Genomic DNA, 72,089 nt, shown 5'->3' on the forward strand with positions numbered 1-72,089 from the left:
AGATTTTCTTACCTCACATTATAGGGGAAATTTCCTTCCCCCTCTGATAGCAAGCTGAGAAAAATGGAAGCCTAAGGTGTTCACATATCATTATGTACGTTTCTGTATGTTATATCTCACAAATTTAAAAAGTTGGAAGGCAAGTCTGGAGCTTCAGCAACTATGGTGTCAGTCATCACACGTAGGAAGTGCACAAGAGCAGGAGACTGAGGCAAATATGCAGTGAGTCAGAGGAAGAAGACAGGGCTCTGGCAGTACTGGAGATGGGCGGTGGGAAACCACCACCATAAAGCCAGACAGACTCCAGTTCAAATCTAGCTTTCACCAAGTACGAGTTATCATCTATGCAAGTCGCTGAATCTCTTAAGCTTCTGTCTCCTCATTTGTAAAATGAGGATGACTATACCTTCTCTCAAAATGCATGCATATGGCTCATGCATATAAAAGCACCCCAGTAGTCGCTCAATAAATGTTTCTCTTTCCCTCACAATTGTAATGTGCACACTTTGTCTTCCATAACAAGAATCCAGTAGGAAACACCTGTGTGACCCAAGGCGGAGGAGGACACAGGGCACTGTGATTCAGCAACTGGACCTTCCACTCTGTGGCCCAAAGTGTCTTCCCAGGACTTAATGCCCCTTCACTCCTCCCTCCTCCCATGCTACTAAAACTACCTAGCTTGTTTGTCCTTTTTTGGCCAAATCTCATCTTTCCTGCTTAACCTACACCTCGATGCATTCCCAAACAGGAGGCTTCCCTGGATGGTTTAGTTGCTGTGAGTTAGCCTTGCCCTGAAAGACATTCAAGAGTCTATTCTGTAAGAGTGTTATCTCTTCCAACAGATAAAAGGGAAGGAAGCAGAAAGGAAAGGTGGGGGAGGGTCTACAGATGAAGGAGGGGGAAAAAAGAATAGAGGAAGTACAACAGACTTATTTTTTCAAGGGCTTTTCCCAAGAAGTATATTAATAGCCATAGGAAAAGACTAGACTTCATTAGACATCACATTTATCAATTACTATACCCCAGTTCTCTGTTTTTTGAAATCATATACCACACACCCCTTTCTCTTATGATCAAAATTCTACATAGCCTTAAAGGCTCAGCTTGAATGCTTTTAATTTGTATTAATTAATTTATGTATTTGACTAATATCAATTGAATTCCAGCTATGTGCCAAGCACTGTGCTGGGTTCTGGGAATATAGTGGTTACCAAGACAGACATCATCCTGTTCTAATGAAGCTTTGAGCCTTACCTGTTTCCCCCCCTAAAGATGAAATGTACCTCCTCTCTCTGCTCCCATAACTGTTGTTGCTGCTGTTACTGACATGGCTTTTATGTCTTACTTCCTTTAAAAAAAAAAAAAGTGTAAAATTGCGTGACCAACTCATCTCAGTGTGCTTGGGACTTTCCTGGGTTTAGCACTGAATGTATCATGTCCTAAGAAACTTCTCAGGCCTCAGCAAATTGGAGCAGTTTCTCACTCTGTTATAAAATCAATGCTATTACAACAATAAAGATTACTGGAAGAAAATCACTCAATCGTTCATTCTTCAAATATTTATTGAGTACCTAATTGTTACAATATTCTAGCTGGTTGCCTCTACTTTATGTTATATCTCTCCCACTATACTGTGACCCCTTGGGGGGTTGAAGCCCATGTCTTCTATTTCAGTCTTACATTGCTAGGCCCTAGGACAGTATCTGGCTCATGAAAATAACATAATTTTATGTAAACCACTGTGTTTTTATTGAGAAACAGTATAAGTTTATGCAAAACAATTCAAAGTACATGTTCCTATAATTTTTAAACACAAATCTTACCTAATATCTAGTTGGAAAGGTATAGCAAGTAATAAGATCCGTTAACAACCCTCCTCCTCCCCTAGTCTCCCTCTAGCATAGGGGTGTCGAACTCAATCAGAGAAGGGGCCAAAATCTAAAATCCAGCCTAAATCGCGGGCCGAATGGTTTACTGAACAGTCATAAACTGACAATGTCATAAACTGACAGCGGAGTGCAGTGATGACAGCGCGGTGTGGGCCACATTGCAAGGCCTGGCGGGCTGGATTTGGCCCGCGGGCCTTGTGTTTGACACATGTGCTCTAGCAGATGAGCATCTGTTAGCAGCTATGGCAAATTAAGACCTGATAATCACACATATGCAGGTATCAGCATCATCCAACCCTATTTGTTTTCAGTCAATCCTAGTTTTAACTGTAAACTGATGTGAAATAAAAATCTCTGTAGCTTCTACCTACTGGTTGGGATCCTTCTAGCTAAGACACAAAACACAAACCCAGACTCCTATAGCTGCTGGCAGCGTCCTTCAAGTATTAGAAGAGGATTCTCATGCCTCTTACTTCTTACCGACTCCCCACCCCCATATATACACCTGAGATTTTCTTATCCATTTAATAGTTCCTTCAACTGTGGTTGGATTAGTAAGATTTCAGTGGTTTTACCACTCATTAGTTATGTGATCCTAACAAAGTAACCTCACTTCAATCCTCACTTGGATCACTAGTAATATAGGGATGCAAATATATAACCCACAGAATTAGTTTGGGGATCAAGAGTGTTAAGGAATGAGAAAGTGCTTTAAAAACTATAGAAACTTTTCAGATATCAGTTATTTCATTTTCTTTTTCTTAAGTAGGTTTCTTAAAGGTTTGTCTACTTTATTTTTCCCTCAAAGGACCATCTTTTGAATATATTTATAAATTTTACTGTTTTATTGATTTTCTAATTCATTTTTTATTCTTATACTTTTTATTGTCTTTCTTTTCTTGGTTTTGTTTTGGTACCCACTTTCTAAATTCTTAGGTTAAACTGTTAGTTGCTTTCTTTTATTTATTCTTATTTTTAAGTGAAAGCATGAAGGCTATAAATTTACCTCTGACTATGAATTTGGCTGCATTATATACATTTTCAGATCTGGTGTTCTCATTTTCTTTTTCTTTTTTTCGTTCACAACTGTGTATTATCAAAATTTTCTTCTTCGAGTTTATGTTACTATCATCCTATTCTCAGCAATCTAAGTTGCCCTTACTAAGGAGCACCTGTTATTATGCTGAAGCTAGAGTATTACAATTTTCTGTAGACAGCTTTCTCTCTGACATCTTTCAATACAAGAATATCATGGCTGTAAAAAAAAAAAAAAAAAAAAAAGGAGGAAGTTTTTATTTTCTCATCATAAAAGCATCAGCAGCTTTTTGAATTCTGACATTTGTCAGTGAGCACATTTTTGGAATGATCTCAAATCCTCCTCCAGCTCCACCAATAACTAAAGAAATCAACAACCTGCTGAAAGAGGAAGTGTTAACAGCACTAGTTCTATGTCTCTGGCTTTGGCTTATAAATTATGTTCCCAGGATTGCAATCTAAACATTAGTCTTCCTTTAAGCTTAAGATAAGACCTACTTTCTCCCTGCAACCTTCTCAACCCACCTAATCCAGGGAGGTGAGGGGGACATATCCCCTTTCTCAGATCATATTCTGTAACCCTGACTTCCAAACTAGACTGTAAGCTCCTTGAGAGTAAGGCCATGTCTTATACTTTTCATTCTCCCTTATTATATAAATAAATAAATAAATATTATATAAATAAATAAAACAATCCAGTAAATACTGTGGTTGTTTGATTATGATTCTCAACGAATATTTCCTGAGAGAGAGTGTAACTGTGAAATTTAGGGTCATATATTTTTTAAAGTAGCAAGTGGCAAAATCAAGAACCCTTTAAAACCCTTTAAGAAGATTGAAACTAATACCTCGGATGCATGCGTTGAGGAAAAGAAATAGTAGTATCCCAGATATGAAGGAAAGTCATTTTTCGACACTATGAAAAACAAAAATGATACTTTGATATTTGTCTAAGTAGAGCTACCTGTGGGCTCATGTTTTCTCAAGTATGGTGGTCACAAAACTGGGGACCAAAATGATTCTAACAATAAAGATTCACAAAAATAAAATACTTTATAATTCATCAAGCTCTCTCATACATGGGCTCATATGATACACAAGGCAAACCTCTAAATGAGGCAAGATAGGGGCTATTATCCCCATTTTGGAAAGTAAGTATTTGGGTTTCAGAAAGGTTGGCTAACTTACCCACGGTCACAATTCAAGGAGGTAGTCAGAATAGAATTGAGTCCAGATCTTCTGATTCCATGCCCTACATTCTTGAGGCTGCAGCTACCTTAAATTGATTTATAAACTACTGAAATAAGCCTCTGTACTCAGTCATCCACTTCAACAGCTAGATGTTCACTCACCAACATTTGCTTTGGATACCCACATGTTTGTAGATCCCAGAGGAAGAAGACAGGCCCTGCCCTCAAGGACCTCACAGACTAGAATCATTGTAATGAGCATGACAAATTGTATTTGCTGCAAGTGCTCTGAGAGAATTAAGATAAATAATAAAGATAATAAGGAAATTTTTTTAGCACTGACTATGTGCCAATTTCTGTCCTAAGCACTTTGCATATGGGATGGATAGCATTTATGAGCATTATGTACCACATTGCCTGGCATATTACAGCAGTTTAATAGTCAGCAGCCATTATTATTATTATTACTAGAGGCCCAATGCATGAAGATTCATGGAAGAATGGGCTTTCTCCCCCTGGCTGCCAGCACTGCCTTCACTCTGGCCAAGCTGCCTTTACTCTCCAGCCCAGAGCTGCCTTTCTACCTTCCCATGCTGCCCATAGGCCCGGAGTGGCTGGGGTGGTGCAGAACACCTCTGCTGTCGCCATGGTGATGACTAAAGTGTCCGTGTCTCCCCCCACACCACCACCACCACTTGGTGCCTGTGTATGTGAATTAACCTGCCATCTTTATTGGGTTAATTTTGCATACTCACTCCTGATTGGCTGGTGGGCGCTATGAAGGGATAGCCAATTTGTATCTTACTCTTTGATTAGTGTAGATTATTATAGTTCTAAAAAATGAAATTAGGAATTGTTATCTGAAAAGGAAAGAATATTTAAATTTTAAAGTGTCCAGAACAACACAGTAGAGGAACAACTAACCACACAGGGAACTTGGAGCCAAGGGAGAGATGCTGAAGCTGGATGCTAAAGAACAGAGAGGAGGGAAGGACAGGCCAGGTAGAACAGGCACTTGCAAAGACTTGGCCCCTGAGCAGCAGGGAAGGGAGAGGCTAGAAAAGGAGGCATTGCCTTTGGGCAGCCAGAGACAACATACAGAAGAGGAAAAAGGAAAGGCCTCCAGCTAGAAAGCAGTGGAGGGTGGGGCTCTCCCTGTGCCTGACCCAGGCACTGAGGGTGAGGCACAGATTTTCCAAGGCTATTTGTTTGTAGGTTACATTTTTCCTGAACAGAATCCAAATTCCTTTGTTTTCACAGAGAGCACGATAGTTTCCAAAGAAAAGAAAAAACAGACTTCTTGGTCCAAGGGCTTTCCCTGAGAAATATCCTAATGGCCATGGGCCAAGGCAGGGTTCCACCAGGCTCTGTTTTCAGAGAACAATAGAGCAGCAGGCTGGAATCTTCTCCAGAGACTGCAAGAAAATAGCCATTCCAAGTTACTCCCTGGGAGATTTTCAATACAAGTAAGATGTCCTGTTGGTTCTGCCCCAACCAAAACCTCCTGCTTGAGGTTCCCAGAATATCATACTCATGCAGTGTGCAAACCCTGTGCCTTGGCCTGATTGCCCTTCCTCCTCCTCTCAGTGTTGGCATGGTCCCACTCCTCCTGAAAGACGAGACCAAAGACTCCTCCTCCATGAGCCTTCCCTGGTGGCACCCCAAAACCCCAGCTCCTACATAGACCCACCTCTGTTTGCATTCATCTCACTGCCTTTTAATTACAGCACTCCTAACCACCCCCATCTCTCTCAATGCTGTAAGCCAGCAGTGAACCAAAGATGAGGAGGGAGGGGAAGTCCACCCTGGGTGCAAGTAAGAAAGGGGTGCATTATCTGTTGTGAAAATTTAATGTGTCAGTCTCTTTTTTTATTGTTACCATGTGCAAGTCATTTTGAACAATGTCAGGGATAAAATACTTTTCCTCTGCAGGGCAAATGGCATACGGGCAAGTGGCAAACCTACTCCTGTGAACATTTTCCAATTACTTCTGTCAGGAAAAGGCCATTCTATCAATGATAGAATCTAACGCTGGACAGAGCCTTCAGTCAGTCAGCATTACTTATTAAGGCTTATATGTGCCTGGTACCATGCTAGCCATTTTGCATGCATTATATCCAACCTTTCCAACAACCGCTAAATATATGCATCTCTATTCAGCTATTTATCAAGTGAAGAAACTGCATCTAAAAATAGTTAAATGATTTATCCAGGACCTTACCACAAGGAAGTTGTAGAGGACAATTTGAACCTAGACCTCTGAGCCCCGTGCTCTTTCCCCTGTGCCTACAACAGTATGCCCATCCCATACCAGTGGCGAGAACTGCAAGACACACTTTCTCTCATCAAGGAGTTCAATCTAATGGAGAAAGGAACTCATGCAACTCACCATGATTCAGTTTGGCATGTGACAAGAAGCTTTAGAAAAAAGGTAGACCCGTGGTCGGCAAATTGAGGCTCGCGAGCCACATGAGGCTCTTTGGCCCCTTGAGTGTGGCTCTTCCACAAAATACCATGGCCTGGGCGAGTTTATTTTGAAGAAGTGGCATTAGAAGAAGTTTAAGTTTAAAAAATTTGGCTCTCTAAAGAAATTTCAATCGTTATACTGTTGATATTTGGCTCTGTTGACTAATGAGTTTGCTGGCCACTGAGCTAGACCAACCCCCAACTAGGGCCATCTCATTGAAGATCCAGGTGTGGGAGGAGGTTGGCAAGAGAAGCGTTCAGCCCTGATTGAACTTATACCAGATTCAATTCAGGACAGATGCACATGCTCTCCTGCTTGAGTCTTACCACAAACACCTCTGTGGTGAATATCACTCACCTGAGTTCTTAGAAGAGACTCAGAGAGGTTAAGCGATTTACCCAGGGTTACACAGCAGCTAGTAACCATAGAGCAGTGATTTCAGGAGAAGCCTCTCTGACTCAAAAAGCCTGTCCTCTGGGCACAATAGCACCCTGATGAAGAGGGGGTAAGACCTCCACACTGAGGTCTCCTCAGTGACTGGGAAATACAGATGACAAAAAGGATGAGGAAAATAGTAATTCCTTATTTCTCTATTGGCACTTTACAATTCACAATATGCTTCTTCACCCACTGTCTCATTGAATCCCTATTAATTTGACAGGAAAGGTATTACCTCCATTTTACAAATGAAAAAGTGGACACTTTAGTAAGGGCTCTGGTGTGCCTTCAATGACCAGTGTCAGCAGCTACTCTCAGGAGAACCATCAGGTGCCGTATAGTATCCTACCCTTGGGAAGGCTGATTTGTAACCCATACTCCCAAGTACCCTGGCAGGATTAAGCTAAAGCTACCTACCCCCTGCAGGTAGCATGTTAGTGCTACTCCAAAATTACAGTGCAAGTAACTTCTACATTTCAGTTAAAACATCCTTGGGATGAATTTGGCAGATTCCTTTTAAGGAATTAACACCAAAATGCCACCTATTTTACACTCAGAATATCATCCTGACTTTGTTCTATTTTGATCATTTAAACTCATTTTAAAGATAATATATATTGTTCTTATATTTTGCTTCCAAAAAAAGCTTTCATTTGTTGCTGACTAAAACCTATAAAAATTTGACCAAGGTGTTCACTCCAACTTCCTGGCTGATAAGCCATGCTCCATTCATTCAATCATTCATTTATCAATAGCTAGGTTATATTCAATACAAACTGCCATGGCCAATCTTATCATCTGACCCTAGGAGCTGCCATTGGGAACAACCCAGAATCTATCGCAGCCACTGTTCATGCTGTCACTTCAGCCATCTTGTTGTTCCTGTAATGTGCCCAGTTCTTTCCACCTGGGCCTTTGCCCGTGCTACTCCCTCTACTTGTAATGCACTTCCCACAGGTCTTCACCTCCCTTACTGCATTCACAGCTCTGTCAACCATCACTTCTTCAAAGAACCTTTCTGAACCTCGCCATCTAAGATAATCTGCCTGCCCAGCTGGTCTGGCTCTGTGGCTGAGCGTCGACCTATGAACCAGGAGGCCATGGCACATGCCAAGATTACAGCTTGACCCCCCCAACGGGGGGTGTGCAGAAGGCAGCTAATCAATGACTCTCTCTCATTATTGATGTTTCTATCCCTATCTCCCTCTCCCTTCCTTTCTCTGCAATCAATAAAAATAAAATAATATAATCTGCCTATTTCCCATTCCAACTGTCTTTTGTGCTCTTGATCTTTCTTCATTATATTTATTATCATCTGAACAAATATATTTATTATTTGCTTTATAATGGTCTTTCTACCCTGGGAGAATGTAAATGCCACGAGAAGATATTTTGTGCACCTTACTCCCTGCTATATCCATGGTGCCCAAAATAGCACCTGGGGGATAGAAGGCAATATTTTTTAAATGAAAAATGTCTCCATCCCAGCCCCGTGTTTAAAAATAAAACATTTCCAGGGAAAGATTACAAAGGAAAAGGGCTGGAAACTGGGAGATCTATAGCTTCAATCCCATGAGCAAGTCTCTCTGTTACCTGTGCACCAAGGAACTCTCTACCTCAAAAACCTGCAGTAGCTCCCAATTGCTTCAACAGAAGACGGACAGCTTTCTCTGAAAGCTTACAGCCTGGGTGAAGACTTAAAACTATTAAAATAAAATAACTGGATGGTGACATTCAATGTGTATGTGTGTGCGAATATTTATTTCATGCACATTTGCTGAGTGCTTGCTATATGTCAGGCACTTGTATATGCCAGACACTTGCTACATGCCAGGCACTCCACTGAAAGAAGAGAGATATGGTCCAACCCAACCACTACAATTTTAGTAGTGAGACACCGGGATGGTCACAGTGAGAGAGAGGGGGACTTGTAAACAACATTTGTGTTAACTGCCAGGAGATACTTCTACACAGGCCGCAGGAAAGAGGACTCAGCCCCCTTCATTGGGATACAGGCAGGAGTCTAGAAAACTTCCCTGAGGAAGCTGCATTTCAGCTGACCTTGGACGAATGGGCAAAAAAGGGGCAGAGGGGCAGTGAAGGCATTCAAACAGAGGAAGAGTCTGAGCAAAGGCCTGGAAGGAGGACACTTTCTGCAACTACAGGGGATAAAGTCAAGCTGAAGTTTTCACAGAGAGCAACCCTAAGACAGGTAGTGGTGAGAGATCAAATGAGAGGTAAGCAGTGGGGTTAGACAAAAGACTGTATTTGCCGTCACACAGACCTGAGTTCAAGTTCTGACTGTGTCGCTAGCAAGTCACCGTCTCTGGACTCAACTTCTGGGATGTAAATGGCCCAGGGTAGTGCCCCAGGTGAGCAGCTCTCTGCTGCAGTGGTGGAGGTGTGGTGCTGGAACCAGAAGCTCTTTGTTTGAAAAAACAAAACGCTAGAAACTTTGTGCCTTTGCATTGACTTGCTTTAGAGTCATATTTAAATTGGATTGAGTTTAAAACTCAAAGAGAGTGTAAGGTTCTGTGTTTATCTAGTGGAACCTGGATTATAGAAGAGGCAGAGAAACCCTGGCTGAGATGATTCTTAAAGTCCTCTCTCATTCCAGCCTCCAGTTCTAAGGTGACTGACAGTTGGACAAACAGGAAAAAGCAGTGCAGTGCAGTGGTTCAGACACTGAACTTGAAGTCAGACCCAAATTCCAATGCAGGTCTACCCCTTATTCTCCAGTGAGACAAGCAAGAGAGTGAACTTCTTGGAATGTCAACTTCCTCTTCTATAACCTGATGTGTTTTTCCTCACAGGCTTATTGTGAGGTTTGAAATAATAAACTTGCAATAACTGGCACATAGTTATTGCTCAATAAATGTCAGGTGAGTGTAAAGTTTTCAACTGCTTCCCAATCCCTAATCATAATAGCTTTCCCTACCATGTGCTGAATGCTTTCCACAGGCTACCTCCTTTAGAGAAAGAAACTCACAATGTAATACTATGTCATCTACTAAGTTCACTGAGTTGTCTAAAGGTGGTTTTGACCCTTAGAATACAGCCACGATGAATGATGGGAACTTTTAGGATATGCTGCCTGGAACCAGAGCAAGCTTAACATCTTTTAAAATTAAAGCTGTTTTTTTATTACTCTGGAAACCTACCTAGTGCCCATTTTCATTTCCAACTGTTATGCTTTTTTCTCTCTTACTTCTTCCACATTTAACTCAAGGCTTTAAATGCAAAAGCCAAGCTTGAAATAATCATAACATTTAAGCAATGAATAGAATGACAACTTACATTTGCATCACAGGAAGATCTATAGTCTAAATTTAATAGCTTTAACCATTTACAGCAAGAGTTATCACAGGGACCCCGAAGAGGGAGAGTAAGAGAAGGACAATCCAGCACCTTTGACTAAAGATGTCACAGTAATAACCTGTTTTGGAAAGGACTGAGTGATAAATACAGTAAACTTGCTCTCAGTTGTGGGAACCCCACAGCACAGACAGTAATTCTCAAAGGCAGAAGCAATTCTTATTATTAAAAGATGTAAACCTTAAGTGTGTGCTGTTTCTGTGTATTTAACTGGAAGATCACTAAATACAGGGAAAGAAGAACTCGGGTTAATAGAACACCTACTAGACACCACTGCTCTATCACCCAGAACACCTGATGTCCACACTCCAAGTAGGTACTTGCAACTGGACCCCCAAAAGATACAGGGAGAGGGAAACTAATAATGTTGAATACCACCTGTGTACAAGGTACACACATTGTGCATATGCAATATAAGAAAGTACATGCATTACTCAATCATATGCGAAGGAAGGCCAATAAACTGAGAAAGGAGACCCTGCCCTTTGTGAAGGAGGTGACTATGCTGTTCCTCTGGCTGCATCCCCACAGCCTAAGCACAGTGTCTGGTGCATTGCCCAGGGGTTAGGAACATGGAGTATGAAGCCAAGTGTTATGGATACAAATCCTACTTAGTGGCTGCGGGGCTACAGATAAATCAGTTAACCTCTCTGTGCCTAGGTTTCCTACTTGTGACATGGGATAACAGTAATATCTTCTTCACACTATAATTGTAGAATTAAATGAGCAACCAGTGCAAAGTGCTTAAGACAATGCTGGCAAATAAAGAGAGTTGCGATGTAACAACTTGTGTTCTTGCCAGATGCTGGAGATCCTGTGTCCTCTCCTCCACCCTGACAAAGAGTAAGGAAGCTCCCTTTTCCAGGTGGGGGAACTGAAGAAAGTACACCTGCCCAGGTCGTCCAGTTCTTAATTGGCCTGAGATTCCTACCCTGGCCTGCCTAACAATAATAGCAAAACAGCATTTAATGGGTTGGCCTTTACAGATACTCACACATTTACTTCTCACAGCAATTATATGAGGTAAGTGTTGCTAACCCCCATTTTACAGATGCAGAAACCGAGAGTGAGAGAGGTATTTTTCTCAAGGCCTTATAGTCAGCAAGTATCAGGGTAGGATTTCACCTTAGGCCTGACCACCTGGCTGTCCCCGCAAGCAAGGTCCCAGGCGCCTGAAGCTGAGAGGGCCGACCAGCAGTCCAATGAGTCCCCTGAGGGGCTGAGGGTTGGGATCCAGGTTACTTAGACAGGTAAGGTTCTAGCGGGGTGGGCCGAGAGCTGGGGCGTGGTTCGCTGAGCTGGAAGGCTGCGGGTGGGAGATTGAGAGTTGCTGGGCAGGTTGCATCCTGCGCTCGCACCAGGAACCCAGCGGGGGCCCAGCCTGCTCGGGGAGGGGGGGGGGGGGGGTTTGGGCTCTCCACCGGTCGCCCTCCCCCGCCGACACCCGCGTGTCCCTTTCGCTTTCCCAGCCGTGCTGCAAACTGAGATTACTCAGAATCTCCCCCACTCGTTTGGCTGAGTGACAAAGATCTGCAGTAGATGTCCGAGGAAAGCACTTGCAAACAGTGCCCCTGCCCCCAGCAGACAGCTGTGCAGGGGGAAGTCTGGAAATCTGGGTTCTCCTCCTGCTCTGCCTCTGGCTCAGGTTGGGACTCAGTTTGCCCAGCTGTGTCAAGGGCGTTAACAACCCAGCGAAGGTGAACGGTGTGGAAAAGCCTGAAATTTCTTTGAAGTCTCCTATTTTCAGCTAAAATTGTTCTGGGCATTTTATACTCTTCTCTGTCATCATGTGTTTTACTAAGAATCTATATTTTTTCATTTACAAAGGAGTAAAATTGCAGGGAAAGTAATCTGTGGCTTAATCGCCCTCTCCTCCACCCACCCCTGTTTGAGAACCAAAGGAAGCTCTGGAAGGTCCTTTCTTTTCCCACTGGTCTGTTCATCTGATTTGTTGTGCGGTTTTTTGTGTTGTTTTTTTTTTTGTTGTTGTTTTGTTTTGTTTTGTTTGTATTCTTCCCTATTAAGACTTTTACAATCTCACTGATGGCAGGTGGAGAAAACCTGGGTTTTCCAACCAGATAGTTTCTATTGGAATTTCTCATTCTGCCCCCGACACCACCAACCCCCTTTCCCCCCCCCCCCCTTTTTTTTTTTTAACCCGCAGGATGTTCTTGGTCAAGCGATTTAAACTCAGGGAGCCTCAGTCCCCCGTCTATAAAATGGGGAGAATACTCCTTGCAGGGTTGCTGGGAGGATTTGGAATGATGGGCCTGCCTGGTGCTGGATGATCAATGGATGAGGGTGCTAATGGGTAGGAACACTGCCGGTCTAAGCCTGGATTTCCTCCCTCTACTCCTACTTTTGGCCCCAAATCCCCCGCACCTGCGGGAGAGCTGGGCGTGGCCGGTTCCCAGACTCTAGAGGCCTACGCCTCAGCGGGGGCACCGGTTCCTGCCTCCCCCTAGGGCCGCCTGGGCAGGCGGGACCCGCGGCGACTTGCAGGCGGAAGGCCGTGGGCTTTATTTAAATAAAAAGCAGCCGGCGGAGCTTGCCTTGTATGGACGAAACACTGGTGGGCCGGAACGTGGCTTGGGGAGGCAGTAAAAGGCAGCCAGCACCTGATAGGAATCTGAATAAATAAAATACCTGAATGAAAGAATGCATTGAACTGCTTTCCTAGGATCACAAAACTCGAACGAAAGGCAGCCTTTGGGATCCTCCCAAACACCCTGTCCCCTCTGATAGTTTGGCAAACAGAGACCCAAAGGGTGGCCTCCTGCCACCCAGATCCCACTTTCCCAGAGTCACCTGAGGGGCCTGACTTCAGGACCTGGAGAGAGATCTGGTTCTAAACCAAGAAGGGAAAGGGAGCCCTTTTTATGAGCACCTACTATGTGCTAGGCCATAGCACCATATTTCACACCATATTTTTAGGTAGCTATTCCCATATTCATTTGGCTCAGATAGGCGAAATCACTTGCCCAAGAGCACAAAAACCTATAAGTAGAACAGCTGGGACTCAAAACGACAGTCTTTCCCAGGCTCTTCCCATCCCAAGGCCCTGCCCTGGGAAGGCATGGGGTAAGGCACAACATTCAGGTTGTGACATTGGAGAGCAGGTCGATTACCCAGCTGTTTCTGGGCACTGCCCTTTACCACATTGTCCTCCACCTGCTCACTGGAAGTCCAAAGTCTCTCTGGGTTCAACCTGTCAGCTGATTCGCGGCTGCCAAGCCCTCTTGCCTGCTTTAGCAGCCGGAAGTCACACACCCAGTGACTGCTGACCTAGAGCCTCTAGTCCTATCATTACCAAAGCCAGTGTAGCCCTGGAGGGCACAGGGGTGCGCCCAGGGCACTCATTTCTCCTGCCTCTGCCCCAGTCACAAGTTAGGAGGCTACATCCGGTCTGGGAGAAATGGAAACTGGTTCAGCTGCCCCCTTCCCGGCAGGGCCTCACCCACGGCCACCCCACAAGGCCCTGAACAGGTTTCTTCACTTTCCCTGGCCCGGCTCCTGCCAGGGGGCAAGGAAGGGAAGCTGGTTGCTCAATGTGCCTGAGGATTGTTCTGGTTCTCATGTGATTTGTTGACCAGCCATTAGCCAAGTGAGGACAACTCAAGCCACCTGGCACATGCAGTGGGTCACATACCTAGGGTTTGTGACCCACTCAGCAAACCCTTAGGGTTCCTCATGTGACATGTGGGCCCTGTGCTCAGACCACCAGTATCAGTTCCCATGGAGATTGTGGGCAGAGTGGGAAAGACCATTCCAGTCCCCCCAGGTCCATCCAGCAGTGGAGGTTTGAAGGGAGAGTGTCAGGCTTGGCCCAGGGCTTGCCCTCTGACCGCTCACTGGCTCACCATCAGCATGTGCCCAACAACCTTCAGAGGCCTGTTACAGAAGTCCCAGCTCCTTTGCTTTAGATCTCTTGGCCAAGAGGGAAGTGTGAGAAGAAAATGCAGGCAAGCAACAGAAGAGATTTATTCACAAATATTTATTGAGTGCCAGGCACTGAACAAGGCCCTGGGGACAAACCCATAACCCAGACACAGTCCCTGCCCTCACCAGTGCCAGCCTAATGAGGAGTCAGATAGGTAACAGGTCGTTTTAATATGGGGCAAGGGATCATTTTTAGGGGTGCATCTGGGGAAAGACCCTATGCTGATTGAGGGGTGGGGTCAGACAGCATTAGAATAGACTTTCTAACTTCAGATACTACACCTTTTCCTTTTTCTTCCACATTTCCGCACAAATTTCTGGAACACCTTCATCGTGCTGAGAACTCAGAGACAGCGTTGGTGGTTTTCAAGGAAAGCAGGTCATAGTGTAGTCGTGTCATGGTGCAGTGGTTAAAGGCCAGGGCTCTAGCTACAGCCCCCCATTTATTCAAATCATTTCTCTGAACTTGGATTTCTTTATCTATAAAAGAGGGATGATGATAATACCTGCTTCACCGAACAAGGTCTGGCACAGGTGGGCATTAATGAATGGAATCTATTGTATTCTTTTGTTGTGGTTCACATTCTTCTGATCCTCATGACATCCCCTATGTGGCTGGCAGCACAGGTAACTTCATCCCCAAGTTACAGGTGAGAAAGCTGACTCCAACAAATTAACAGGATTGTCCATGTCTTGTAAGTTTTCAAGACCAGGATGCTGGTGAGGAGTGACCTCTTTAAATAGGGGAGATATTATGACCTTCACATGCCCTCCCTGAAGCCCTAGATGACTGGTTGGGACTAAACTGTCTGGGGAACTTCCTTTGACCCAAATCCTGTCGGCTATACCTGAACAGCAGCCAGAAAATACAAACAGCCACACCCTCAACTCTTTTGCCCCAACTTGTACTTCATGCTAGAGGATTTTTCTTTCAAGGACTACATTTAAAAGGGATTGGATGTATGCTAACTTGACATCTACTATGTGCTAGACACTACACACCAGGCATGCTCATGTGGGTTATTCCATCTTATGTGAGCCATCATTTGTGGGCAGGAGAAGGAAGAGAAAGAGGAGCAGGAAGAGGAAAGAACCATCTTATCTCAATAGTTCTCCAATATAACTTGACACTTATAACCCCGAGCATTCTTCCTAAAATGCAAATATGATGGTGTTATTCCAACTTCCTTGCTTAAAATCTCTCCTTGGTCTCCTGCTGCCTTTATACCAAGTTCACAGTGAGGAAAGGCACACTCAGCTGGGCACATGATCACATCTACTGTGCCCACTTACCTCCTGGCCTTTGCAAGTGCAATTCCTTCTTCCTGCAATGTCCTTCCCAGCTCCTTCCTTGCTTCCTTGCCTACTTTCACTTGGTTAAGTAGTCTTCATCCTTCAGCTCTCAGCTTTAGATGTCTCCTCCTCCAGGAAGCCTTCCTTCTCCTTCTCTACTCAGAGCTAGACCTGTGTACAATCCTTAAGTTTCTGTGTAAAGATGTGCTCCTATAGATGGTGAGCTTCTTAGGGACAGGGACTGTGTTCTGTTCCCATGTTCACAGCACCAAGAATAGTGTGGCTCATAATAGACATTTAATAACTGTTAAATAACTCAGTCTTGTTTTACTATTTCACTTACATTGAAGATAATATAATCTCCTTGTTAAGTTTTATCATCAGTTATTTCTAGCTCTTTCTATACTGCACAGAAACAGGATCTGGGTCCTGATAATGTAATGCTTATCAATGCCAATCATCAAGTCTATAGTTAGTCCCAGGTACTTATTTTAGGTGCTTGAAACCGCATGGCATCTTAGAGAGGCCAATGTTGTGATGTCTATTTAACAGAAGAGAAAGCTGGTTCAGGGAGGATAAGTGATTTGCCCCAGATTCCAACAGCCTTCGAACCCAAGGCAGTCTCTAACTCCTAAGTCCAGGTTCTTTCCACCTCCCAGGCACCCTTCCAACCATGACTATAGGGCCAACTGTCAGGTAGCCTACACCCCAACTGGGCCACATATCTCCCCCAAAGGGGTACAGATGGAGACTCTACAGCTTCTCAGGGTCCTCTGGGCTTGGCCCAAATGTCATGCTAATGCTGACATTTTTCTCTGGCCTTTCTTCTCTTCTCCTGTTGGGTTCCAGCATCAGCACTGGCTCCACATCCAGTGAAAAGACAGGGCATGGGAAGCTGTCGTGGTTCCTAGTAAATGCCCACCTTGAGAACTGGGCAGGTAGGGGCAGGTCCTCCCATTCTCAGGTGTCTCAACAAACAAACTATTTAGCAATTACACACGCCCTTGGCCAGAGCTCCCACAACCTTTCCCTTCTCCTAGAAACTGTTCTCCAACCCTAGGGTCACCCAAAGAGCTTTCTTAACATGCTGGCACTGACTGATTTGTTCAACCAACTTTGCCCATCTATTACATCTACTGTATAGCTACATCCTCTTTTAGCTGGCAGTGTTCCCCTTGGAGCCCTGGCATTCTTCAGCTATCTGAGATGAGACAGTTCCCCAAACCGTTTAGACTAAACTAGAAGTTCCATGAGGGCAGAGGTGCATCTGTTTTGCTTGTCACTCTATACCCATCACCTAGTGCTGTGCCTGACATATGAAAGGCCTTTATTAAATATTTGTTGAGTGGCTAAATATTAAAAGATCCATCCATCTCTTAAAAATTGCTTTCAGCCCTCCGATTAGAGACAGGAATTATGGCATGTTAGGGTCACAAGGGACCATAGAGGAAAACGTCCTACTCTAATTCCCTCATTTTACAGAAAGGGAGACCCAGAGAAAGGAAGAGAGCAATTCAGGGAAGAGTCTAAAGTTCAACCCAGGCCTCTTGACTTTTGCCTAAGCTTTAGATGTCTCTTCCTCCAGAAAGCCTTCCTTCTCTACTCAGAGCTAGACCTGTGTACACTCCTTAAGCTTCTGTGTAAAGATGTGCCCCTTTAGATGGTGAGCTTCTTAGGGACAGGGACTGTGTTCTGTTCCTGTATTCTCAGCACCAAGAATAGTGTGGCTCATGATTGACATTAATAGCCTTCTCTGTGTTGGGACCCTGCAATAAAAGCATAAAGATATTCTCATTTAATTCTCACTACAACTATCTGGGACCTGGAGCAAAGAAGAGAAACATGGGGCTCAGAGAGATGAAGCTGAGTGCACCAAGTATCTCGGGCTTTCTCCACTACACCCCATTCTAAGAACTCATTCTCCCCCAGGTTCTCTCCCCACTGCTCCCTGATTTTGTGACCCTTAAAGGAAAATTGAAAAGATTGGCCCTAAGGTTGCAAAGACCTTCATTTTTATTATTCATTCCACTTCTGAAAGGATTGGTTCATCTGTCTGCTCAGTGCAAAAAAGGAAGACCATTCAGGTATTCAAAATTGTTATCATCTCTTAAAAGGGTCTGGGGGCCCAAAGCTTGTCTCAGAGGCCAAAGGTTCTCAAATGACACGGAGGACATCTACTTTCGGTTGTGGTATTAGGTGAGTGGGGACCAAGGATCTTAAGGAGACCATTAGAGCCCATATCCAATCTCAGAGGTCTCTCTGGACTTCATGGACACCAGGTCTCTCTGACCACAGGCTCATCCAGGCCACAGATCCTGCCTTCCTGTCATGGCTGGGCTGTCTCAGCAGCCACACACAATGGTGATGATGGGGGAAGGTCTTATAAGGAGGCCAGGCGCCTTAGGAAAAACAAAAAGAAAACAGGCCAATGGGCAAGGGCAGCCATGTATAGTCCCCCGCCTGGAGGGAAGATTTTTATCTCTGAGACCAAGCAGCTCAGTTACTCAATAACGAAAAGAAAAGCATTTCATTCACTAAAAGAGCAGGGGCAACGTTGGTATATAGGTATCCTGCTTCATGCAGTAGAGATAATTTACAACTTTATCATAAAATAAAATGTTCTATCAATAACTTTAAAATGCCAGTGTGGCCTGTGATTTGCTCAGCACCAGGCGGGAGCCCAGACCTGCTCCACACCCGTGGAGTGACTTAAGCAAATGGCCACCTTCCTGAATGTGTCTCCTGGGCTGAACGGTGACACGAATGCTGCCCTTTGGCAGGCCTTGTCGGAATTAAATGATGTGATAGATGTAAAGCACCAAGTACCATGCCCCACACATAGTGGGTGTTAAACAAATCTTAGTTCTTAAAAAAAAAAAAAAAAAAAAAAAAAAAAAAAAAAGAATGGAGAATAAATTGTGCTTTGGAAATAGTCATGGAAAACCCCAAAGCCTCACCTAGAGAAGTTGGGCGAAACAGAGATATTTCCCAATAATTTGTCCAAGGCCAGCCCTCACACCTCCCACACAGTGGGCTTGTATGCTTCCTGTCATGTTCTCCTTGAGTCAGGCCCTGCCAGCAAAAAAGCACTCAGCTGCTCAAAACTCAATTGTTACAACTCACCCAGCAGGCATGTCAACGTGTCTGTTGACATGCGCACACAAATACTAAAAATGCATGCAATGCGATGCAGCCCGATAAACACATGGCTCCCTTCCAGGTACATTCAATGAAACGGTAGAGCAGGAGCTTTGGAGCTGGATGAAGGTGGGTTCAAAGCTTTTTTTTTCTCCTTCTTTTAACAATGATATGACCTGGAGCAAGTCACTGGAAATCTCTGTTTCCTGGTCTGAAAAGTGGTAATTACAATCCATACTTAGCTTTCGATCTTGTTGTAAGGATCACATAAGAGAATGTACATAATAGAATGGTCTGGTAAACTATAGATGATAAAGATAATCATTGCAGAAATCCCAAGAATCTGAAATAGGAGAAGAGAGGAAAAGTCTTAACCTGAGATCACCTTCTTTACGGGGTTTTACCCAGTTCAGTGAGTGGTCTCTTCTATTTCTCAACTCCTTTGGGGCTTTTTGCCTCTGAACAGTAAGACCTTAACCTTAGCTGGCTTTGCACTGTCATAGCCCTGCTTTCATTTTGCCTCAATAAATGACCCAGCAGGCTGAGTGTTAATGTCATGTTCCCTCTGTGTCTCTCCCCACCTCCCACCCACAACCCAGTGAAGAGCTGAGGGACAGAAGTTTCCAAGTGAAGACTGGGAAGGATAAATCAGATTCATTTCCACTCTCAATCCTCTTTCTATGGCCCTAATTCCCTGCCCTCCACCCTCTGCCTCTGTGAGCCTGCATGTGTGAGATGAACAGGAAGGGCAGGGACAAAGAAGGGTATAGGTATGACATTCCAGAGCTGGTATAATATTTTGGAATAGGGAAAAACAAAACATGTGTTGTGAAAAGAGAAATCATCCCTTCTTCCTCTCTTCGTTTATCTGAAACACTGTCAGATGGAGGAGGAAGAAGGTGAAGTGAAAAAGTACAGATCTGAGACAGATTAGAATTTGAGAATCATATTACCAACTGTTTTTGCATAGCACAGAGAGCTTCCTCCAGCTTTATCCTATTTAGCCTTCATACCATCTCGGTGAGCAGATACTGTTAGCCCATTCCATAGATGGTAAAACTGAGGATAAGAAATGTGCAGTTATTTGCCTGTAATCACACAGCAGGGAAATACTAGATATGGAACTCAAAACTGAGTCTTTCTACTCCAAATCCCAGGTTATTCCTATTATGGGAGTCATTTCTCCACAGAACAAAGAAGAGGAATTCTGAATCATTGACCCACCTCAAACTCTCTTCTGCCTCCACTCTAACAATCCATACACCAAAACAATCTAAGTGGTGTACACACAGGACTGGTCTCTTTCAATTTGCCCTCTTATGATTTGTACATACGCTATACTTCTTTAAACACACACACACACACACACACACACACACATACACACACACACAAAATAACCCCATAGTACATGCAGTTTAAAATCTACTGGAAAATCATTTTTCACTAAAGACTTTCTCTAATTTTTATTTTTATTAAACAGACCTGGTCATGTCATGTCACTCCTCTCCCTAAAATAGTTTATGGCACTCCCCTGCTTTCTGGATGGCTTCTGGCAACCTATACAATCCCTCCCTTGCCTGTCTCTCCAGCCCACTGCCCTCTACTTTGTGTAGGATTCAGAGGCCAGGCTTTCTTTCCTTTGTTCTTTCTTTCTAGAACTCTGCTCCTTTGGGGCATGACTTCCTCCTACTCCCTCATCCTTCAGGCAGCAGGTAATACTACCATTCCTCCAGGGTTGAAATCAGACCTGCTAAACCCCAACAGTATCAGGGCCCACTTCCACACAGCCTTACTCTACTGGGCTAAAGTGTCTGTTTCTCTGTCCCCTTCTACCTGTAACATGTCATTTCTGCTTTCTAGCACACAGCTCAGCAGAGGCTCTAGGAATGTTTCTGGATCAGAGAATGAATGACTGACCTTCCAGAAGGTTTGTTTTACTCTTTACTTGATACTTTGGTCAGTTGTGTGTGATCTGTCCCTTTTTCTAATCTGAAATTCCTGGAGGGCATGATAGTGGACTGAATTGTGTGCCCCAAAAGATATGCCCCATCTTCAGTATCCGTGACCCTATTTGAAAATAGGATCTTCCCAGATATCATTAGGTCAAGGATCTAAAGATGGGATCATTTTGGCTCTAAGGTTAGGCCCAAAATCCAATGACAGAAAGGAAAGAAAGATTTAAGGAAAAGATACCCAGGAAGGAAGGCCCTGTGAGGAGGGAGGCCGAGATCAGAATGGCCATCAGCCAAGAAACAGTTGGAGTCTCCAGAAGATAGAAAAGGCAAAGAATGGATTCTTCATTAGAGACTTCAGAGAGAATGCAGCCTGTATGACACTTTAATTTCACACTTTTTGGCTATCAGAACTGTGCGAGAATCAATTCCTATTGCTTGAAGCCACCAAGTATGTGGCATTTGTTACCCAGCCCCAGAAACTGTGATATGAGCAGAAACTGTGCCTCTCACTATTGGGATAGCAAGCCTACCCACCTACCCCAGAATCTTCCACCTCACTCTGCAAACAGTAGGACTTCCATGAAAACCAGAGGATGTACTAATTGGAAAGGGCTTGTCTCCAATTTTAGCTGAACTGACTCTCCTAAAGATTGACCAAAGCCAAAGAAAGGTTATTAAAACACCACAGGTGCGCCAGTCAGTCAGCATGGAAGGCACTAGCATCTCCTGCAGGCTCACTCTATGGTGGGCTAGCTGCTTTACCCCAGGCATCCAGGTTAGTCATCTTTCAATCCACATGCATTATTGAGTACCTGTTCTTAAGGCCCATTGTAGAGGACCTTCTCAAGGAAATGTTCCAGTGGAGGCTCAGGGAGGGGGTAATCTGCCTGAGATGTCACAGTGAGTAAGTGGTGGTGTTGGGATTGGAACCCTGAGCTCTCAGTGCTGTTCCCCTTCACTAAGCTCGCACTCTTTGTGACAGGAGGGGGAGACCAGGTGCAGAAGAGTGATTCATTGCTGGAAGATTGTGTTTTTGTTTTCATTGTCTAGAAACAATTAGATATCACACCTCTAACTTTCGATTTTTTGTAGTGGTGCTAAATTTAAGCCTCAAGTGATTGTTATCTGATCCATATGCATCTTTCCACTGGCAATGTGAATCATATGGTAAAGCTACTGTGATAATACTAGACAACATTACAACCATGGCTTAAAGTACAAGTGTGACAGCAGACACGTCACTGCTGCAGATGAAACAACGCTGATCCCGAAGGCGTGTGTGTGAAAGGAGTGGGCCCCTAAGCGACCACGAATTCTCCTCTCAGCACTCCTCTCCTTGGTTTGGGTAAGACAAATGCTGATCAGTGAGCCATCCAGGCCAGGAATCACCTGGATCATCTATGTAGGCTCTTCCTTGCCATTTCAGGGATAGGTCACACACACTTAAGTATTCAGCTCTTAGTGTGATGAGAAGCCACTGGAGGACTGGCACAGAAAAGTAGCAAGGTCTGGGTCAGGTTGTGGAGGAATACTTCGTTTGAAGAATAACACAGGGGCCCAGACAGAGACAAGGAGGTCGGTGAGAAGGCTGCTGCACCAATCCAGGGAGCAGCTGAGCCTGCACACAGGGGCTAAGCCACAACAGATCAAAACTGGCTAAAGAAAGAAAAAGAAAGGGAAGTGAAGGGTCGGGAAAGAAAGAATAAGGCTAGGAAAGAGAAAATAAAGGTGGAGTGTGAGAGAAAAGAATATTTTATGTAGTAAACAAGGCCTCAGATAATTCATTATTGAATGTAAGACTCTGGGATGGGAATAAAGGAAACAGGTACCCGCTATGTGCTAACCACCCACTTCATTGTATGAAAGTCATTTGAGGTAGAAATAATGAACCTCTACTTTATAGATAAGGCATCTGAGGCACAGAAAAGTTAAGTAATTCCTCCACGGTCACACAGCCAATATGGAAGCGCTGGGATCAGAGTCGAGGGATTAAGCCCTAAACCTGCTCTTTCAAAATCTTATTCTGGCTGCTGCAAAGAGGTATACAGACACACTCCCTGCTCTCTGAAACTTCACTGACTTATAACAACCCTATGAGGTCAGAACTGTTATTATCCCTATTTTTAGAAATGAGAAAACTGATGCCTAGAGAGGTTAAGTGACTTGCCCAAGTCACAACAGCTGGTAAGTGGCAGAGCCAAGATCAATCAATGGTCTAGCTGCAAATATCCTAACCACTACCCTGTGTCACTATGTAATGTAGTTGTTTTGGACATTAGTAAAATATATTTTTAAACCTCATTGATAGATAGAAGGTAGGTGAGAAAGGAACCAAGTCATTTAAATCCACCCACTCGCCAAGACTTCCTGCAAACATGCACACACATTTATTGACACACACACACACATATAGATACAGACACACCCATAAAGTGTATGCATACACAACATTCCAAAGTCAATTGCTTCCTAAATTAGGCTCTGTTATCTGGGTCTCTGAGGAAGGTAAGTCATTTACCCAATTATGATGAATTGCCAGAGCCATCATCCATTCCCAAGCAGCACATGGACCTAGTCTTCAAATTACTTCTTAAGAAGTCCACTGGAACCCTCTGTTAACATTTCCTTGAGAAGACTGGGGAAGCAGTGGAGTTGGAAGGTTGAAATGTCAAATATTCAATCCTTAGCATTAGAGACCTCCTCCAAACACTGATGATTCCTGATGCCTTGCTCTCTGGAAATACAGACTGGGCCTCCACTGCTGTGCAATTCGATTCCAAACATCAGAAGGAATCGGTCTCTGTGGTGTAGATAAGCGTGATGGCCAGAGATCTATCCTTTCCTAGTTATGTGATCCAAGCAGGTGACTGGGTTCCCATAAAACAAAAGGCGGATAACATAATATCTACTTCTGAGCTATCATGAGGATTATAAAAGAGCCCTTAAATAAAGTGTCAAGCACACAGGTGGTGCCAAGGGAGGGCAGAGTTTAGAGTCTTGACCTTTCCCCTATAAGGTAGAGAGTTGCTAAGTCCAACCAACAGAACCTATTATTACCATCTTTGGCCACCACAGGAAGGAGATGTAAATTAACAAGAAAAAAAAAAAAAAACAGTCAGATGTTTTCAGGTAGAAAGGCAGGCCCAGGCATCATTACCATGTTGCTAGGCGTTGTTAAGCCACCCACCTAGCCAAAGAGTGGGCAGCAATTAATGTAATTAGCACAGTGATGAGTGTCCTCTGTAATGATAAACAGCTCAGTCCTGTAGAACTTGACAGACCTGCTCCTCCCAGGAGGCTTGACCCTGAACATCCACTGGGGGAGTGGTATATTTTAGTTTAGTGGAGAGAGACTGACTTTGAATCAGATGGCTGGGAAAGTAAATCCTATCTTTGCTCATTTCTAGCTGTGTGACTACAGGCAAACTGTGCCACCTCTCTGAGTCATAGTTTTTCTTATGTATAAAAATGGGGTTAATAATATCCTCACAAGGTTGATATAGTTCTCTGTAACTTTATCATCAGCATTATCGATAAAAACCCAAATCAGACTGGTGCTGAACTGGCAAAACAGTGAAGTGTCTAAGACACAAAGCTTGCTGGGGCCTAAACAGTGGAAAGTTTAAGGAGACACAAACACTGCTGGGGCCTAGAGAGGGAGAAGCCATTTCCTTTCCTCTGACTAAATTCAGGGCACACAGCACTGATCTGAGTAGCTGTAGGGAAACTACTAGAGTTTGGGATGCAAAAGGATATTGATACCCATGGGGGTAAAAAAAGGAGAGGAAGTACTCTGACTTGATTAATTATTTAAGATAATCTTATAAATAATTACCACAAGTGTTATCAGTAATACTACCTTTCACATAAAAGCACCACAGCAATCTGGCAGGTGGTAACAAAAGCACGAAACTTGCCTATAACTTTGAACCTAGCAATGCCATTTTAAGAATTTACACCCTCACAAAAGAAGGCAAGTAATCTAAAGGTTATAGCGTGTATGTGTGGTATGTGTGTTTATGGTGAGGTTCTTGATAATAATTAAAATTCACTAATTTATCCAATAGTTGCTCAGTGCCTTCTGGTATAAAGACATTGAGTGTGAGGAGTTACACACACATACACACACACATACACACACACACACACACACACACACACACAAATCAGGATTCATTCAAATGAAGGCTCTGAAAAGGTCTGTAAAGTAGAATGGGTCAAAAGGGAGGGATCAACAGGGAATTGTTAGGCAAACTAAAACACAATCCCTGAGAGTGACTGACAAGAGAGAACTACATGGATTCTTGGAAACATGCATATGAAGTGGTGCTAAATGAAAAACAAAAACAAAAACAAAAAAAAACAAGGAAAAAGGATCACAGGACTCAGAGAATGTCAGAGCTAAAAGGACCTGGGAGAGTGGCCAGTTTCGTATTGTTCCACCCTTTCCACAGAGACCTTGTGGCAAGTGAGGTTCACATATCCTAACGATGTAGGCAGAGAAAAATTAAGTTCTGGGTAAAATTAAATTCCCAGCTGCTAGCTGTCACTCCCCTGGTTTTTCTCCCTCTTGAGAAAGCTTCTCAGTATACCAGGGAGTAAGGCTGATGCTGTTAAATGAATAATCTTGAATCCATTCTAATTTGTTTAATAAAATGGGGACTGAGAAGCAACACTAGCGGTTGAACACCAGAAATCTGGCCCAAGCCTCCAAGCTATTGATAGAGAAGCTGAACCCCAAGTGACCTTCTTCCTGTCATGCTAGCATCCAATTATTACTCAATCGGTATTCGTTGAGTGAGTATTCGTGAATGACTAGGCAAATGAGATGAGGTGACCGAAATCACCCACATTATATGTGGTTAGTAACATATAGTGATTAAAACTCAGACTGGAAGTGAATTTAGACCGTACCTAGAAATGCCTGGTCATGGTGTTACCTATCTTTAATTTGCTCAAGTGTAATGTGAGAAATAAAACAATGGCTCAGCAGACACAGCGATGTAGAGGGGCCACAGTAATAGCCCAAGAAGACATGGAGTTCTAGAATCCTCAGCTTGTGGATGGTACCAGTGTCCAGTCTCCAGTGCTTAAAAGTCACAACTAAGGGCTCTCCATAAAGTGACACTTTAACTGCCCATCTAGGAACAAAGGGTTTTATAACAAAATCAGCCAAGTGCAGAGCTGGTAGGGTCAAGTCCTCCCCACCTGATGGTTGGGGATCTCTCCTTCCTGCCTTCCCTCTGCCTGGACTGCCCCTCCTGCCCTCTCCTCCCTCCCCGTATCAGCGTTTATATCTTTTATGCTGTAGCCCCCTTTTCAGAGAGGCCCTTTCTGGTCATCTTCTTTAAAAAGGTCCCCACTGTTGCTGTTCTTCAAAAACTGAAGGTTATAGATCTTCTAGCTCTGTAGGCTCAATCATTTCCCAGCTACCTGTCGGATAACACTTCCATATCCTACTAGCTACACCAGAGAAAACATAGTTCCTACCCAGTTCTTTTCACTCATAACATTTATTGCATATTTTGATTTTGTATTAATTTGTTTACTTATTATCTATATACTACAATCAAAACACTAGTAATTACCATTAATATTTATTGGGACACTTACTGAGCCTGGTACTATTTCTAAGTGCTTTATATATCAATTCAGTTAATATTCACAGCAACCCTCTGAAATAGGTTCTATCATGAGCCCAGTTTTACAGATGAGGACATGGAGACTTAGAGAGGAATGTGGCCAAGTTCTTATGCAAGTTAAGGACAGAGCCCGAGATCAGATCCCAGTGACCTGGCTCCAGAGGTTAAGCCTACAAAAGGAGCTTCAGCTGTAACAACCATTCTGCTCCAGGGCCCCTATGGGGACTGTCAGAGCACACCAATGAATATGACAGCCCTCTCTCAAGGAGCTCACAGGCTAGTGAGGAAGAGGAACCCTGTAATCAAGGAGAGGAAGGGGAAGTAGACAAACACACTGGGAAGGGAAGGCAGAAGGCCCAGAGGGAGAGATTCATGTCTCTGGATGAATTCTACGTCTGGGAGTCCCTGCTTGTTCTGCTCACAAAGCCTGCAGATCCCCTCCATATGCACTGGTGGACTGCTTTGCTGTAATACATGAGACTGTGATAGGTGTTACTGTAAGACAAGTAAGACTGGTAACTGGGGGGGTAAAAACAACATAACATGCAAGTGTCTTTATTTCATACTGATTTTCCCCAGGATGTTAAGGTTTTAGTATTGCACAGCTGAGTGGAAATGATACTAACACAGCTGAGTGTGGCTGATACAGAGGCATACGGTACTAGGGGTACTGGTGAGACACCCTTTCACCCTCCTCCTCCTGCTGGGCTGTTCACCCACATGCCCTTTCCTGAAAGAGCATATTGCATGGCACCTCCCATCTTTGAGCATTTGCCCTCAGTTCCATAACTCAGCAGCTTCACTCCCCCTTTGCCTTCATCAAGCTACCTCAGCCTTGTTTTAAAGTAAAGTCCTGTTTGCTGTAGCTTGTATAGGTGTGTATGTTTATTTATTTAGTCAAATTTTATTTAACAGGTTTTTTTTTTTAGCTTTATTATTGTTATTAGGATAAAAAGTTTTATCTTGGCATTGTGGTCACAATATTGTATAAGTTTTTAGTAATCTGCCTCAACCCTATTTTTGCAAAATGCCCCGTTTTTATTTAACTACTCTACAGGACACAGTGTTTCAGGAACATACATGTCCCATTATAGCAGAACCACCTGTATCAGTTCACCAAAGGCTTTGCTGGTAGTTATTATGGTCTTCCTTACACTCGTTCCTTGAAGTAGGCATATGTGGTGATCATCACACTCATTTTCAGATGTAGGAACTGGACTCAGAGGTATTAAGTGACTTATCTGGAGGACATGAAATGGGACTTGAACCAGGTCTTCAATTCATCTACCCAGTCCATCTACCCAGTCTTCATTGTACACACAGCACTTAGCACGTTTCCTAGCATACGGTAAGCAATTTATCAGTAAGTTATTCTGGGGAAATTAATAGTGCCTCCAAATCATTCATCTCTGATAACAGAGTTCATGAGCCTAAATTTGAAAGAAAAAAAAAAATGAAGAAAGGAAGAAGGTAACTAAGTTTTGTGGGTTCCTATTATGGCATAGGAATGGCACTAGATGCTTTTGAACACAAACACACACACACACACAAACACACACACACACACACAGAGTGAGATAACCTTTGATCCATTTTATGGATGAGAAACTGAGCAATTTAAAGGAAACTGCCCCAAATCATACTACTGAGAAGAGAATGAGTTTATATTTGATGCCAAAGCCCATACTATTCCATTATATCAGTGGGAAATGCCTGCCGTTTATAGAATAAGAAACAACCTTTAATGGTACATGGACAAATCTATTTATTTTAAAGGCTGTGTATTTACTTTTACAGTTGTCTAAATGTTTATAGCAAGTCATAGTTGTTATCCATCTAGAACAGTAATGTATCATCTCCCATAAAAAATGTCTTTAAGTTTTAAAAATACGAATCTATTTAAAGAAAAATGTTAAGTAAATTAATTTTAGGGATATAAGTGGACATTAAAAAATGAAAAAAAAAGTGATGGGCAAATAACTGAAACTTGCAAAACATGACTCTTAATCCTAACAAATAAATTCCTTAATAAAACATTTATTTTTGTAAATAGATTCCCATGAGTTATATCAGCAGATATTTTCTAAATTACTGAGAAAGGAACTTGAAGCAAGGGTGATTCCCTGGCCAGTGTTTCAAGGAATTTAACATGCTACCTTCTATTTCTGCATCTGTGCACCTAATATTTCTTTGCAGGATTCAGATGTAGCTGGTCTGAGCAATATTTGGGTTCTCTTAAAACAGGGAAAACAGGAGAAGAAGGAGACTTCATATATTTCTGTAAAGGGTAATGGAAGTGTCAGAGCCTAGTGACAATTCCCAAATGACCCATATGCTTGATATTTGTGTTGCACAGAAAAACAAAGTCAAAGGCCCTGGGCCCACTCCAGACACCTGGTTTCCATCCCATCTTTGGCCACTGACTTACTGTATCACTCAGGAAAGCCACAGCAGGGGGTGGGGGCACACTGACTCCCTTGGATAAATAAAGGAATTTTGATTTCTATAACCATTCTCCAGTGACGTGAGACACACCCAGTCAAGAATGACTATAATTGGCAAAAGTAGCTATGCATGTAACTTAGACACCTGCCTATCCCAGGCACCAAAGTCCTTCCAGGTCTGAGAGTCTGCGATTCATGATTTAAGTTCCTTGGATTGCAGATGGCCACACAAGTAGCAGTGATGCATATACAGAAAGACATTAAACAGTCTCTAGATTATGCTTAAAATGTCACACCACGGGCAGCATAAGCCATGCAACTGTAAACTCCCACCTGCCCTACTAGGTACCCTGGTTAATTAAATGTTCATGTGAACATCACTGTGCTCATTATATTTGTAGATATGGAGTTTGTATTTTTAAGAAATGCATAATGTGACTTTGGAATCTATTCAACATAATTTAAACTACCCCTGGTAAATGTTTTTGTTTCCTCACTTTATATTAAAAATGAATGCTTACTGCAGTAGAGTACTATAAAGAAAATAATCACTTCCTCCTTCCACAACACCCTTGACTCCCAGCTCACTGACATTGGATTTGGCCATGTGATGGGCTTCAGCTAATAGAATGTGGGCAAAAATGACAATGTACCGGTTTGAAGCCTAGGCCTTAAAATTCTCAAGCGTGTCCATTTGACACAGCCTTTGCCACGAGAATTACATATCCCTGGTACAATCTGCCTCTCTAGGACCGGTTCTACAGTGAGACACATGGAGCAGACCTGAATTTAACCCTCAGCCCTATTTTTCCAGGAAAAGCCATCACCACTGCTGAGAAACCTGAAGGGGAGGAAGAGCAACGGAGAGGACAGAAGACTGAATGGGGCCTTTGGGAGGCTATGTCACCTCACCTGGCCTGCAGACTGATAAACAGGAAATTTTAGGCATTTACCTAACATTGTATAACACAGATTTTGTGGTGGTTTCTTTCACAAAAAAAAAAAAAAAAAAAAAAAAAAAAAAAGCTGATTAATTCATCTCTTGGGAAGAGCAAAAATGTACATAAATCATATATTTTTAAGAGTGAATAAAATCTTTCTAACACATCCCCAAGTAAAATAGCTGATAATGACCAATTGGTATATAACTTTCTACTCCTCTCTCTAGGTTTCGTAAGGACTAAATGATCAAATGTATATAATAAGCACTTAGTACAATGATGGGCATATGCTATAAGCATTCATTAAACATTAGCGGTTTGTTTTTGTGTTTTTTTTGCCCTGGTCGGTGTGGCTCAGTTGGTTGGGCATCATCCTATGCACCAAAACGTTGCTGATTCAATTACTGGTCAGGGCATATGCACGGATTGTGGGCTTAATACCCAGGAGGGGGTGTGCAGGAGGCAGCCAATCAATATTTATCTCTCTCTCTCCCTCTCTTTCTCTCTCTTTAAAAATAAATAAAAAATATTTTAAAATAAACATTAGCTATTTTTATTAATATTCTCATACAAATTAATATACTCCATACTCATAAGTTTTTATTTTAATTTATTTATTTTTTAAATATATCATTTTCTTTATTATTTCAGAGAGAAAAGGAGAGGGGCGAGAGAGGCAGAAACATCAATGATGAGAATCATTGATCGGCTGCCTCCTGCACACCCACTACTGGGGATTGAGCCAAAAACCCAGGCATGTGCCCTTGACCAGAATTGAACCTGGGACCCTTCAGTCTGCAGGCCAACACTCTATCCACTGAGCCAAACTAGCTAGGGCAAGGTTTTTAAATTTATGCAAAAATAAAACCATGCTACAGACATTACAACTTGCTTTCTTCACATAATACTATATCATGAGCATTTCTCTAAATCAACTCATCTTTTTTTAAAAATATATATATATATTTTATTGATTTTTTACAGAGAGGAAGAGAGAGAGATAGAGAGTTAGAATCATCGATGAGAGAGAATCATCGATCAGCTGCTTCTTGCACACCCCCTACTGGGGATGTGCCCGCAACCAAGGTACATGCCCTTGTCCGGAATGGAACCCAGAACCTTTCAGTCGGCAGGCCGATGCTCTATCCACTGAACCAAACCAGTCCCGACTCAACTCACCTTTTTAAATGGCTACATGATATTCCGTGGTTTGAATATGCCATAATGTATTTTATCTATTTCCATTTTGTAAAGAAACTGAGACTCAGAATGTTGAGGTGTTTGGCAAAAGTTTGGCTGCCCTGAGACACACTTGCGCAATCCACAAGTAAGTGGAAATGACTTGTGGACAAAACTTTAAGAGCTGTCCCTGGTGTTGCCTCTCTCTTCCCTGTGATACATACCAACAATATCTCAGATGGGAGTTGTTCCTTCAGCCTGGGTCTCAGAGTAAAGAGTTAGGCCTGAATCAGGATGAAAAGGTAACATGCATATGAAATAAACTCACGTTGTTTTAAGCCTCTGAAATCTGAGGGGGTGATTTATTGCCATAACATAACGTAGAGAATGCTGATGCAGTGTTTCAAGGCTTTCATGTGTTTGGATGTCCACTGCAAATATTCATCCTCACTAATTCGGCCAAGCACCAACATGCTAGTCAATCAAGATGTGGGTTGACATAATGATAGAAAACAATCTCCTTCCTGAACTACATTTTTCAAAATTATCAGTAGCCCTCTCCCCAGATGCAAAATCATTAAGCAAAGGACATGACGGCATCCACAAAAAGAGAACTCTAATGATATGGTCCGTTAGGTTAAGAACTATCCTTTGTACATGGGAAGCCTCTAGGTAAGTCAGGATCAGGAGAACATTGATCCAATTTTTTTTCCAGGTTGCAAACTCCATCACATGAACACTCAACAGAGCACTAAAGTCACTAGTTCCAAGAAAGCCATCATCACAACATTGACATCTTGATGGTTAATCGGCCATATTTCCTCCTAGGTAAATGCATATATATATATATATATATATATATATATATTATAATACAAGGCCTTCTGTATGCATTTATTAAGTATGTGTACATATATTTTACAAGATCCTTCTCTCATGCTCATCTTCTCCATTGTTCATATCCATCTTAACTTCTGGTCCCTCCAAACATTCCCCAGAGTCTGGCCCCATATTCAGACCTTTGTACATGCAGTCTTTCTTTCTAGAACACTCTTTCTTCACTGTCTCCTCTTCTTCTGGCTACTCCTCCTTAGAGGATAATTCTCTGACCCCTACCTTATCAGATGTTCCTTCTCTGTTTACCCAGAACATCCTGTCCTTCCTTCTCATAGCATTATCATACTTGACTCATCTTGCCTCTTATGTATTTTCCCTTGCTGTACACCAATTTTCGTGTGGGTACCATACCTTTTGCTCACAAATGTTTACCAGGGGCTGGCCCTTAGTAGATGCTAAAAATTGTTGAGTAAATAAATAACATATTTCACAATATATGCCGCCTATATTTCTTCAGAAATCTCCAAAGCACCTGGCACTTCTCAATAAATGTCAAGTGAAAGATTGAATATAGAAGAGGATGTAAGACATGGCAACATGTCCCATAAAGTTTATGAATTTTAGATAGAAAACATTACCAACAGGAATGGTGTGTGATTAAGTGCTATGTCCTTTACTTCTGCCTTCTCCAGTAATTCTTTCAAACAGGAAAGGGGAGAACAAAACTCCCTAACTTTAATTCCACAATTATTCTCTCTTTGAGGGTATCCTGCAGCACCAGCTAGAATAGAAGACACTAGCAGCTCTAACATATATACTCCAAAATCTCAGTGGTTCAACACTGAGTTAACTTCTCATTCAGGCAAAGTCCAATGAGAATATTTCAGGTCAGTGGGCAATCTTCCACATGGTCATTCAGAGATCCAGTCTCTATTTGTGGCTCTGCCCTTCTCTATGACTGTTGGTTTTAACCAGGAGATGGAGAAAGATGGTTTTATGAGCCAAGCCTGTACACAGTACACATTACATTCACCCCCTTTGCTTTGGCTAAAACTTAGCCAAGTGATCACACCTATTTGTAAAGGAGGCCAAAAAATTTAGTTTAGCTGTAGGCACAGGAGGAAAAGAGAAAGGAGTTTGGTGAACACTTCATAGATCTTCTACAACAAATGGTAAGCAAGTATCTAGTTTTAAGTGATCCCAAGTACAGGTAATTGTGATTTATGAATACTATTTTGATAGAGAATGTCCATTTAACTCATATTGGACTTGAGAAAATATCATCACAAGTTTTTAAATTTTGAGAGTAAACAACAACAAAAAAAGGTCAATTCCAGAATTGAGAAACCAATGCTGATGACCACTCCCAGGCAAATTCTAAAAGAGAACATTTAAAGATGGCTTTTGTAAAAACTTTGAAAATGAAGTGGTGATTATTACAAGTTACAATGGGCTCACTAGGAATCATCATAACTAACCAAACATAATGTCCAGTACATCATAGACAATAAATACAATATGTATTGAGTGATGAGCTTCAATTCTACTCTTAGGCAACTATCCCATTGGTTTAAAAACCCCTAGAATTTCAGAAAGTTCTTCCATAAATATAGCAGTTTTTCCTTCTAACTTCTAACCATTACCCTCACTCTGACCTCAAAACTTATATTTCAGTTTCATTTCTTACTTGTATTTCAGTTTTCTTTTCTGCCTCTATACTCCAACTGTGATGTGGATGCATGTATCCAAGTTGACAACCTGAAAAAAAGGAGGGATAAGGAAGAGAATGGGCCAAAAAAATGGAAAACAGTCTCAAGCAACTGAGAACTAATTTTGTTGAGACTTAATCCAAGAGAAAGACTTCCACCATGGCCCTGGAAGCTGTGGTTGAGTATTGACCTATGAACTAAGAGAAGAGGTCACAGTTCAATTCCCGGTCGGGACACATGCCCAAACTGTGGACTACCGTAGATCCCCAATTTGGGGTGTGCAGGAGGCAGCCGATCAATGATTCTCTCTCATCATTGATGTTTCTATTTCTCTCCCCCTCTCCCATCCTCCCTGAAATTATTAAAAATATTAAAAAAAAAAAAAAAAAAAAAAAAACCCTAAAGAATAAGTCAACTCCTCCAAGTGACAGTTGCACAACTACTTGGAGATTTCTACACAGGTTTCCACAGTCTTTTATTTTTCCCTCTGGGTAAATACTTTCAGTTCCTTCATTTCTTCTCCATGGAGCTTAGTTTCAGGCTTCTCACCACTTGGCCTATCTTCTCTGAGATCTCCCAGATCAGTCAAAATTGCTTTCTAGTTTCATGTCCACAGCATTCCCAACACAGTAAAACCAGCAGCATTCACTGAAACTGTCCCCAACTGAGTATCACCGGAAGTATTTAAGTAAAGAAGAAGCTGCCAAAATAATTTCTGCACTAGGGGAAAGGCAGGACTAGGAAGATGACTTCTAAGATCCTTGCCCCTTTATGATCCTACTTAAGTTTTGTGGGAGTTGTTACTGCTGAAGAGACATCACCATAAGGGTGATGATGTGTACAAGAATTCCACATTCCTCCTTAACAAACTCTCAACCAACTCAATGTACTTACTTGTATTTCAGTTTTCATTTCTGCCTCTTGGATGCATGTATCCAAGTTGACAACCTGAAAAAAAGGAGGGATAAGGAAGAGAATGGGCAAAAAAATTGGAAAACAGTCTCATGCAACTAAGAACTAATTTTGTTGACAGTTAATCCAAGAGAAGGACTTCCACAGGGGCTCTGAAGTATAAGAAAGATTTACTGAACATCCTCTATCTGCCAAGCATTGTGCTAAATGCTATGGATATAGTGAAGACAAAAAGCTGTGCTCATCCTACCCTCTTGATGCTTCACCTATTTTGAACAAGACTGATCTTAAACAAGAAGAAAAAACAATAACACAAAGAGAAATGGAATAACAAATTAAGATAAATTCTGTTTTGATGAGGAAATCTTCATTTCCCTGGCTTGGGGTTTTCATGCAGTAACATTTGCTAACTTTTTCCATCCTTTATTTATTCCCCATGAGGAGAGGAGCGGGTTATCTGGTCTCTAAATTCAGAAGACCCAGCATGCCCATCTCAACCACTTTCTCTTTTCAGGATCAATTTGCCTGCAGGATGTACACACTCACTGACCGTTTGGAAGAGGCCTGCAACTGCCCACCTTTGCCAGGAACTGGTGGGTAAGTTCAATTCAGAGTGAAGCATTAGGAAATCCATGATAGCTTCATGTCTGCCATGCCCTCCAATCCTATATCAGCTATCAAGTTGACATTGCAGTCTCCATTCATCTGCTTCCTGTATCCAAATTTCAACTGGTTCTGAACTCAAGAGGGGAAAAAAAGGGAGGGGGTGTATTATTTTATCACCTTCCTGAAATCCCAATGCTAGAAATAAATAAATAAATAAATAAATAAATAAATAAATAAATAAATCATAGGGACTTACGATGAAGTATTAAGAGGAAAATATAATTTAGATGGAGGAGGATGTGGTATGAAAAAATAAAGCCTCTTTAAGTGACATTTAAGCTAACATCCAAAAGAAACAGAAATTGACCAAGGAACAGGGAAGAAGTAGGAGGATTCCCATAAAGGTTCTGAGGCAAGAAACAGTTTGTCTTGTTTGAGGAACGAAAGAAGTCCAATGTGGGAGTCATGAGGACTGGTCACCAAATACCTCCAGCTCTCTGCCTTCCAGGCAAGTAGGATTGCACTTCCTGGTCTCCTTGTGCCTGGGTGGGGCGATCAGACTACTTTTAGGCAATGAATCCTGATAAGCTACACGTGACATTATCTGGCAAATGTACTTAATTGCACCTGCCTAAGACCCTTCAAACCTTCAAAACATTCTTTCCCTCTGCCTTGATCAATATCTGTAGTGTTCTCGATAAAGGGTGGTGCACTAGGCTGTGTCCCAGGGGAAGCTAATATAATCAGAGTCCCGACCAATCCCTGATAGACACGGAGTAAGAGCAAGAAATAAAACCTTTCTATCTTAAGTACTGAGATTTGGAGTTGTTTTTTACTTTAGCATAACCTGCTGTCCTGACTGATAGAGCCACAGCCAGTGTGGCTGCATAACAGTGAGGGGAGAAGCTCTAGCTATTTCATTCAGGTGATGAGGAAGGATAACCCAGATCATGTGAGATCATATAGGCAAGGTTAAGAATGTGGGTTTTATCCCAAATTCAACAGGATGTGCTCAAGAAGGTTTCAGTGAATTTGAAATATTCCAACCTTTATGTATTAAAACAAGTACTGTTGTCATTTGACTATTAAAACACCCATTTAATTCCACTATAAAAAAGGCTGGTTGGTTTTTTTGTTTTTTTGTGGAGTGTTTTTTGTTTGATTTTTTTTTTTAAACCATCAACAAGCATTTATTGAACACATTCTATGCTTCCATATGCCAGGCACTGCATTAAGCACAGGTGGTACAAAAATGATTAAGACACAGTTCCTGGATCTGGAGTCAGAAATGTTAGAAAACATTTACAACACATCATAAACATTACCTTCTTCAGGTACGTATCCAGTGTGATGAGAGCCAAAGAAGATAACTATTTGAGGGAAGGGTAGTCAAAGGTAATAGAAAGCATCAGATAGAGCTTATTTGAGCTGGGTCTTGAAGGGTGCGTAGGAGTTTGCCAGGTGGCATTTTCACTCTGGAAATAAGTAAATGGAAAGACAGGAAAATGTCAAAGGACTGGAAAATGTTTAGGATAGCTGAGACTCATAGGAACAGGGGGAATGTGTAGTGCAGGGTGTGGCAGACTATATTGCTAGTTGCAAATACTTGCTGCCCCTCCCCACTGACATCAGGCTTGGCCATGTGCACTGTTCTCACCATGCTCTTTAAACACCATGCTCTCTCCTCTCTGTCATAACAATCAGCAATATTCCAGAAAAAGCACAAGAGCAAGAATGATGTGTGGGAAGCAGAGACACAGCCAACCCGTAATGGGTATGTAGTGTGAATGAGAAATAATTCTGTGGTTGTCATCCTGTAAGATTTTTGGATTGCTACCTTTGTGTAACCTAGACTATATAGAGGCAAGAGTGTCAGCTCTTGACTTCCAGCCACTTTCCTGAACCCTGTAAGAAAAGGTCATATGACTAGCTTTTGACCAATAATGTATAAACATAAGTAATGTGTCTTATTTCTGGGATGAAGCTTTAAAGCCAACAGGAATTCATCATGCTTTCTTTCCCCCATTGAAATGGTGGGATGTTATGGAAGCATATATCTAGATGAAACCTTCTTAAGACTTGGTTTCTGAGTGAGTACACTATGACTTTAAACATGCAGTATGAGCAAGAAATAAAGTTTATGGTGTGTTTGTTTTTGTTAAGCCACTAAAATTTTAGGATTGTTTGTTATTGTGGCAAATCTGGTCTATCCTGACTGATATAAAAACTGGCCCCTAGACATGGGGTAATGTGATAACAATAAAATTAAACATTTGTTTAGAGGACAGTAACTAGGAACACTGTTAACAGAAGCTAAAGGATAGTGATCTATTTGATGAATATATCACCTGTGAGAATTAGAAGGCATATCATTAATCTAGTAAATTCAGAATAAGAGACCATGAAACAAAATGTTAGTAGCATGTGCTGGTTGCTATTGGATGCATTTGGAAACTTATTACAAAAAAAAAAAAAAAAAAAAGGAAAGAAATGAGCTCAGCCGAAACCGGTTTGGCTCAGTGGATAGAGCATCATTGGCCTGCGGACTGAAAGGTCCCGGGTTTGATTCCAGTCAAAGGGCATGTACCTTGGTTGCGAGCATATCCCCAGAAGGGGGTGTGCAAGAGGCAGCTGATCGATGATTCTCTCTCATTGATGTTTCTAACTTTCTATCCCTCTCTCTTCCTCTCTGTAAAAAAATCAATAAAATATATATTTTTTTAAATGAGCTCAGAGAAGAATTGGCCAGCTTGTAAGGAGGAATGAAAGACAGCAGAGACTATCTAGAAATTCAGACATGTGTAGAATTAGAAGAAGCTACTATTTATCAATCTCAAGTAGTGAAATATTCAATTAAGAAATGTTTTCAACAAGAAAATTCCGGGTAAAATCGACCTTGAAGTATGGATCAAGTCAAGAATATGGCCTTCACACTATTGTAAAAATCTCTGGATAAATTATGTTACCCAGCATATGCTTTCAATTGAACAAAATGGCTCTGGAAAAGGGAGGAAAAGTGTGACTCTCACACCAAAGCCCAATAAGTCCAAAGCACACAAAACCAAGTTAGGGGGTAGGAGGGCAGGAGAATGAATGAGAAACAGAGAGATCAGCAGGCATGAGAGCAAAAAAGCAAAGAAATATGGCAAGCTGGGGCTATTCAGAAGTGGAATGGTTGGAATCAAATCGATAAGAAGCCTACATTTATGTGCGAGTTCTACTGCCAAAAGCACTTTAGCCTGGATTAAAGGACACTGTATTGGAGACTTAATATCACTCTGTATATCAACCCAATGTTTAAAAGCTTATTTTAAAACATGTTTTCCTATGTCTGCTCTAGATATAGAAGAGGAAGTGCCTCTCCTAGGCAAAGCCAGGGGTCATGAAAAACAACAGATGGAGCAGCTCCACTGGGGGAGCAGAATCAGGGTCTAAGTGGGGTGCTGACTGGGGGGTCCTCAACATGTCTGCTCAGTAGACTAGTGCTACTGTGGTCTCCTGGTTCTTCTTTTCCCAAATGGGTGTCCATTGCAGTTATCCTGTCTCTGCCCCACTGTTCTATACTGAGGGTGTGCAGGGTAGACCAAGTCACATCTAGAGCTGATACAGAGTCTAATACACATCCCCCAGAATCTGGAAAGTGAGCTTGGCATACTGGGTCTTTAGTGTTGTCCCCCTTGAGGAAAGAAGGCGGGAATTCTGCCTGTGGAAGGACACCAGCCAAACACTTGGTGAATAGAAAGGGATGCTGTTAGAATCATTAGTATTGTTCCACAAATCTTCCTGGCTCTTTCCTTTCAAGACACTTGGCAGGATTACAGAGATTCAAAGATAGGCATGGCTGGTGACGTGACTTGCTTTAGCCAATGATACACGAGCATAGTGCAGTGTCACTTCCAGGCGGATATTCTGAGAGCCAGTGAATAATTTCCCATCTTCTCTCCACCACCTCACCCCTCCCCCACCCCAGCCAAGACAGTAATAGGCATGCTTTAAGATGAAACCTTCGCCGAAACCAGTTTGGCTCAATGGATAGAGCGTCGGCCTGTGGCCTGAAAGGCCCCAGGTTTGATTCCGGTCAAGGGCATGTACCTTGGTTGTGGGTACATCCCCAGTAGGGGTTGTGCAAGAGGCAGCTGGTCGATGAATCTCTCTCATCGATGGTTCTAGCTCTCTATCCCTCTCTCTTCCTCTCTGTAAAATATCAATAAAATATATTAAAAAAAAAAAAAAGATGAAACCTTCTTCTTCAACTGGAATCCTCAAGTGACCACAGCAAACAGTACTCCCCGCAGGCCCACAGTGGGCACATAGCATCAGTCAGAAATGAACTTCCCTGGAGTAAACCACTGAGATGTTGAGGTTGTTCGTTAGGGGAGCAGAGCTCAGCCTATCCTGACTGATAAATGGAGTGAGAGATGAGGCCTGAGAGCAGGAGCTAGACTGTGCAGGGCCCCTTCTCCCCGGCAAAGGTGTCTGAACTCTCTCTTGGTGGTAAGGAGAAGCTAATGAAGGCTTCCAAGCAGGGGCATTAACATAAACAGATCTGTTATTTTTTAGATGAAATATGCTACTTCTCAACATAAGGAGAAAAGCAGCCTACTAAACCACATAAGGCAGAGAGGAACACACAGAACCCTTAGGCAAAAGATATATATTTATACAAAGTCCTAAGTCTTGACTTTTCTAAACACAGGAGCTCTGAAAGGAGTTACAGAAGATGAGGCAAGGCAAATGTCTTCTGTCCCATCGAAGCTCTATTTCCTCTGCAGCCAATGTTGTAAGAAAGTCCCCCAGAGCAGAGAAGGTACAGGAACTGTAACACAAACATGAGGTCAATTTCCAGCTGTCTGTGTGGACAGAGCAAGACATTTAACCTCTCTGGGCCTAGTTCCTCATATGTTAAATCCACCCAATAATATGCACAGCTCTGTGATTGTGGGAGAAACCACATATTTAAACTGCTCAGGCAAACGCCTGGCTGATAGATTTTTTTTAATAATGAAATTTATTTTTATGGCTCTCATCATAAACCTTATTAAGAATACCAGCTCCCGTGATTACAAAAGAAAATGACTCAGGGCAACAGTATTGAGGAGAATGTTCTCTCCTTGAGGAAAGTAACTGATCTTGTTATCACTGTATCCTTACTCACCCCCACCCCCCACCCAGCATGGTACCTGGCTCATAGTAGCCACTCAGTTTTCCTCTGCTGCATGAGAGAATGAGAGGTGAGTGTCTGGAATGAAGAAAAGCCGTCAAGGTTTCCCTACCACCAACTGCTTGTAGGGCTGTTGAATCTGAACTCTCAAAGCCACAAAGCCCTTAAAACTCTGGGCTCGGAACCCAAGGCTGAATTCCCCCCCAAGTTCTGAAGCTGAAAAACCAGAAATAGAACCCAGGAGCATAAACTGCTGCAAGTCCAACTGCAAGCCGCAGTATTAGGCCTTCTGCCTGGGAAAGAGCTGACTTCTGACCCCTTCCTCCCTTTACTCTCCTCCCCTCACTGCTCCTCACAGGCATATGTACACCTGTTCCTGCCAAGTCACACTCAGATCCTGGCATTCCATTGAGGCTCTGGGAAACTCAGGGAAGGGGGCTGTTTGGCAACCACCTCCTGGCCCTGAAGGTGGTAATGCTACCCTAACTCAGCCCACTGAGGTGGTTTTCTAGGGTCCCTCTTGCAGATAAAGGAACTGAAGCTCAGAGGAGCTCACTTCACACCGTGGCAGGGCTGGCCACGACGGGAATCCACGATTCCCCACTTCAGTATTCTTTCCACCAGACACTTTGTCCCTAAGGGGTACGGGATGGGGGAGGATAAAATCACCACCACAGAAAAGGAACCACTTATATGTGTCTAGCGCTTCCTACAGGCTACACAAGATATGGGCCTGGCACCGGCATGGAGCAGAGGAGTCCTTGCTGCTGCGTGACTTTCGGCGAGTGTCTCGGACTTATTTTCCCGGAAGCAAGTCTAGGCGGGAGGAGTGTTAATGTGAGTGTGTGCGCGCGTGTGTGTGCGTGAGTGTGTGTGTGTGTGTGTGTGTGTGTGTGTGTGTTCGTTCGAGGGATGTGGGGTGTGCGTGTTCTTGTTATGAGAGGGCAGGGAATAGACAATAATCGGGGTTCTCCAAGTTTCGGATTCCCTATACGCGGGGGCTCTCAACTAGACGCAGAGTTGCCCCCCAAAAAATCAAACAAAACAAAACAAAAAAAGCCGCTTCCGAGACGAAGCTGTGCCCCCCCCTCCCGTGGTCCGGAGGGCGAAGTGGGGGAACGGCGGGGACTTAGCCGAGCACCCAGTTTCGAGCAAAGCAAATCCCTGGGCTTCCAGGCGCAGCCAGACAGCGGGGCGGACGGCGCCCCGTGAACTTGACCAGGAGACAAACTTCCTAGCATCCTCAACGTGGGGGGCCGCCTCCCGCGAGACCGCCCCTAAACTTAAGCCCACTTTCATCCCCTCCTCCCCACCTCCCCCAAACGAAGGACATAACGGGGCCACCTTAAGGGCGGCGTCCCGCCCCCCGGAAGTGCGGGAGGGGGGGGGCCGGACTCGGTTGCACGGCCTCCCCGCCCCGCGCGGCGGCCAAGTGCCCACACAGATGACTTGGAGCCCCGCGAAGTTGGGAGCTACACCACACGTCCCGCACCCTCGGTTCACAGACACTTGGCCGGATCCCCCAGCCTTCTAGGTCCCCCCGCAGCCTCCACGTTCCCGCCCCGAGCCCGAACTGGAGCCCGCCGCCTCCGTCCGAGGCTGCGAGCGCCCTGCGCGTCTGCCCCGCTCGCGGTGGAAGCCGTCACTAGACAGTCAAACCCCAAGACGTCAGCCCACAATGCACCGGGCGGGTCGGGAAAGACGCGCCGGGGAGGGGAAGGCGAGGAGTGGGACGCGAGCCGCGCGGGAGGAGGGCGGGGGGGTGGGGGGGTGAGGAGAAAGAAGGGCCCAACTGTAGGAGGGCAGCAGAGCATTACCTCATCCCGTGAGCCTCCGCGGGCCCGGAGAAGAATCTTCTAGGGTGGGGTCTCCATGGCGACGGGCGGGCCCGCCCCCTTGAGAGCGACGCGAGCCAATGCGAAGGCCTCGGGGTGACATCATGGGCTATTTTTAGGGGTTGACTGGTAGCAGATAAGTGTTGAGCTCGGGCTGGATAAGGACTCAGAGTTGCCCTGAGTGTGGCGATCGCTGCGAGGCGCGAGTGGAGGTGCTTGGACTCCCGGAGACAGGCAGACACTGTCAGGACCGCACCGGTCCGATCGGCAGAGGCAGATCTTATTCTCTTTTCCAGTTTCTCATCAACTGCCCAGAGCTAGCGCCTGTGGCTCCCTGGGTTGGTGTTTTGGGGAGCGCCCGAAGAGCCCCTTCTCCAACGGCCCCCAGGAGGAGCGTCCCGCTGCCCAGGCGCCGCTGACAGCGCGGAGGAGAGCGGCGACTGACCGTCGCCCGGAAAAGTCCGGCGAGCCGCTGCCGCGGCAAAGAACTTTCCTGGCCCGGAGGGCGGGGGACCCGCGGCCCCCGGGTCCCGGAGCGAACTTTTGCAAAGCTTTTCCCCACCCGAAGCGGCGGCGATCAAGGAAAGCAGGCGGCGGAGAGCAGAGCGCGGAGGAACGAGCGCTCAGCTACGTGCGCACCGGTTGCTGCTGAACTTGGGGGAGCGCGAGCGCGGCCGCTGGGCGCCCCCTCCCTCTTCTCGCCGCGGAGGAGGGGACCATCGTCGGAGTCCGGGCGGCGGAGACTCGCCGCCGGCCGGCCATCGGCGGGGTCCGCGCCGAGCGCCGCCCCCGGGAGACCCGCTGTCGCCGGAAAGCGAGTCCGTTCGCGGGCGCCGAGGAGCCGCCGGCGCGGAGGAGCGCTCCGTGAGTGGCCGCGACTTTTCAAAGCCGGCGGCGCGCGCGAGCGGACAAGTGAGCGTGCGGGCGGTCTCTTAACCCTGCGCTCCCCGGAGCGGAGCCGAGCGGACCGGTGAGGAGGGCGCCGAGGGGAGGGAGGCCCGCGGGCGCGCGCGCTCCTCCAGAAACTTTCCTCGCCAAAGGCTCCGGCGGGAGGCGCGGGTGCCCCCGCTTGCCAGCGCGCTGTTTCGGCTCGGAAACTTCTTCGCGCAGCCCAAACAAATCCCACGCGAAGCGACGGGCTGTTCTATGACTGCAAAGATGGAAACGACCTTCTACGACGATGCCCTCAACGCCTCGTTCCTCCAGTCCGAGAGCGGTGCCTATGGCTACAGCAACCCCAAGATCATGAAACAGAGCATGACCCTGAACCTGGCCGATCCAGTAGGCAGCCTGAAGCCGCACCTGCGGGCCAAAAACGCGGACCTCCTCACCTCGCCCGACGTGGGGCTGCTCAAGCTGGCGTCGCCCGAACTGGAGCGTCTGATCATCCAGTCCAGCAACGGGCACATCACCACCACGCCGACCCCCACCCAGTTCCTGTGCCCCAAGAACGTGACTGACGAGCAGGAGGGCTTCGCCGAGGGCTTTGTGCGCGCCCTGGCCGAGCTGCACAGCCAGAACACGCTGCCCAGCGTCACGTCCGCGGCGCAGCCGGTCAGCGGGGCGGGCATGGTGGCTTCGGTGGCGGGCGGCAGCGGCAGCGGCGGCTTTAGCGCCAGCCTGCACAGCGAGCCGCCGGTCTACGCCAACCTCAGCAACTTCAACCCGGGCGCGCTGAGCGGCGGCGGGGCGCCCTCCTACGGCGCCACCGGCCTGGCGTTTGCCGCGCAGCCCCAGCAGCAGCAGCAGCAGCCGCCGCCGCAACCGCCGCACCACCTGCCCCAGCCGATCCCGGTGCAGCACCCCCGGCTGCAGGCCCTGAAGGAGGAGCCGCAGACGGTGCCCGAGATGCCCGGGGAAACACCGCCCCTCTCCCCCATCGACATGGAGTCCCAGGAGCGGATCAAGGCGGAGAGGAAGCGCATGCGGAACCGCATCGCAGCCTCCAAGTGCCGGAAAAGGAAGCTGGAGAGAATCGCCCGGCTGGAGGAAAAAGTGAAAACCTTGAAAGCGCAGAACTCGGAGCTGGCGTCTACAGCCAACATGCTCAGGGAACAGGTGGCACAGCTTAAGCAGAAAGTCATGAACCACGTTAATAGTGGGTGCCAACTCATGCTAACGCAGCAGTTGCAAACGTTTTGAGAAGAGACTGTCGGGGGCTGAGGGACAACGGAGAAAAAAAAATAACAGACACAGACTTGAGAACTTGACAAGTTGTGAGGAAGAGAGAGAGAGAGAGAGAGAGAGAAAAGTGTCCGAGGACTAAAGCCAAGGGTATCCAAGTTGGACTGGGTTGCGTCCTGACGGCGCCCCCAGTGTGCACGAGTGGGAAGGACTTGGCGCGCCCTCCCTTGGCGTGGAGCCAGGAAGCGGCCGCCTGCGGGCTGCCCCGCTTTGCGGACTGGCTGTCCCAGCGCAAACAGAACGTTAGACTTTTCTTTAACATTGACCAAGAACTGCATGGACCTAACATTCGATCTCATTCAGTATTAAAAGGGGGAGGGGGAGGGGCTGCAAACTGCAATAGAGACTGTAGATTGCTTCAGTAGTACTCCTTAAGAATGCAAAGCGGGGAGGGGTCGAGAGGGGGGGAGGCGGGAGGGAGGTTTGTGAGAATGAGGCTGAGCCTACAGATGAACTCTTTCTGGCCTGCCTTCCTTAACTGTGTATGTACATATATATATTTTTTAATTTGATGAAAGCTGATTACTGTCAATAAACAGCTTCATGTCTTTGTAAGTTATTTCATGTTTGTTTGTTTGGGCGTCCTGCCCAGTGTTGTTTGTAAATAAGAGATTTGAAGCACTCTGAGTTTACCATTTGTAATAAAATATATAATTTTTTTTATGTTTTGTTTCTGAAAATTCCAGAAAGGATATTTAAGAAAATAAAATATTGAAAAAGTACCCCTCCCCCAACCTCTTTTCTGAATTATCTATAGATTACTATCTAGGTGGAATTGAAAGAGTTAAGAGTGTCCATTAAAATCACTCTCAGTGCTTCTTCTTAACAAGCAGTAAAAACTATTCTCTCCTGGGCTTGAGAAATAACTGGCTGATGCTCTCAAGTTATGCTCTACCCTCCCCCACTGTCTATGCAGAGTTGCTTACAAAGGATAGTGTAGCTTTTAAGGGGGCTGAGGGAGGGGATGTTGTGGTGAAGAGGGATAGCTCACTGGGAAGTCAAACACTTTAAAGTTTAGATTATCAAGTGGCATGTGCTGTGACCATTTATAATGTTAGTAGAAATTTAACAACAGATGCTTATTCTCAAAGCAGGAAAGGTGGTAGATTTTTACAAAAGATGTATACTTCCAATTTGGAATCTTCACTTTAAGAATTCCTAGATTTAAAAGATGGTCGTTGCTTATGAATATTTATAACAGCATTCTTGTCACAATAAACGTATTCAGTAACAGATCTTGAATTGCCTTCCCTTTACTACTTTTTTTTTCTTCCCAAGCCCTATATTGAAGCTTTTCTTTTCAGTTGCAGGGGTTAACATTACTACCATCTGAAGAATTTAGTACATTTAGTAAGAGTCAACACAGAATTGCAATGTGTATGAAACAAGTTACATTAATTCCCTCTCTCTCTCTCTCTCTCTCTCTCTCTCTCTCACTCATAAACATCTATGCCTAGAAAGATTATCAGTATAGCAGTTTACCATTTTGGATTCTCCTATAGTTTACTTCATAGTTTATTTCTAAAATAATCAACCCGTTTAATTATTTTAGCATCAGTCTCAAAAGATGGTAATCTGTATACTATGGAAAAACATTTGCAAGAGAACACACAAACAGCAACACAATGATTACATGTGTAAATCAAACCTTGACTCTGGGGAAATGGCAAACTTGAATTCTGTCTACAGATACAACTTAGATCAACAAGGCAGCACTCAACAAGGGAATAATTTTTGCTTAGTTGTTTTTCATCCCAAGAGCCAGTGTGATTATCAAGCAGCAAAAGCAATTTGATATCCAGGAATATTTATTTCACAAACCACTAATTGAGGCTGGGCTGTTTGCTCATTAGCAGTGCTCTAGTACCCAACAGGTCTGGGAGTACTAATTTCCTGCCCATGGCTGTAAATCCACAGACACAAAGAGCTCCTCCTTAGTGTATCTAGAGGTGGAAGAGACTGCACAGGCTTGTTAGCTATCAGATCCACCCCATTCTTAATAACACTTTTTAACAAAGGGTTACTGGGAGCAGAGTAAAGTTTGCCAAACAGTGAATTTGCCGATGTCAGCAACCCGGAAGGTGAGTTGATTTTGACCATATGTAGAAATAGTCAGCAGAGGGACAATAAAGCACTTTGGGGTGGGGCTCTGTGGAAGCTAAACAAGAGCCAACTAGAAAAAATAAGCAGGCTGGAGAATTAATTACCTGCAAAGGTAGACTAAGCCCAGACAACAGTGCAGTACAGAAAAGCCACACCACTCCCCCCATTTGCTTTAGACTCAAGGGGGAAAAAAAGAAAAAAGAAAAAAAAAAGCAGCCTGAAACTCAGGCATATCTCCATACTTGTTTATTTCAAATAACTTCCCAACTGTAGTATATGCCTGAAATTCTAACAAAAGGGTTAGAAAAAATAATTGTGACAATCTCCAATAAACTTTGGAGACAGAAAATCCGCTGATTACTTGTAGACACTCAAAGTTAATTTTATTTTGGTATTCAATGTTATTGTTTGTGTAGCACTAATAGTTGGAGAAAATGAAGTTAGTAGTACATAAAGCCATTAATCCTCTTTTAATTTGTTTTATATATGAAAATGTGAATATTTGTACTAGAAAATGTTAACCCCTTGCGTCCATTGGAGCAGAGGGTTCATGAACGCAATGAAAGTGCCTATAAATGTGTGTGTGTGTGTGTGTGTGTGTGTGTATGTGTATGTGTTTGAATGTGCACACATGCTCTCACACACTCACCTCCAGGGGAGAGAGATCGTTAGCTTTTATTTGGTTTTCACAGAGTTCCATGACTCAAAAGAAGTTAATAATTCCCAAGCTACACATTCACTCTAAGAAGCATATCTTTGTGTGCATCTGAATCCCAGGCCTTTTCACCTCTCCATGCTTCTGCTTGTGCTCATTGCTCTGCCTGATACACTTTTCCTTCTGGTTCTGCTGGTGAGTCCTAGCCACTTTTCAAGGGTTGGCATAAGTGGCACCTTCTCTGTAAAGCCTTTTTTGCTAACTCCATCTTTAGGGGGAATGAATATTCTCCATAGAGCACCCATAACACTTTATCAAAACTTTCATGATCGCACATTATGAACCTCTGTATCTCCTGGCTAGAACCCTATCCTCCTCATCTGTGGACCCAGACTTCTAGTACACTGCCTGGCATATACAGGATATTCATAAAGTAGATGTGTGATGACTGAATAAACAATGGGGCTTACATCCTCCTCCAAAATAATTCCATGTCTTGATTTCTTCTGGAGAAATATACCTCATTTGTTTCCAGGCACACAACTCCAGATGATTGAAGACCCCCCAGAAAAGCCCAATCTGGGCAATCACCAAATTCCAAAGCCTAGTTCTCAATGAGTGATCTTAATAAAATTAAGCTCTCAGCACATTCATTCTCTCAGTCACACAGAGTACCCTCACTCCCCACTAATGCAAGTGGGCATCTTCTTACATAAAATGGGTCTGCCTGGAACATTGGGCTTGGCGGTGGAGATGGGAAAGAATAATAAGTGGTCATTAGGCAGGCACAAAAAAAAAAAAAAAAAATTAGTTCCAGATGTGGCTTTGTTAAAAGCAACCACTTCATTGGTATTGCCAGAGAGGACTTTTTATGTCTATAAAGTTAATGTATTTCGGGGGTCCATATTTTTGGGTACAGTCAGTACGCAATATTTTCTTGATAGAGAGAATGATTGTGATAATGTATCTATTGCCCAGGTCCTTTTATTGTTTGAGAATATGGACATAGGATGAACCAAGGAAAAAGACAAAGCCTTTTAGTCCACCCCGTCCCTTGCCTCCACCACCTACTTCTAAGTTGGTCGAGTGAAATGTCATGGGAGAGGGGAAGAGGGTAGAAGCTGGGATGGCCCCAGAAAGTACTCTGGAATCGGGTCCAGTTATTTGGTTGGACTTTTGACATCCCAAAGAAGGGCATCCCCTGGGCCTGGGTTTCAATGAGGCCCTGTGGTAAGTATGGGGATTCGATGATGAGCAAGACACAATCCCTAAGCTTAAGGAACTCATGGTCGAGTGTGCAGATGAAGCAGAAGGAAGTGCCAGTGAGGGGAGGAGAAGCCATTATCAGGAAAGACTGCATGGGAAAGGTAACATTTGAGCTGACCCAGTGGGACTCACCAAGCAGGAGAGGTAGGAGAAGGAACTGGTTTGCAAAGGCACGGGGGCATAAGAAACCCTGGTGTGTTTACAGACTTGTAAGCTGCTAGTGGGGGCTAGGAATGAAGATATGAGAGGGAAAATGAAGGGAGATGAAATGAGGAAGTTTAAGGGTTAAGACAAAATAAATGAACAAACAAAATTGAAACAGACTCATAGACACAGAGAGCAGACTGGTGGTTGCCAAAGGGGAGGGAAGTTAAGGGACTTAGTGAACGAGGTGAAGAGATTAAGAAATACAAATTGGTACTTACAAAATAGTCACGGGGATGTGAAGTACAGCATAGGGAATATAGTCAATAATATTACGATAAGTATGGATGGTACCAAGTGAGTAATGGAAATATCAAGTGGAATGCTTTGTAAAATATGTGATTGTCTAACCTGAAACCAATACAAAATAATACTGTGCAGAAGATAAAATCAACAGGTGTATTAAAAAAATTAAGGGTCAAGTTGTTAAGAGTTGGGATGTTATCCCATAAGTGATGGAGAAATGTAGAAGGAGTAGAAGCAGAGCAGGAACAAGACTCTCTCAACTTAAGAAAAAATCATGCTTGCAACTGTTTGGATGATGGACTGTTGGGGAAAAGGCTAGGGAAGATGTGTAATACCAAAGAGAGGTGTTTAGTCTAATGTAAAGTGCCTGTGGTATTTAAAGTAGTTCTAGAGTTGGGGAGAAATGGGAAGAAGATGGGTTGGTTCAAAGCCACATCATGCCACAGTCCTTCCTACACATCTTTCTGAGAAGTGAGGCCTCAAGAGCGATATCAGAAGTTCGCTTTTCCCCTAGGCTGCTTGTCCATATGTAAGTTTTCCTCTCCACTGCATCTGGCACATGAAGGAAGGAAATTCATCTTACTAAATGGTCCAGAGCTCCCCTGCTCAGCGTTGGTACCCTCAAATACACAGACATGAAAGGAAGAGGCTTGTGACCTCCCAGGGCCACAGTACAGAGCTGGTCCTCTCCATGGCAGGACCCAAACCTAATTTCATTGAATCGCCTAGGATTAAGTTCAGTGGGATGAACTGACCCAAACTACACAAATTCTTTGATGTATAAACTAGGAGGCTGGTAGTTTTATTTATGTTGGAAGGATTGAATTATAACACTTTACATTCATATAACACTCATATTATTGAGCAAGCAATACTGAATTCCTATTCCGTGCCAAGCACTAGAGATGCAGAGATGCCATGGAGAAATCCACAAGGTGCCTCCCCTATGGAGTTATAATCTGCTAAGAGGCAGATTATAATAAGGAAACTGTAAATAAGGAAACACACTAATAAATGTATGATTCTTCATTTTGACAAGTACAGTTGGCCTTTGAACAACACAGGTTTGAACTGTGAGGATCCACTTATACATGGATTTTTTTTCTAACTTACTTCATTGTCAGAACAGTATATAATACACAGAACATAAAAAATATGTGTGAATGAACTGTTTATATTATCAGTGAGGCTTCCAATCAACAGCAGGCCATTAGGAGTAAAGTTTTGGGAAGTCAAAAGTTATACATTATTTTTGACTGTGTGTGGGATCTGTATCCCTAATCTTCATGTTGTTCAAGGGTCAAGTGCACAATTAAGATGACAAACTAGACTCTAAGAAAAAGGAAAAACTCCCTAAACTGGTTTGATGGGGGAGAAAAAAAAAAAAAAAAGGCGGGGTTGGGGAATTGGTCTGGAGAATTACTTGCACTGAGATGTATTAGATGGCTAAGAGTTCATCAGGGAAGAGAAGAGTATGGGTAGAGAATTGCAGATGGAGGGTCAGCATGAGGGGAAGCTTGGGAAAGACTTTGGGGCAGCCTATGAATTAAGAGAAGGTCTGCATTTCTAGAGTGGAGTGAGCAAAGGGGAGATTCATGAGCATGAGATCTGCACTCACCAGTTCATACTCTTGTCATTTCCAAAGTGCTCTGGCCTCTTCTATCCCCCACTGCTCTGAAGACGCTCATTATCATAATTGTGTTTCACAGGAACAGAAGCTGAGGCTTCCAGTTAGTTTTCAGTACCTTTGTCACTGGTGGGGCTGCAGTTAGTTCCTCAGACATCAGCCATATACTTCCCCTATGTTATTCCAGGAAGCAGATGCCCTGGTGATCCTGTGCTCTTTACCCAGAACACAACCCTAGTTCTACATCCAGTACCCTGAGGAGCTGAATTAGTCATCAGAAGGTTCTTTGATGTGCACAGCATCTGAGCAAAGGTAATCAGATAGTCTCCTGGGATGTTTCATCCATGCCACAGCAACACAGTGAACTCTCCTTGTCCTGCTACAAACTCCTCCTACCTGAAGAAGCCCAGATAGTTTCTTGTTATATAAACTTCCTTCATATATATCCACTAAAAAAACATTGCCTGGCACCATTACTGCTTCAGAAAATTGGATTTTGAGATCATTGATTAAAAGATACTACTTTCTGGCTACCTAGACAGAATTTGACTATTTCTCAAATCTCCTCAGGACTTTCTGTGCATCAGTGAATCTCTTTCATAGTGCATTGATTCATTCTAGATTCATACACAGACAAATCATCTCTGCCTGACCTTATCACAAGGGTAAAAATAGGTAAACAGGCACTTGGGCTGTTAAATAATTGATCGCACCACAAGTTAAGATGTTTATAGAAAATAGTAACAGAAGACACAATTTAAACAAGGATTTCAGACATGAAACAGGTCTGGGGCAAATTTAGTGGCTCAATGACATCATCATGGGCCCGGGGGTTTCCATCTTTTCAGTTCACCATTCTTGGGTCAAGGAAGTTCTTTGTGTGGACTCAAGATAACTGTCTCAGATCTTGGCATCCTAGGTAAACAAAATAATCACTAGAAATTCAAGGATGTTTAGTCTTTCTCTTTCTATTAGCAAAAGAAACCTTTCCTAGAAGCTTCCCACCTCAACCCTAGTAGACTTCCCTTTGGGTCCCATTGTCCATGAGCAGGTCACATGCCTATACTCAAACTCATCCCTGGAAAAAGAAAAAAAAATGAAATCATCATGATTGATCTACACCCATGATTCCTCTCTTAGGCTTACCCTTGAATAAGCATAGAAGAAAGTGAACACCAAAAGTAAATTTTTTAAATAAATAAAGATCAAGCATCTGATTGTAGAAAGAAGTGGGAGGGAAGATGGCTTTTTTTAAAAAATATATATTTTATTGATTTTTAACAGGGAGAAAGGGAGAGAGATAGAGAGCTAGAAACGTCGATGAGAGAGAAACATCAACCAGCTGCCTTTTGCACACCCCCTACCGGGGATGTGCCGGCAACCAAGGTACATGCCCTTGACCGGAATCGAACCCGGGACCTTTCAGTCCGCAGACCGATGCTCTACCACTGAGCCAAACCGGCTTCGGCGGAAGATGGCTTTTAGGTTGGTGAGTAGTCATTTGTATTCTACACCTAATATGTCCAGTTCTCCTCTTGGGCCCAAAGCAGGCTTGTATTTACCTATCTCCTCATTGGGTGAGAAGCCTGGTGACTTGTGTCAGCCAATGAAATGGGAACAGTAGTGACTTACATCACACCCAGGTGAAAGCCTTAAGAATTGAGTGTAAGTATATGAGGAATCTAATTAAAAAAATAAACTGATGAACCAGGAGGATCCAGAGACATGGAAGCATGGAACAGAGTGTGGAATTTCAGAGGAAAGGCGGGGGAGAGTGGGTAAGTGGGAAGTAATCAACCAAAGACTTTGTATGTATATATGCATAACCCATGGACACGGACAATTAGGTGGTGAAAGACTGGGGCAGAGGGCAGGGGCTGGCTAGAAGGAGTTAATGGAGGAAAAAGAGGGACATATGTAATACTTTCAACAGTAAAGATTCTTTTAAAAAAAGAACGAGTGTAAGCTTCCATATGTTTCCTTCCCTTAGTCTTGACAACTGTAAAGGCAGAAATGGAGTGTCCAACAATCTGGATCCCTAATGGTATTGGTGTACATCAGAGTCCCTCACTACCCCCAGCACACCCATGAGCAAAAAAATTACACCTCTTTTAAGACCTGGAGATTCAAGGGATGCTTGTCATTACAGCATTATCTAGCCTTTCCTGTAACTGCTCCAGTAGGAACCAACAGCATCTGCCACAAGTATAATAAAAATGAATACCTGTCGAAGCCGGTTTGGCTCAGTGGTAGAGCATCGGTCTGCGGACTGAAAGGTCCCGGGTTCGATTCCGGTCAAGGGCATGTACATTGGTTGCGGGCACATCCCACGTCGGGGTGTGCAGGAGGCAGCTGGTTGATGTTTCTCTCTCATCGACATTTCTAGCTCTCTATCCCTCTCCCTTCCTCTCTGTAAAAAATCAATAAAATATATTTTAAAAATAGCAAAATGCAATATTAAAACAAAATGAATACCTGTATAATACCATTTACCAAGTTTCTATGATATAGCAGGAACTATGCTAGGACTGACAAGGTAAATGTTAGGGCTGTGCTTTATATATGAGAAAATGGAGGTTCAGATCTTGTTCAAGGTCATGGAATAAGTGGTGGAAGCCGGTGCTGAGTCTAGGTCTTTCTGTACATTTAGAACTTTGCTCCTGAAACGTAACCATGTGAATTTATATCTCCGTTGAGCCTTACAACCTCCCTGCCATAGGCACTATCAACATCCCATGTTGCCTATGTGGAAACTGAGATTCAAAGAAGAAATGAGCTTGCTGAACTTCCCAGACCTGGGAAGACACCAGAGCTTCTGCCCTTTCCGTGTTCCTCACCACCTTTCTGACCACATGAAAAACTGAGGTATTAGGAGTTACAAAAGAGAACCAATGTATTATAACTTAGAGCAAATGCATGGATTTTGGAGCCAAGTGCCCAGACACGTTAAATCTGGCTCTGCAGCTCCTAGCTGGGGAGCATGGAGCAACTCCTTGAACATTGCTAAGCTTCAATTCTTCCTTTTGTGAAAATGAGGCTGACCATGGGTCTTAGGAAGTTCATATATGTAAAGACCCTGCAAAGAGAAGTCAAGCAATAATTTGCCATTTTCCATTGTAGACTTGTTAATTTAAGAAGAAATGCTCAGGAATCCTCCCACCCCAGGCCAGTGAGTCAGTGAAAAAACACACACACACACACACACACACACACACACACACCAGCTGAAATGAAAGCGGTTCCCATTAAGATTCAAGGAGGTCTCCCAGGGCCCGCTTTGTGGTCACATAAGGGCTGGCAGGTCCTCTCTGAGGGCTGGAGAGAAGTTTTGTTTCCCCAGCTGCAGTCGCAGGGGAATGCTCCGCAGGCACGGCATTGGGAACCTGTTTGGCTTGGCTCAGTAGCCTGTCAGCACATTCAGGAAGTGAAGTCAGAGAGAGGCAGGATTTCAAACAGAGCCAGCTGCACACAAATGCCTGGGCAGTGGAACGCCTGGTCCACGCAGGGTGCCTAGCAGCCCGGCTGCCCTGGGTGCTGTGAAAGAAGCCCTGAGAATGGCTCAGGGCCAGAAAAGGAAGAAGTAGTCACTCACACCCAGACAAGGACAGTGACTTCCACGCCAAAACCACCAGAAGGACTGTGCACGGGTCAGCTCAGCCAGCCTCCGGGCCTTGAGCAAGGGAATGGCTTAGCCTGAGTTCTCAGAGCTTGCTGGGTAGAGGAACTAATGTGTATCTTTTTGGGGCTTTGAAGTCAATGTGTAAGAGGGGAAGGGAGAAGAAGAGGAGAGTAAAATAAAGGAATGGGTTAGGGGTGTTAGGGAGGGTAGAGAAGAGAAGGATGTGCCTGAGAGGATATGGAATCCTGAGAAGGAACACACTGCCACTTTCTAGCCATGTCCCCATATTCCAGAGAGAATACAGTGACCGAGACCTGAATTCTAAATCCCATCTTCAAATCTCCTACCCATGAGCCTCTGTTTCATTCATTTCTCTAAGCCTCAGACTCGTTAACTAAGAAATGCAGATGGCAATACCTATCTCATAGGGTTGATATAAGCATTAAATAAGCCAATATATGTGACAGGGCTTAGCCTAGTGCTGGAAAGCCATTCATGTATCAGTTAGGATTCATGGTTGCCAAAGACAGAAAATTCAGTTTAAGTAAATAGGAATTTTATGTAAGTGAAAACCCATCAGTAGAGGTAGCTCTAGTGGGAAGAAAAGGGAGGATAAGAGAGAGCCCTATGTGGGGCTCCAATGGCATCCTCAGGCTGTGATTTCTCTCCATCACTCAGCTTGCTATGGGGAGCATTAGCATCATCCCCAGTCTCCATGTGACAGTGTCCAGCAGCTCCCACTCTCTGCCCATAGAAAGATGTGGGATGGCTCCGGCAGTTCCTCACATCCTCTCAGGATGGTGTTTCACTGGCTTGATTGGATCTCATATCCACCCTGAGCCAATCACCATGGCTTAGGGATGGGGTGGGATATGCTGATTGGCTTAGGGCTAGGTCAATTGCCCACTTCTAAAACCAGGGTTTTGGAGTCCCATTAAACCTCATGGCCAGAGATGAGAGTGAGGAAGGAGGCGATCTTCAAAGCAAAATAGGGAGCCATGAATGAGTAGATGCCAGAAGTCAAAAGAAAATAAATAGACTAGAGCCCATCTCTTTTGTGATTATTATTGTTACTTTTATCAAATTTTACAGGCCAGAACAGAGGGGCATCTACTGACCTTCAAAAACCCAGGTCTCAGAAATCAAGGTCCACTCTCTTCTAATGGGTTGGGACTCCAGATATAAATAAATAAGAACATACTTTTCTGGATGGAAAATGCACAGGAGGGTTGTTGTAAACAATATTACTTACATAAAAATATTCTGTAAAAATAGTTATTTATTAATATTACTTGCTAATGTGATGGATTTTGTACCAAAAAAAAAAAAAAAAAAAAGTGGCGGTGGGGCTTGGGGGGACTTCTCTAGGCCAATTATATAGAGAGTTGAAGATTCTCCACAAGACTTTGAAATGTTGAGAAGCCCAAATACACACACTCTGGCCTATGATTTTCTCCACTCACCTGATCATTGAACTGCATTGGACCAGGATCTGCAGCAGTATCTCCACAATTCGATTGCTGAAGCAGTAGAAATGGAAAAGAGAGTGAAACAAACAGTTATCATGACTGAATTCTTCTCCCCCCCACATACCAAATCAAAGATTTTTATACCTGGGAGCCACAGATGTGGGCAAGATCTCCGAAAATTCCTAGAACTGTTTATTAGTATAAGAAGTGAATCCAGTGTTGCAAGTATGAAATACCAAGAAAGGTGGATGAGCATCTGCTGTGCAACTTAAAACATTTTTAGGATGCAATGTGGTGACCAATTCTTGGTGTAAATAGCCTTACCATCTTTCTACCTTAGGATAGTAAAATGGGATTGATTGATTATAACTCTCAGAAGGCACTGTTTCTATATTCATTTAGTCCATGTTTATTGACTATCTCCTGTGTGTCAGGCAGCCCCTTAAGCACAGGAGGTGAGAAGCTATGGAAAACATTGGGTCCTACTTTCAAAAATGGCGGCATTCAGTATGTTAATTGCCATGGTAGAGGCAAGTACAATGCACCTTGGGAGCAAGTAGCCCATGTGAGGGAGTTCAACAGTGGCTGCACTGAGGAGATGATTTGGAATTGTATCTTAAAAGAGATGAGTGGCAGTCTGACAGAAAAATAGGTGATGGCATTCCAGGGAGAAAGGACATTAGGGACTAAGGCAAGTAGGACATCAGTCAAGTGTCGACTATTCATGGGAAAAATGAATGGAGATCCTGCCCACTTATTGTCAGGTAAGGAAAAGAGCCATTAAACAGATTATTAAACAGATGACCACAGTTGCTTTATCTAGCCCAACATTTTGCAAAGTGCTACCTAGATGTGGAAGCTGAATCTCTGCAGATCCTGTGAAGGCACTAGCAGAGCATTGAGGGGCAGGGAGGTGAGGGTGGGGGAGCAGACTGGCCATTGGGAAAGGCCTCCCCAAGGCAATTGACCTTGAAACCAAGTCCAAAGAAATTAGTTGGGCATATGGGGGTGAATAGGGAAAGCATCCCTGTCTTGGGCAAGAGCCTGTTTTAGAAGTAGTGAGCGGCCAGCACGGCTCAGTGGTTAAGCGTTGACCTATGAATAAGGAGATCACAGTTCAATTCCCATCAGGGCACATGCCTGGGCTGAGGGCTCAATCCCCAGTGCGGGGCATGCAGGATGCAACCGATCAATGATTCTCTATCATCGTTGGTGTTTCTCCCTCTCCCTTCCTCTCTGAAATCAATTTTTTAAAAAGATATTTTTAAGTAGTGAGAAGACCAGTGTGGTTTGAATGATCTAGGGAAAGGGGCGAAGAAGGAGGAGACCACAGGGCAGGTGGATCCAGATGGTGTACAGTTTAATGGGCGTTTCTGAATATAGGACCCAAACCCTCCAGTTTTCACCAATCTGAGAGCTTATGTGACAGTGAAGAAAGAGAACCCAGGCTTTTTCTGAAGGTCGCACACTTTGTTCTTAGGACCCAAGCTCTGATCCCAGCTTCAAGACATTATTGATGAAGCTTTTGTGATTACTCAAATGGTGGTAACTGCCTTCCGTGTTGCCTTGTTTCAGCCTCACAATAGTCTTTTCAGGCAACTAGCACAGGCCTGTTCCCAGGTGCAGACACTGAGACTCAGAGTGATTACAGAAAATGGCCAAAGCCCCGTGATGGCAGCAGGCAGGAGCAGAATTTTAGCTCTCAAGTTGGGCTCCCAATCATTCTGTCAACCCGCCTCTGAAGGAAACCAAAAGCATTGGAAATCGTGTAAACTTCCAATGCTAAGCAGTATTAACCTCCCCGCATGGTACTTTCACACATAGTAGGTTTAAAATGAATGCTAATTCCGGTTCCTTAATGTGGATCAGAAACTCCAAGGACCTCTTGATTTTCTCTCCCATCCATATCTGGGCTTCATGCCCCTGCTGTTTTGAATTCCATTTCAAATGAAAATACACACACACACACACACACACACACACACACACACTAAAAAGCACACTCAGCCAAGCCATTTGGATTTAAAACAGACCAGCACAAACCTGGAAGGAGTCAGGATTCCCCCTAATATATCAAATATTGCGGCCAGCGCCAATCTGAGAGGCTTTTCTCCGTTTTGTAAAGAGAACAGGCCGTATTTTGAAAATGGATGAGTAAGGTTCACTGTTGCGACTTGTTTCAAAGTCTGGAGGCCAGGCCTAGTTTTGATCTGACAGGTCTGGGTCTCCAAATGGGAGTTATTCTTTTGCAACGACTCAGAGAAGCTTCATGCTCTCCGGGCACAGACCTGGACCAGCGTCTCTTTGAAGACGTCCTCCGCAGGTCTTAAGAGAGATTTGGTGCCCGTTGTGGAATCACAGTAATGAGCTCAAAACCAATGTTTCTCATTACGCTGGCAAAACGTTCAGCCCCTCTGTTTGCTCAGGTGTGCGACTGTGCCCCATGCCATGATCTCTATATAATAACAAACTAAATATTTGTAGATGCAAGAAAAAAAAAAAAAACAAAACTGAAGATGAAGGAATGTCACAACTGGTGGGGTGAAAGCAATATATTTGCGTGCTGTTTTATTTATAATCGATCACTCTCTAGCTCATGAAGAAGAAAACAATGTGCTAATGAAGTGGCAGGATTCATCCAGTTAATTACCGAATAAATACATCGGAGCTTCTCTGCAGGGGGCTCATCCAGACTTGAACAGTGCCGCTAGATGGCGCCAGAGGGCAGACGCGGTGCTCCCTGCTTCTCAGGGTGTAAGGATTAGAAAAAGCCCAACCAACAAATGCAGCTGGGACAAAAGTATGGGCGTCTTCCGCCTTCAGAGGGGACCAAGGATAAACACTTTTTTTTTTTTTTTTTTTTAACAAAATAGGAAAGCATATGCGCTGGAAATGTACTTGCTCCACTATCCAGGGGCCAGGAAGCAAGCACCAGATGCTAATACAGGGCAGCTCTGATTTCAGAATGAAAAATAAGGCTCAGCAGGTAGGGAGGCCTTGAGAATCAGCACCGAACTTCCAAGAAGCCCATGCTGGGCCCCCAAGCTGCTGAGGGCTTGGCTCAGAAAATTCAATGGATTAGACAATGAGGTTTACGTTGTCAGAATAAACCCATCTGCCTTACTAGAGGGACCAGCTTGGTATACCGGGACATTTTGAAGTACTTAGTTAAAAATCCTACATGTGTGGCCTTGGGCAAGTCTGTTTCCTTCATTGGGCAATAGTTTACTCATCCCTGGAATCAATGTAATAGTTGTAAAGGAGGGAAGAATAGTTGATTGATGCAAAATGCTCAGTGCAACATTCAATATTCAGCAGTCTTTGAAAACCTCTTCCCATCATGGCACTAAAACTCATTCACATGGGAATGGGGGCCACTTTAGGTGGAAAAAAAAAAAAACCAACTTCTTCATTTGTGTCACCACTGTGTCTGATACACACTAATTCTCCATAGGCTCATAACACTATTGTACATTTTATTTATTTATACAGGTTATTAGATAAGGTACTCCTTCAAAGTAAGGGCTGTGCTCTAAAACTCTCTTTGCATTCCCAGAATCTATTAGGGCCCCTGGAACATAACAGCTATTGAATACACGAGTTTTTCTTGGGAGCAAGTTGTTCCAATCCACCAAGATGAATGATTCAGATACAGTATTATGGCCACATCTCACTTTTTTCTTCACTGAGCTCAGGAAAGGAAAGAGAAAAGCACTACAAACCCGTGATGAAAATTAATTCTGAATTTTTTGTTTTAGTCAAAGCCCAAATAGGAGTCAGATGCTGAGGAGCCATTTTTAGTATTGGCCAACTCAAGCAGCCAAGACTCAAAATAAATTCCAAGATAGAATTACAATATTGAACATAATTCTAAGATTTTAGTGTCAGACTGAAGACTAAGGCATGTGGTATTTTAGTCTCTGCAGGCCAAAGAGAGAGGTACAGAGAGAAAGGAGCAACATGGATGAAAGCAAATGACAGGCAGCCAACAGAGTCAGGGATGCCAACAGTGGCCAGTACTAAGGAAATGGAGACACTAGAGTTTAGCTATTATGACCCTTGGGACTTCCTCTCTGGTATTCTGTGTACAACTCACTCACCATCTTGTCGGTCTCTGTCTTGAGAACAAAACCAGGACTATTAGTCACTAAAACCCAGATAGGAGAGGAATTCTAAGTCCCACCCAACAGAAGACTAAGACTCTTCATATTTCTCTTCAGTGCTGGCTCAGAAACAGGGTAGATGCTGGAGAAGAAACAGTGAGGGTTAATGAGGTAGGAGACCAACCTGTAAAATTTCAAATCTTTAGGCAGAAAAGTGAATACCTACTTAGGTCAATTCCTGTTAGTTGCCCACAACAGGAACAGAGCCTAACTAAAAATATAGGACATCATGAACAAGATTTAAAGGAAAAGCTAACCTGTCAGGCTCCAAAAGAGGCAGAGTCCAGAGCAACTGAGGGACTTTGTATGAAATGCATGCCTCAGTCATATTTCTATGCTTTTTCTCTCTTCAAGAGACAAATCTTGGGAGAGAGGGAAGATATTGTCTTAGCTTGAGTTACGTTTCTACCACTCCCCATGCATGATCCGATGGACAATTCCTTCCATAGCCATAATCAATAGGACCTGGTATTTCCCCATAGCTAAATTGGGTGTGACTAGATGTCAACCTCCCCACTCTGGATAATTCTCCCATTCCCAAAGCCGTGGCTTCAAGAACATTTCATTTACTCCCCACAGTTGCGAATGTTTCCAGGAGGAAACATTCTTATAAATCCTCATGAAATGTTCCTGAGCTGGGACTAGAGTGAGTCAAGAGAAACATGCAGGGGTGCAAAATTTAAGGAGGCACTCACTCTCACCGTTGTGCAAGTGTTGACTTGGCACTTGTATGACTCTAAGAGTAGGTGCCTCCTTAAGTTTTGCACTAATGGTGTTTCTCTTGCCTCACCCTGCTCAGCTCCAACTGCTTCCAGAGGCTGCTCCTTCACATCACACTGTCAGGACCAGGCTTCAGACTGACTCAACCTGTTGATACATCCACCCCCTGAGAAAGTAACTGGTCTTAGTCTTTAATGTTGATTATGAGATGTAAGACTGAAAAATTTTCTGAAGTCCTCATTTCAGAGCACCCCTGCCATTTGGAGAGCTAGCTTTTATCTTCGGCTGGCAGCAGAGTGAACAGCCCTTCTGAAACACCTCGCCCTCCCTTCCGCTCTCCCGGCAGGCAGTCTTGTTTACATATTGTTTCTATGGGTGAATCATTTGTAGCACAAACACAGCCTCCACTTGTCCAAGAGAACACGTTCAAAGCTATCCTTTCTGCTCTACATAAAACCTCATGGGTAACAATAAGTATTCCAAATAAGACTGCTATTTGTCAGCCTCTCAAAGTCAGAGAACAGAGGAAAGGAACCATGTGCCATCAAAAACCATTCTGAAAGAAAGCACAAAACCCTTCCTCTGATAGCTTGTTTTTGTTTGAGCTTCCACCTTTTTCAAAATTGGCTTTTATATTAAGCTTCCTGCAGAAGCCTTTCCTATTCCTTTTGCTTCTGGTTTCGGTATTATTTTTGCATGAAACTTCCTGAAATCCATTCAGAGTTGTCATGGGGTGGGGTGGGAGTGGGGAAATGCTAGTTTAAGAGCCAGAGTTTAATCACCATTTGCATCTTAGGGATCAGAACCCCCAAGTCAAGGTTAGGGGAAATGTAGTCATTTCTCAATATTGTGTTTATTTGATATGCTGAATGTATGCACTGTTATGCCCAGACTTCGTGATCCCCAAGGACCACCAGGGAGCCAAGTCCGATGCAATAAACAAAAGAGCCTTCACCATGCTAGCATGTGCTCCTCCCACCCACGCCGGCAGCATGGCGGAAGAGAGCGAATTTCTCCCAGTCCAGGGGTTTTGAGGGCTAGGGATAACTCCGCCCTGCGGGGTGGAGTCGGGAGCTCATCCTTGCCCCGCCCTGCCCTCTCAGCACAAAGACCTTCCAAAAAATACATTTTTTGAAGATCCCTGCCAAACTCTGAGGAACGGATAAAGGTCAGATGATGAGACAGGGGCTGGAAAAGGCCACAGAAATGGAGAATGGGGGTTTGGATCATGTCTTATGAATAAACACTGTTCCAGAGGCTTCACATGAATTATCACAGCCCCCTTCCAAGTGAGTGGTTTTACCTCCATCTTACAGGTGGAGAAAAGGAAGCTCAGAGAGATTAAGTAGCTGGCCCAAGATCACACAGCAAAGAGATTGTGAGTGGAAACCCAAATCCAGGTTGACCCAGTCCAATGCTTGTGCTTTTTCAGGTGTACCTCACTGTCTGTGAAAGTTCAGTCTATTTTAAAAAAAAATTTTTTTTTTTTGGAGGGGAGGTCAGCAATTTGTGGTGATTCGGGAATCTAGGGACCTAGTCCCAGAGTGGGGACCTGAGACAAAGCATTTCATATCCCTGGGCAGTGGTGTTCTCGGCTGTATAATGAGAGAGTAGAGCCAGCTAGTTCTTAAACAGCTTCTGCTCTCTGGCAATGTGGGTTTCCATATCTACTTTCATCAAAGGCATCCAACAAAAGAATCAAAATAACAGGAAGGGTGAGCCGCAAGTAGGATCCCTCCCTGTGGGTCAGGAGTCCAGGAAAGGCCAGAGACGGACACCGCAGGATAAATAAACTGGGCTTTGGTGTTCATTGCACCCTTTCATTTTCTCTTCAACTCCTCCATCCCCTGCCTCCACCTTGCAGGTACTCTGTTCCCAGCCTGACCACCTCTGGCCCCACCAACTGTGACACCCCAGCCGGCCTTTCTCAATGCCTGCCATGCTGAGTTAAAGATCTCTTTGTTTTTGTTTTTGATCTAGCCAAATGTATTAGTGTCCCAACAGTGAAACTTAAAAAAAATTATTTGTTAATGTTTAAGGAAATTCTATACTTAATATAACGTGTATTGATTCAAAGAATAAAGCATTTCAGAAATACATTTTTAACATTGTACATTCTCTCTCCTTTTATGTAAATTATATGAAGATGCTTCTCCAACTTGGGTAGACATAACCCCTAACTGAAATGAGTGGCTTAGAAGACAGCATGGATGGACTTTCAGCTCCAGGAGCCAGCCAGGAGCCTGTGCAGTATACAGCTCATACGTGTCAGCCCTGGGCCTAGGCCAACCATTGATTCATTTGAGTGAATTGTACTTTCCCCATCCCATTATGTTGGCCAAAAGGAACGTAGGAGATATTCTTGACCTTTTTTTTCACGTTTATCTTTCTTGTTTTACCCACCATGCTATTGTTTTAGATCCTATTTATCTCTCGGGTTTTCCGTTGTTCTCCATCACCACCACCACCTAGTGGAAAGAACATAACCTCCCTTCTTTGAAACTTCAACTCTAGCTTCCTAACTGGCTTCCTCCTCTCCCCTCTATAACGTCCTGCCTTGTGTGTATTCCCATCATCACAGCCAGAGGGTATATGAACACAACTTGCTTAACTTGGAGAGCTAGCAAATTGAAGGATCTTTTCAAAATGTAGACATCCCTTTTCCTGCTTGTTATTCTCAGTGGTTTTCCATGACTCTTAAGATGAAGACAAAATTCCTTGACTAGGCCTTCTGCCCATCAGTCCCCTTCCTGTGCCTACAGCCTCGTTTTGCATGGCCTTCCCTTTAGCTCTCATCTCCCAGCTCCTCTGGACAGTGGCCCATGCATATGCTATTCCTTCTACTAGAGCACTGGCTCTGCCCCTTTGCCTATTAACTCCCATTCATACTTCAAGTGTCTGAAGGCTCAAGCATTGTGCCTCAGCAAGGCCTTCCCTGATCCCCCTGCCTGGCCAGCACCCCTTATAGTACATCCCTCAGCGACAAGGGCCTTCCTCCCTGTGTGGTACTCATCAGATACAATTTCTCTGACATCGTCTCTCTCTCCACCCAGGCTGTAAGGTGCATGACACGGTGTCTGGGCTCATCACTGTACTTCTGGCTGTTTAGCATACTGTCCTATAGCTGATAAATATATATTGAAAAATGCAGTGTTGGCCCAATTGACCATCAACCTATGAACCAGGAGGTCACAGTTTGACTCCCAGCCAGGGCACATGCCTGGGATGCAGGCTCAACCTCCAGTGCGAGGTGTGCAGGAGGCAGCCAATCAATGGTTTTCTCTCATCATTGATGTTTCTCTCTCTTCCTCTCTCTTCATCTCTGAAATAAATAAATAAATAAATAAATAAATAAATAAATAAATACAAATGCAGGTTTGTCTGGATTGGACAAATCAACATCTAACAATGACCAAGTTTGACAACCACTCATGTGATCTGTGAGTTTAGCTTCCCCAAACTAGTTGTAGAAAAGGAAGAGGAAGAAGAGCAAATCCTAGAAAATTAGCAATTGATAAACAGTTTCCTCTTATCCAACCAGTTCCCAATGCATCTTCTACGAGGCATTGTGGTTAACTGGTTTCTAGCAATTATTTGTTGAAAAAAATAGATAAAATAAATTAATTCAATGCCCAGATTATATGCTACATCTGCTAGGAAGTCATTTCTAATGGGTACAAGCCTCCATAAATAATCTCTGTCCCTTATATGTTCAGAGCATTTCACCATACCCTCTCTGATGATAGTTATAATCTTGCATTGAGTTATTTGGGTATATGCCTTATCTCTTATAGCCACATTGTAATTGTCTAATTTATTCCTACTCTGATTCTCCAAAACCCAGCACAGTGTCTATCTATGGTAGTGCTCAAATAAAATTTGGTGGATGAATGAATGCACAAATGAATGATAATGCTAAATTAGTTCTCTCTCTCTCTCTCACACACACACACACACACACACACACACACAGGTGGACTGTTGTTTGACAAATTTCTGACCCTATATTCTCTTTCTCTTCTAAAAAGCTGGGAAAGAGATTACTTAGGTACTCTAATTACTTTAGTTCCTTATCTATCTTTTATTAAGACTTCACTGTGAAAAGCCAGATTTTTGTTTTCCTTCCCTCGGTTTCCCTTTCCTCAGACAAACATTTTCAATCCATATGATCTCAATAACTTTCTAATTCAAATCAGAGAACGTCCAGAACCAGATAATTTGACCCAAATACTTCAGAGGTTTGAAATGCAGCTTTGGAGATCTCAGTACCTACCATGTAATTGTCTAAAATTGAAATTCAATTTAATAACTACCAATACTTTTCTTGAGTCTCTTGTTTTCTTGAGTCAAATACATGCATTCAAACATAGCAAATCCATTCCTCTTTTCAGGTCCTCTAATTAAAAAGCAGTTTAGCCAAGACCGGTTTGGCTCAATGAATAAAGCGTTGACTTGGGGACTGAAGGGACCCGGGTTCGATTCCGGTCAAGGGCATGTACCTTGGTTGCGGGCATATCCCCAGTAGGGGGTGTGCAAGAGGCAGCTGATCGATGACTCTCTCTCATCGATGTTTCTAACTCTCTATCTCTCTCTCTTCCTCTCTGTACAAAATCAATAAAATATATTTTAAAAAATAAAATAAAATAAAAAATAAAATAAAATAAAAAATAAAAAGCAGTTTAGCCGAAACCGGTTTGGCTCAGTGGATAGAGCATCAGCCTGCGGACTGAAAGGTCCCAGGTTCGATTCCGGTCAAGGGCATGTATATTGGTTGCGGGTACATCCCCAGAAGGGGGTGTGCAGGAGGCAGCTGGTTGATGTTTCTCTCTCATCGATGATTCTAGCTCTATATCCCTCTCCCTTCCTCACTGTAAAAAATCAATAAAATATATTTTTTAAAAATAAAAAAGCAGTTTAGATAATTTTTCAGGATGGTAGGAGTTTCATCACTTTTCTAACCAAGAGTTACCATTAGGATCAAATATGTGTACTGAAATATGCTTTAGAGATACCAAGTTTGGGAGCAGAGAGAGACTTCAGAGGTTATTTGACCTACACACCCATATTACAGATGAGAAAGTGACTGGCCCAGTGGGTTCTGAAGCTAAAATTCAAATTCAAGTCTTTGGGGTCAAAGTATTTCTTGTGCCTCCTATGATGTGCCAGGCTTCTTAAATACTTTATCTCTGGTTGTCTCTAGTAACACCTCAAAAAGGTTTATCATTCACATTTTACAGGCAAAGAAACTGGGCTTAGAAAGTTGAAATGATGTGTCTCATGTCTTCTGGGCTTATTAAGTCCTCCACATAACCAAGCTGGGATTAGTTCTCTCTCTCTCTAAATCTGAAGACAAAACTTCTTCCACCACACCTCAGTGTCAAGTTCAATGGGGCTTCAGTGAAGAGAATGCTGCCACTGGGTGCCGGGTTTGAGACAAAAAGAATGCAAATTCTAGGCTAGAGATGTCATATGCTTGCACCCCTACCCCCAAAACACATAGCTACCAAAAGCTTTCTGGATACCTATACAATATCTTCTCAAACTTTACTGTAATACAAATTACCTGGAGTTCTTTTTCAAATACAAATGATAACCACATAGATCTTGGATGAGGCCTGAAATTCTGCAGATTCTGAGATTCTAAGGTGATGAAAACGCCCCTTGTCTAGGGACCACACCTTATGTAGCAAAGCTGCTGGGGCTATGACTCGGTTTTCAGCAGCCTCAGTCCTGGATTTGTCCAGCATCAAAATTCATAACGTCAGGGAAGGACATCTGTGGTTGAGTAGTTGGAGAGGGCAGATCATGCGATATCATTTGCTGAATATCTTACTATGTGCCAGGCATAATGCTAAGGACTTCACAAGTACAATCACATGTAATCCCCAATATAACCCTCTGAGTAGCTAATGGTATCCACATTTCACAGACAAGGAAACAGAGTTTAGACAACTTCTCCAAATTCACTGGGTTCTGTCTGATTTCAAAGCTCATGCTCTTAACCACAATGCCTACTTCCTCCACAATGAAGAGTGTCTCCCTTACCCCCACGGCAAGTCTGAATGGCACTGTGGAAGGCGAAGGAGTCTTTGAGTAGATATTGATGAGCTGCTGTGGATATCACAAACCCAACACCAAGGTGCGAAGAAATGTTTTAAAGCACGTATTGGTCAGCTTGTAGAGGACTGTGCAAAGGATTCATTCACATTCAGACAGAAAAAATATGACTAGCATGAGTGGAAAATTACACATAACTTACACATTCAAAAATAGGTGAATGATTAAATAAAATACAGGTAAAGTACATACTAACTAGTCAATGAGTATACAGATTTCAGATCATATATTTGCTAATATAACATGATCTAAATGTTGTTAGAAAAAGGGTGTGTGAGTGTGTGTGTGTGTGTGTGTGTGTGTGTACATAGGAAGAGATTGGAATGAAATACTCCAAGAAATTAATAGCAATAACTTTTGAATGGTATTATTATTATTCATGTTTTTAAATTATATACTCATCTGTGTTTCTTATATTTCTACAAAAGCACCTGTTGTAAGTATAATTTTTTTAAGAAAACAAGGAATTGCAAGAGAAGCCAACAAAAGCTGAAAAGGGACAAAAAAAAAAAAAAAAAGGTAGGCATGTACACCAGATATTAGAATAAATTATGAAGCTATAAGTATTACAATTTAAATTGAGAAATATTAGACTGATAAAGCAGTGGAAGAAAATAGAAAATAAAATAAAAGAGCCATAAAGATTTGAATAAATAATTTATTTCTTCTCTTAAACTGAGAAGATTTTTCTAAAAATAATATAAAACTATTGTATGTCCCCCAAAATACTGTATATGCAGCCATTGACAAAATGGAGAAAAACATTTCTATCATGGAGAATAACTAGGACTAATTCCTTAATATGTAAAGTGTTTTTACAACTCAATAGGAAAGTTGATAAAAACATGAACAAATCTATTTAAAAAAAAAAAAAAAAGAAAGAGAATGAATCCTAGCTATAGTAGCATTTTAAAGGGGTCACTGCTTATACCACTGTCCACCCTGGCCATTGGAGTTTTATGTAATTATAAAAGTAGAAATTTAAATCAAGCTAGAACAGAAACAATTCCATTAGTCACATCTGACCACTAAGGGGTTCTTCAATAACTTAGTGAGTGAGAGATAAGAAGTTAATACCAGGATCCTACTGGTCACATTTCTGTTTGTTGTATATACTCAGGTTTACACTGACGGTGTTATAAACCATGGCAGGAAGAGAAGTGAAATGGCATCATGAACAAAAAGGGTGCTGAGAGGAGACTTACATCCCAGTTCCTCCTCCAGCTGTGTGTATCCTTGGATGGCCTCACTAAACCTCACTTTCCTTATCTATGAAACAGATACAACAAATCCTATTTACAATGGTTTTCTGTGGGGGGAAAAAAATAAGATCACATATGAAAAGTGCTTAGTACCTTTAGCACATACTCAATAAATAGTAACTGCTATACGTCCTCAGAATTATTGTTTCCAGCATGTAAGGGCAGAAACAAAGCCAATCGTTTTGCCTCCCCAGAATACTGATCATGGAGGGGTCCCTGTGATTGCTGGGCTCGAGGTGGACACATTGTAGTGGTAGCATGGGTAGAACAGGGCTTTGCCTCATGTTCAGAGCCCTACACCAGCCTGGGACCACTTAGAGGACCTCTCAGCACCTCTGTATCATGTAGGGAGAACACTAGTGGTACAAACTGTTGGAGTCAAACGAAAGCAGATCATATTTGGGAAAACATCCCCTGAGCTGTAAAGTTGTCGGCCTCAGCCCGGCCTTCCCTAGTCCTGGAGGCAAGCCTACCTGGCAAAGTTCACCTCAAAGGTTCCTTCTTCATTTCTTCATCCCATCCAGTGGGGCTTGGAAGGTGTTCTCAGCTAAGCATCTGGCCGCCTGGCCAGGCCCAAGTAGTCCCAGGCCTAGTGCATGACACCAACATCCAGCTGCCTGGAAAACGATGGGACATTCTAAAGTCTAGAGTATCCCCTAAACTGCCACTGCCGACCAAGCACATGCCATCTGGTCCCAATTCCTATGCCTTCACTGCCAACCAGACCAGGACCTAACTTCCCAAGACCAATTAGCAGCTACCATGGGGTGGGGAAACTTTTTTCTGCCAAGGAACATTTGGATATTTATAAAATCATTCATGAGCCATACAAATTATCAACTAAAAAATTAGCCTGCTATATGTAATCAAATATTTAATCAACTCACACCTAATACTTTGGCAAGGCCAGACCACATGACTGCGCAGGCATTATACAGCCTGTGGGCCCTGACATTCCCCTCCCCTGATTTATGGCGTGCTTTATGCGTTCTAAGCCTAATGCTAAATATTTTCTGTGTTGTATTTTGATTAATCTTCGCACCAGATCTCTGAGATAAGCACTCCTATCTCCTTTCAACAAGTGGGAAGACAGTTGTTCTGTCTTAAACACAATGCCTGTGATTCACAGCAGCTTGCAGGCAGCCCGTCCCCTGAGCCTCTCTGTGCAGGCTCTGCTGGCCAAATTCTGTGCCAGCCCCAAGAAGGGTCTGGGTGCTGGCAGGCAGCAGTCATGCAATGGAGAGCCATAAAGACCCAGCCTCGACTCATGCTATACAGAAGGTCAGTACAGAAGTATAGTAACTTATGAAGTGATGAAGGAGGGCCTCAAACCCAAGTTATGTCCAACTATGATCTGGGTCACGATGCCACCTCTCTAGGAACTATTTTCAGGTGTGCCCCAGGAAGTGAAGTGCCTACCCAAGATCACACAGCTGATAGGTACCAACACTGAGATTAAAAGCTACAGCCTCCCAGTCCACAGTCATGTGCTCCCCACGACACCAGGCTGCTTCCCCAATCTCATAGACGAGCTTCTGCCCAAGTGTGCCTTCCCTGGGCCCACAGCCTGTCACTGTTCCAGACACTGGTCGTTGGCCTGGAACCCTGTCTGGCATTCCTTCCTGGGGGCTGGGTTCTGGAGTCTGTCCTTGTTGCTGGGACATGTATTAAGCATGAGCAGACCTTCCCCAAAGGGGACAAATCCCCTCTTGGTTCCAAAGAATGCAAGTAGGAATTCTCACATCTACCCTTGAGGATAAGAGGAAAACTCCTTACCCCCTTGGTTGCTAAGCTGGATCTCCTAGGTTGTCCGGCTCCTAAACTGACTTGAGTGAGGCACATCCTGACGTGTCCTGGTTTCGTCCTCCTGCTCATTCAGGCATGCTAGGGAACCATAACACCTGTGTCAAGCCTGACCCATAACAACCGTGAGCTGTGATTCTTTTATTGTGTTTGTTTCCCATTGTAAAAGCAAACTGCTCCTTGTGTCCTCCCCACAGCTGTGACGAGCCCATCCTCCCCGCAGCAGTGCTGCAGAAGCACAGAGGGAGTAGGAATTGCCCACGAGGGACTATAACCGGCGAGGACAGATGAAAAACCTCCTAAGTGTTCAGAGGATGCTACAACCAGATCAGTTTGCAAATAAACGCTCCCATTTGAGCGGAGGGATTTGCCAGAGGCAAAGCCGACTAAGAAATGGAATATTTAAACACTTCCAATCATTTCCTTGGAGGAACAAGCCGGAGGAACGAGTCATCTTCCTGTGTGAAGTGTCCAAACTCACTTCCTGTGAGTAATGAAAGGGTCATTCAGGTCTGGGCGAAGCCACTGTGCACGTGGCAGAGCGCACGGCCCGCAGCTTCCTCTTCAGAAAGCAGTGGTGCTGCCGCTGGGCACCAGAGCTCCTGCTTTCCTCCCGCTGCAAAACATCTAGAGTTTCTGCGGAGCATCTGCTAGTGGCATGAGCCAGCTCTCCATCCTGTGCATCCACGACGCCTGTGACTCACAGCAGCTCGCAGGCAGCCTGTCCCTGAGCCTCTTGTAGGCTCTGTTGGCTGAATTCTGTGCCAGCCCGAGAAGGGTCTGGGTGCTGGCAGGCAGGAGTGAGCGATGGAGAGCCGCAAAGACCCAGCCTCGGCTCATGCTGCGGCCACACAAAGGGGAGAAATAAAAACCAGCACGAGCTGATGGATGTGATGAATGGGCCTGTCTATTTGTCAGGCTGGAAACACATCCCCCAGGTCTGGTGAGAATGCACATCCACGTTGTATGTGCAGAAATACATATATGACCTAGTGTGTATTAGCTAGGTTTCCAAAAAAGATAAGGAAGGAAAAGAACCCACTGCTCTGGCTAGCAAATCAAGTCAGCAGGACAGTGGGAGACTGGGTGGGTGGGAAATGCTCATCCTATTGCTCACTTAGGTTCATCTTACAGCCTTCCCATGACCCCCCAGAAACAGCCCGCATGAATGGTGTTGGGAAGGCTGTCACTTCCAGGGTACGCACACCGAGCTTCCGAGAGGGTAAATCGCCCAGATAACACTAGTAGTCACTGGTCCAGTGGCACTTGAACCCACAGCTGTCAGACTCCCATGCTCTTAGCTGCTTAAAATTCCTTTTATTTTGAGAGATTTTATGGAAAGCCCTCTGTGTGCAACACCCCAGCGTGGAGCCAGACACCCTATTACGTAGGTGTTAAATGTAATTGAGAAAGGGAGGAATTCCTATTTTTGTTGCTTTTTAACTGCGTGACCTTGAGCAAGTCACTAATAACTTCCCGCACCTCTGTGGTTAGCCCTGAGATCACTTGGAGAAGTTTGTTGGGGGCCGTTATTTTGTGTCATTCCCCTTAGTGACCCTGAAGAAGTATATAATTCTCATTCGTTCATTATGTATTTATTCCTTCACTGTATAAACAGGAGAGACACAGCCATTAAAGTCATCATGGTGGGGAAGAAAGGCCTCCAGAGAGAGTCCCCCTGCAGTGAGATTGATGGGAGAAGATGTGACAGCGATAAAACACAGAAATCAGAACAGGTAACTGTCCAAATGACTGGGGAAAAGTATAGAGGAGGTGACAGCTGAGCCAGGCTTGGGAGAAAGAGTAAGAATTAAATGAGATGTATGTGCTTTCTGTCCTCTCAGATCTAGGCAGACTATGCTTTTGTTTTGTTGGTTTTGAAACTGGTGGAGCTTTCCATGTGCTGAGAATTGTAAGAAGAGCTGAGGTGGGACTACTCTTGAGGAGGGTGGAGACCAATCCGGAGCTGACTCCAGACACCAGATCAGGGACATTTGGGTGGTCAGTATGCCTCCTGGTCCCAGTTATGCAACTAAAAAACAGTGAATGTATTGACTAGTAAGGACCCCTTCTATCTCTGACACAGTTTTATTTTGTGGTCAAGGGGTTGGAATTATCATATTGTGGCTACGTCCCCATCATCTCAGGGCTTCTTCATGGAAATGGAGAAAGACTGAAGATCTTGTCATTCATTATAAAGGACTAGAGGCCCCATGTACAAAATTCATGCCCTGGGGGTATGGGGGTGGTCCCTCAGCCCAGCCTGCACCCTGTCCAATCTTGGACCCCTCGAGGGCAGTCTCACATCCCTCTCACAACCCAGAGCTGCTGGCTCCCAATTGCTCACCTGCCTACCTTCCTGATTGCCCCTAACTGCTTCTGCCTGCCAGTCTGTTCACCCCTATCCACTCCCATGCCAACCTGGTTGATGCCTAACTGCTCCCCTGCCAGTCTGATTGCCCCTAATTGCCTTTCCCTGCAGGCCTGGTACCCCTCACCTGCTCTCCCCTGTAGGCCTGGGTCCCCCGCAACTGCACTTCCCTGCAGGCTTGATTGCCCCCACTGCCCTCCCTTGCAGGCCTGATCTCTCCCAACTGCCCTCCCCTGCTGGCCATCTTGTGACAGCCATCTTGTGTCCACATGGGGTCAGACCATCTTGTGTG

At 43.9% G+C, this 72,089-nt stretch overlaps 1 protein-coding gene and 1 long non-coding RNA gene across 2 annotated transcripts; one reads left to right on the forward strand and one right to left on the reverse strand.

Annotated features, from left to right (window-relative positions):
- Positions 1-1,303: 1,303 nt before the first annotated feature.
- On the reverse strand, positions 1,304-36,458 carry LOC311616970. The gene is made up of 4 exons (XR_014794026.1): positions 36,318-36,458; positions 34,369-34,422; positions 33,453-33,523; positions 1,304-1,348 (listed from the first exon to the last, which is right to left on the reverse strand). It is a non-coding gene; the product is annotated as an uncharacterized lncRNA (long non-coding RNA).
- Positions 36,459-42,121: 5,663 nt separating this feature from the next.
- On the forward strand, positions 42,122-44,894 carry JUN (Jun proto-oncogene, AP-1 transcription factor subunit). Its single transcript, XM_084872983.1, has one exon. It carries the CDS (start codon positions 43,135-43,137, stop codon positions 44,128-44,130), a length of 996 nt encoding a protein of 331 aa, XP_084729109.1. The 5' UTR covers positions 42,122-43,134; the 3' UTR covers positions 44,131-44,894.
- Positions 44,895-72,089: the final 27,195 nt, after the last annotated feature.

Source organism: Pipistrellus hanaki (assembly GCF_964339955.1).
Source record: "Pipistrellus hanaki genome assembly, chromosome: 2".
Lineage (NCBI taxonomy): Eukaryota > Metazoa > Chordata > Mammalia > Chiroptera > Vespertilionidae > Pipistrellus > Pipistrellus hanaki.

Excerpts from the sequence above, each read along its gene's own strand:
- JUN (XM_084872983.1), top strand. The coding sequence starts at position 43,135 with ATGACTGCAAAGATGGAAACGACCTTCTACGACGATGCCCTCAACGCC.